The following is a 72089-nucleotide window of genomic DNA, read 5'->3' as shown; positions in this document are numbered from 1 at the left end:
GACAGTTATTTTTAAAGCAGTCAAGTAACTCTTGGCTGCTTATAATAGTTTGCAACTGTGGCTCAAGAAAATTCTTTTAATTTTCTTTTCTGTATGTAGTTATTTACTTTGTGTGATTTTAAAGGAAAGAAAAATATAATATAACATTTTCTCGAATATCCGCATGCATGTCCTTGACTCTCAGAACAATTCAATATTTTGTTTCCTTTGCTCTTGCTTGATGTGATTCCAATTCATGATGTACAGGGCAGATATTGCCATCAGGAGAGTTGAGAATTAATTGAATGGTTGGTCCTTTGGGGAGATATGGAAGTACGAGTAGAAATCCTGTTTTAATTTTAATTTTACCTTAATTCCTCTCCTAAGTCAATGTGACACATACCATCCTCTGATGGGCAGCATGTTTTTGAAGGTATCTGGTATGTTGCTAAAGATGACAAAATTTTATTCAAAGTCGATCATGTGATTGAACACACAAAATGTTTTATTGCCACAACTGAAGTTCCATAACAGAGTCCATTCTATCCATTGATTGGCATACCCTGCAATACGAAACCCCAAGCTTCTTCTCTGCTGCTGTGAATGGCGTAGATTTGCATTTCTACAATGGTCTTGGGGCTCAGCATCTGTGTCTTTCTTTCACCCAAGATGAGCTTGGAGAAGATTAGGACCTGGTCTCTCTTTTCTACCACTGCATTTAGAGAATCATTCTATTCATGTGAACTAAGAGCCATGATTTGACAGATCAACTATCCGAATAGTACTGGGAAGGTTGGTATAAATCTTGGTGACATTGCACTCACAGAAGGAATTTGCTCCTCTGATGAATCATTGTCTGGAAATTCCACAAATGATTTTTATTTATGAAGCCTGGCAGAGAGAAGAGTTGAATATGAATCAGTATGACAATATAAAAATGCCACCACTTAATTCATACTCACATAATTTTTGATGTTCACATTTCACTGCATTCTGAAAGCAGGACAAGATGACTGTTATGTCAAACTTTGCAAATGAATCACACAAATCAGAAAATTTCTCCAGAAAAGAATAAAGACAACTGGATCACTCCAAATTTGGAATGACAACTTTTCGTTAGGTTTGGATATTAAGAAATACTAGACCGAGCGGACCTGTTGGGCCCAAACCTCTCCTGCATTGGTGCAGCACCCTCCCCTCCCCTCCCCCACTCACCCCCTTCCCCCACTACCCCCTACCCCTCCCTCTCCCCTCCCCTCCCCTCCCCTCCCCTCCCCTCCCCTCCCCTCCCCTCCCCTCCCCTCCCCTCCCCTCCCCTCCCCTCCCCTCCCCTCCCCTCCCCTCCCCTCCCCTCCCCTCCCCTCCCCTCCTCCCCCTTCCCCCACTCACCCACTCTTCCACTCCATCCCCTCCTCAACCCCCCTTATCCCCCCATCCTCCCCTCCCCCCTCAGCCACTCAGTCATTCACCCACTCCATCCCCCCCCTCAACTCCACAAACCTCTCCTGCATTGGTGTAGCTCCCTCCCCTACCCCACTCCCCCACTCACCCACTCCATCCCCCCTCAACCCCCCTTATCCCCCCACCTCCCCCACTCACCAACTCCATCCATCTGAATCCCCCTTATCCCCCCTCCTCCTCTCTCCTCCACTCATCCACTCCAACCCTCCCTCAACCCCCCTTATCCCCCCTCCCCTCACCCCCCACCCACTCACCCACTCCAACCCTCTTCAACCCCCTCCTATTCCCCCCTCCCCTCCCCCCGTGCCCCTCACCCAGTCAACCACTCCATCCCCCTCAACCCCCCTTATCCCCCCCTCCTCCCCTTCCTCCCCCCCACCCTGCCATTTGCAACATCGCGAAGTCGAAATATAGTAAGTGGAAGCATCGTACATCGGGGAGCATCCTGCAGGCCTGGCAACCCTCCCCAACTGACGATCACTCACCTGGGCCCCGTGCGGCCAGTGTTGCAGCCAGAGCGAGTCATGAAGCCGAAGCCACTCCTGCAGCTGGGTGGAAACGGCGGCGAAGGGCGGCGAGCGGTGTTGATGGCCATCTTGTTGGACCCTCTGCCGCCCTGCTGCACCACAGGTGGAAGGTCAGGCGTGGGGCATGCTGGGATGGGCGCCGGACCTCCCGGCGGGTGGGGGGAGTGCATTTATTAAAGTTGGCGGCAGCTCGTCAGATCAGCAGCATCGCCCCCTCATTGGCTGCCACTCCCGTCACGGCCGGGTCCTGCCCGAGTACGGCCATCGTGGGCCCTCCCCCTCCCTCGTTGGCCGCCACTCCCATCACTCGGGCGGGTCCCATTGTGACGTTGAACGCTAAAGACGGCCATGGGAAATGGAAAAGGTAATTTTTAAACTTTAAAATGTCTATACCTTTCAAAATATAACACCAATTTGAGTGAAAATGGGTATTATAGACCCCAGGACAATGGTGAGTAAGGTGGGTCTAAAATTGTCACGCTATCGTGTAAGGGGGGCACAAAGATAAGGCATGAACATGCGGGGGGGGGGGATATCAAACAACAGAACAAACGAGATGAGAGTTTTAGCAATATACAGATGCTGCAAAAGCAAGGAAGTGGGTTGATGTACAGATCTATCAAAATGTAACTGATTGGTTGAGCAGACTTAAAGTACGGAATAGCTATGTCTGTTCCCAGTTTACCGATATTCATCACGGTTCAATGAATTTGCATGTTTATTGCACAGAATCCAATATTTCACCTTCAGTGAAAACTGCTTCAGTACAGCCCAAGGCTCGCACAAGGCCAAAAACGGAGCCAGACAGATCAACGTCAAATGGAGGCTACCCAAGGACCATCCGAAGGTGGGCATATGAATATATCTGTTCCTAGTTGTTTGCATATTAATTTTTTAATGGGTATAGCATTTGGTTGTTCTTCAATATTGCCATTTAGTAAGGCAAAAAAAAAGTATAGGTCCTTTATCATCCGATCATCCCGGTCCCTGGACTGCCGGCCCGTGGGCTCCCAGCAAGGCCATCTGTGAAGCGCAGCGGCGTGGTCTCCCTGAACCTCCGCCCGCTGGCGTGGGAGCCGCTACCGGACCGAAGCTCACCTGTTGTCCCTACTGTCCCTGCTAAAGTGGCCCTGATCAACGTAAGATCCCTCCAAAACAAGACTTTCATCCTCAACGACTTCTTCATCACCCGTGGATTGGACTTCCTACTGCTCACAGAATCCTGGCTTAACCCTGGTGAGCTTGCTCCACTCGTGGAACTCTGTCCTGATAACTGTCACTTTTTCACCTCGCCTAGGCTCTCCGGACGCGGTGGGGGCTTAGCCACTGTGTTTAAGAAACATTTCAACTGCCGCCTCCTGAACGCTGATCATTTCTCCAGTTTCGAGGTGCAACTAATTAAAGTAGGCCTAGCCTACCCCCTCTTAATTGTTCTTGTGTATCGCCCACCAAAAATGCATAAGGACTTCATCACCCAATTTGCTGATCTGATTTCTAGCATTTTGCCCAAATTTGACCGGATCATGATTCTTGGTGACTTTAATATTCATGTTTGCTGTCCCACTAAGCCTCTTGTGAGTGAATTTATGCACCTGGTTGAGTCCTTCAATCTGACTCTTCACACCACGGGACCCACTCACAAGTTAGGCCATACTCTCGACCTAGTGTTATCGTCCGGATTCCCAATCAACAACATTGAAACTACTGAAGCCTGTCTATCGGACCACAGTGCTATCATTTTTGACGCATCTCTGCCTTTATCTCCCGCAAAATCTCATCTCCCTGTTCGCTACTCCCGCGACATAAATTCATTGACTGCCAGTAAATTCTCCGAGGCTCTCACAGCTGCCCCCAACATCTGCACTATTGAGGCCTCTCCCCCCCATCTCAGCACTGAGGATCTCGCCTCTTTATTTAATATCACTTGCTCTTCCATCCTGGATTCTATCGCTCCCCTTAAAATGAAAAAGCCTAAGCCCAAAGGTCGGCCGTGGCTCAATGACACCACCAAAGCCCTAAGAAGGGAGTGCAGAAAATCAGAAAGGAGATGGAAATGTGACAAGCTTCAAATTTCATTCGAAATTCTGAGAAACAATCTTCTCAAATACCAGGAAGCAGTAAAGTCTGCTAGAGCACAATACTTCTCCGACCTTATTTCGAAAAACTCTCATAACTCCAAGGTCCTATTTAGAACAATTACCTCTGTCATATGTCCCGCCCCCAGTACCAGCTTAGTTGGGTCCCCTGCTAAGTGCGAAGAATTCGCTAAATTTTTCACCAACAAAGTTGAGAATATTAGAATGAACATTTCCCCTCCCACCCGTGACCTAGCTGTCTCACTAGTCTGTTCATCTAAATTGGACTGCTTCCAACCCGTCACTCTATCCTCCCTTGCAAAGCTTGTCTCCACTATGAAACCTGCAACCTGCCCCCTTGATCCTGCCCTTCTGAAGGATGTCATTGCAATAGCTGGTCCCAGCATCCTCTCTATTATCAACAGTTCTCTGGCCACTGGCACTGTTCCAACCAGTTTCAAGCACGCGGTGGTCCAGCCCCTACTGAAAAAACCTAACCTAGACCCCACCTTGCCTAGCAACTACAGACCCATTTCCAAACTGCCATTCCTGTCAAAAGTCCTTGAAAAGGCAATCCTTAACCAATTAGTGCCCTACCTGCACCAAAACACCATCCTGGAAAGTTTCCAGTCAGGTTTCAGAGCCCACCACAGCACAGAGTCTGCCTTGTTGAAGGTACACAACGACCTGCTTCTCGCCATCGACACCGGCGACTGTGCAATCCTGCTCCTTCTCGACCTCAGCGCAGCATTCGATACAGTGGACCACACCATCCTTATTGACCGTCTCCGGTACGCGGTTGGCATTGATGGCACTGCCCTGAGCTGGTTCGCTTCGTACCTCAAAGATAGGAGTTTCGCCATCAACATAGGCAGTTATTCCTCTGCTCCAGCTAGCCTCTCCTGCGGAGTTCCACAAGGCTCCATCCTAGGCCCCATTCTCTTCTCTCTATACATGCTCCCCCTTGGCCAAATCATTCAAAGGCACGGCATTTCTTTCCACTGCTATGCCGATGACACTCAGCTTTACCTCCCCCTGAAACCCAACAACCAGTCAAATTTAAACAGCCTCTCACACTGCCTTGAGGACATAAAATGTTGGATGGCACAGAACTTCCTCCAATTAAATGAGAGCAAGTCTGAGGTCATCCTATTCGGCCCCCCCGACTCCATCAAATTGATAACAGGCAGTCTTGGAAGCCTATCCTGCCTAGTCAAACCGCATGTCAAAAACCTCGGCATGATATTTGACTCTGCATTAAAATTTGATAAGCAAGTCAACGCTGTGGTAAAAGCCAGCTTCTTCCAACTTCGAACCATAGCTAAAATCAAACCTTTCCTCAAATTCGACGACACAGAAAAAATCATTCACGCTTTCATTTCCTCCCGCCTAGACTACTGCAACTCCCTATACACTGGGATCAGCCAATCTTCCCTGTCCCGCCTGCAACTGGTCCAAAACGCCGCAGCGAGACTCCTGACGGGTACCCGTAAAAGGGACCACATCACCCCGATTCTGGCCTCTCTCCACTGGCTCCCTGTACGGTACAGAATCAACTTCAAGCTCCTCCTATTCACGTATAAAGCCCTAAATGGACACTCCCCCCCCTACATCAAAAATCTTCTAACCCCCCTCTCTAACTCCAGGTCCCTCAGATCGGCCGACTTGGGGCTATTCACTATCCCGCGGTCTAGGCTTAAACTCAGGGGTGACCGCGCTTTTGCGGTTGCAGCTCCTAGACTGTGGAACAGCATCCCTCTCCCGATCAGAACTGCCCCCTCCATCGACTCCTTTAAGTCCAGGCTCAAAACATATTTCTACTCCCTAGCGTTTGAGGCTCATTGAGGAGGCGCTGTGAACTGTTTGCGTACTACTGTATGTTTTCATTTTTTTTTCTATTGGAACCTAATCAAATGTACAGCACTTTGGTCAACGTGGGTTGTTTTTAAATGTGCTATACAAATAAAATTGACTTGACTTGACTTGACTTGACTTTATTGAAGATAAACAACATTGAACCAACGGCAGTGGTTGAAATCTCAATTTATCAAAAATCACACTACATGTATACATAGTTGTTAAATGTATATAGTTCCCTGGACTAATGCAAAAGTATCAATGAGAGTTTATGTGAAATAAAGGTTTAGAGACATTACACAAAGATAAATTGAAGTAAAATCACAAATTGAATGATTGGTTTTTGGTGATCAGAGAGAATTTTGTGAAAATTAGTGTAGAGGAATGCGTGAAATTGAATCGATTTAGGAAGAGAATTTGGTTATGTAGAATCTGGAGTTACTGGAGTTGACAGAGATGAAATGCACAATAGTTTTAAATGGAGAAGGGTCTCCCATTCCTTTTCTCCAGAGATACTGTCTGTCTCGTTTACTCCAGTAATTTGCGTCTGTCTTTAGTTTTAAATGGAGAGTGTGTGCGCTCATTGGTATGGAGTGTTCTAGAAGGAGAGTGTGTTCTAAATGGAGACTGTAATTTAGATGGAGAGTGTATGTTCTAGATGGACAGTGTGTGTTCTAGATGGAGAGTGTGTGTGCTCATGGGGCATGGAGAGTTCTAGATGGAGAGAGTGTGTTCTAGACGGAGAGTGTGTGTTCTAGATGGAAAGCATGTGTGTTCTAGATGGAGTGTGTGTTCCAGATGGAGAGTGTGTTCTAGATGGAGAGTGTGTTCTAGGTGAGAATGTGCGTTCTGGATTGAGAGTGTGTTCTAGGTGGAGAGTGTGTTCTTAATGAGAACGTGTGTTCTGGATGGAGAGTGTGTTCTAGATGGAGAGTATGTTCTAGATGGAGAGTGTGTGTTCTAGATGGAGAGTGTGTTCTAGATGGAGAGTGTGTGTTTTAGATGGAGAGTGTGTTCTAGGTGAGAATGTGTGTTCTGGATTGAGAGTGTGTTCTAGGTGGAGAGTGTGTTCTTAATGAGAACGTGTGTTCTGGATGGAGAGTGTGTTCTAGATGGAGAGTATGTTCTAGATGGAGAGTGTGTTCTAGATGGAGAGTGTGTGTTCTAGATGGAGAGTGTGTGTTTTAGATGGAGAGTGTGTTCTAAATGGACTTTAATCTGGATGGAGACAGTAATCTAGATGGGGAGTGTGTTCTAGATGGAGAGTGTGTTCTAGATGAGAATGTGTGTTCTAGATGGAGAGTTTGTTCTAGATGGAGAGTGTGTGTTCTAAGTGGAGACTGTAATCTAGATGGAGAGTGTGTCGTAGATGGAGAGTGTGTTCTAGCTGGAGAGTGTGTTCTAGATGGAGAGTGTGTTCTAGATGGAGAGTGTGTTCTAGATGGAGATTGTGTTCTAGATGGAGAGTGTGTGTTCTAGATGGAGAGTGTGTGTTCTAGATGAAGACTATAATTTGGATGGAGACTGTAATCTAGATGGAGAGTGTGTGTACTAGATGGAGAGTGTGTGTTGTAGATGGAGAGTGTGTGTTGTAGATGGAGAGTGTGTGTTCAAGATGAAGACTATAATCTGGATGGAGACTGTAATCTAGATGGAGAGTGTGTTCTAGATGGAGAGTGTGTTCTAGATGAGAACGAATGTTCAAGATGGAGAGTGTGTTCTAGACGGAGAGCGTGTTCTAGATGGAGAGTGTGTTCTAGATGGAGAGTGCGTGTTCTCGACGGAGAGTGTGTGTTCTAGATAGAGAGTGTGTTCTAGATGGAGAGTGTGTTCTAGATGGAGAGTGTGTGTTCTAAGTGGAGACTGTAATCTGGATGGAGAGTGTGTGTTCTAGATGGAGAGTGTGTGTTCTAGATGGAGAGTGTGTTCTAGATGGAAAGTATGTTCTAGACGGAGAGTGTGTTCTAGATGGAGAGAGTGTGTTCTAGATGGAGAGTGGAGAGGCTGTACTGTGGCTCTGTGGGATAAGGTTAAGGAGGGATTTATATGTAAATAGGAACTTCTACAGAATCTTTAACTGTAATTCTTCCATGATCGTTCAAGATAGTCTAATTTAAACACTATGGGGAATCACCTTTAATTTTCCCAATAACTGTAAGCTACAATTTTTGTATCTGCATTGCAATGAACAAAGAACATAAAAGAGTACAGCACAAGATGGCCCCTTCAGCCCACAATGTTTGTGCCGAACATGAGGCATAGTTAAACTGATTTCACCTGCCTGTACATGATCCACATACCTTTATTCCCTGCACTTCCATGTGCTTGTCCCTAAGTCTCTTAAACGCCACTACCGAATGTGTCTCCACCAAAGATACTAGAGGAACAAGATGAACCACTCTGTTGAAATCGCGTATACTGAAGTGTAATACACAAAGGAGCGTAACATCGGCCATTTTAGTAGGCAAAACCCACTGTTCACTATGCCTCTCGTAGTGTAATCAGTGTTTTGGGGGAACAGTATGTGTGATGATACCATTAAAATGCAGAATAAATCTCATCTATCAATTCACAGATATTTGTTATTTTTCTTTTTAAATGTTTCTGCAAGTTTCTGCCTAAAATGGCGCCATGACATACTATAGTTTTTAAGGTTGAGTGGTCTATCGTGCTCCTCTAGTATCTTTGGTCTCCACCACCATCCCTGCAGTGCGTTCCAGGCCCTCACCACATTGTGTGTAAAATAAACTTTCCCCCTCACTCCTTATAGCTATGCCCTCTAGTATTGAAAATTTCCACCATGGGAAAAGATTCTGCCTGTTTACCCTATCTATGCCTTTCATAATTTTATATACTTTTATCAGATCTCCCCTCAACCTCTGACATTCCAGAGAAAACCAGAGGTTTTCAGGGGTTGTGGGGAGAAGGCAGGAGAATGGGGTTAGAAGGGAGAGAGAGATCAGCCATGATTAAATGGCGGAGTAGACTTGATGGGCCGAATTGCCTAATTCTGCTCCTATCACATGACTTTATGACCTCTCCCTGTAGCTGAAACCCTCTAATCCAGGCAACATTCTGGAAAACCTCCTCTGCTACCTCTCGAAAGCCTCTACATCTTTCCTCTTTTATTCGGTGACCAGAACTGTATGCAATACTTCAAATGTGGGTTAACCAAAGTCCTATAGAGAGCTGCATCAAGACTTCCTGACTCTTATAGTCAATGCCCCTAGCAATGATGGTTAACGTACCATATGCCTTCTTAATCATCCTATCTACATGCACGGCTACCTTCAGTGAACTATCAACTTGGACTCCAATATCCCTCTGCACATCAATGTTGTTAAGGGTCTTGCCATTAATTATATGCTGTCTACTTACATTCAACCTCCCAAAGCGTAACACCTCACACTTGCTCGGTTTAAACTGCATCTGCTATTTCTCCGCCCATTTTTGGGGCTGGTCTATATCCCACTGTAACTTCTGACAGGATTTCTCACTGTCTGCAACTCCTCCAATTTTGGTGTTATTAGCAAATTTACTCACCAACCCATCTGTATTTATGATCTAGGTCATTTATTTACATATATAAATGTATTTGTACATCTATACTTGCATCTACTCTCATTGTTCATATAATAAATAACTTGTTCTCTGTTTGACTATAGAAATACAAACTTGGAAGTGAGATGGAGATTGTTATCACCATATCTGGACAAAAGTGAACTAAAAAGTTCCTTGGCTGAGGTAGGTTTGTGCACTTGTTTATAAACTAAAGGGTCTGCCACTGAGTACGAATGGAAATGATCAATGTAATTTAATCACCATTGTATGATTGCTGTTCTATTGTCAGAAATAACAAAGTTTATACCTTTGGGACCCAACGAGGAATGTACAAATCAAGCAGGTGATCAAAGGGGAAAGATGCAACTAATTGTTCATGAATGAGATTACAGACAATGCAACAGTTTTGCAATGCAGTCAAACTTGAGTCCAAGAATGAAGACAATACTGGATATATGTGAGTACAAGATAGATTCTCATTTAAACAAGCTTGTTTACATCAGAAGTTACAATTAACCTTAGCACGTTGATTCAAACGTCATATGGAGTAAGTCGAGAGGAATGGTCAAGAATTTAAAACCAAAATTCCAACTTATTCCAACTTGGTCATTTAGACAATAGACAATAGGTGCAGGAGTTCTGATTAAAAAAATCTTGAGATGCAGGTCTTGTACAACAGAGGGCAGCTCTCACTGTTTCCAATGTCTGCTCTTGGTTAATTATGAGTTTCTAATCAGCAAGGGAAAACCCAACTACCTTATATGGTTCCATCAAGGTACACCAACGGTATGTAAATGGTTTGCAGCCTGTGACAACAAGCCCTTAGAAAAGAAAAAGGGCCTCGGAAGAGGAATCCACGTTGATATTTCACAACGTTTACTCTACAGATAAAGGTATTCAAATTTTAAAAAGGTATGTTTTAGCAGTGGTAATGTCATAAATTGGCAACCAATCCTGTCAGTATTCTCATAGTTCATCATACACTGAATATTTGTAATTCTATCTGTCCAACATTTACAGTATTTACCTCTGATTCTGAGGGAAGTGGTCACACTAGGCATCTGCTTGGCTGAGATCAATGTGGATCATGGGACCCCAAAGTGATTGTTTCAATACTGATGCCTTCATGGGGGGGTGGGGGGTGGTGGGGTGGGGGAGGGGGTGGGGGGGGTGGAGGGGTATTTACAGAAACAGCAATAGTACAAATGAGAGCACAGGGTGTAGGAAGGAGAGCTTTAAACTTCAGGGTTTTTTTAAAGCTTTATGAGAAAGGTGGGACCCACACAAGCTCATCAGCTTCTGAAACCTCATCATTAAATTAGAAATTTGTCATGTTCAGCTCCATCTCCATCTTGTCTCTGACTTTCTATGAAGTCCCAGCTTCTACTGTGCTTTCACAAGATTTGGTACAATTAAAGTTTACAATGTGATTGTAAACACCACAATAAAATATAAATAAAATGAGTTACTGAGAAATATATTCCAAGATAATGATCAAACTGATTCTTTGTGACTGCTAATTTTAAATATTGATGATTTATATAAAAAAAACTATTACATATTAAGCATTGAATCTCACTTTTATTAATTATTGAGATTTTCATGACAGCCAACAGTAATGATCTCAGAACATTTTAATAACATTCCTCAGTTAGACATAATTCATTTCTCCTTTCATAGATGCACATGTTTCAGGTAATTTGCATCTCAAATGAATGACTGAAGGTTAAAGTAAAAAGGAAAATGTTGATAATTTTATGGTTTTATTAATTTCTGCGATCCAATTCATTTTTTTGCAGGAGGAAATTCTGAGCGTCATCATAGCAAAGATGCATCTTTCAATCAGTTTAAAACGTTGTTAGTATACTTCTAAAGGATTGGTCATTATGCAAAATTATTTTCTGAAATTGATTTACCTTTACAAAGATGAAAAACTGCAATCACTGATCAGAAATATTTATGTACTCAGTAACTTTGTGACATTCGGTTCATTTCGTGACGCCCCAACTATTTCTACTATTGACAAGGCACAAGTCAGGAACATGATGGGAAACTCTGCACTTGCCTGGAAGAGTGCAATTTCAATAAGATTCAAGAAGTTAGACTGCAGCCTACAGGATTGGCATTGCTTCAGAATGTAAGCTTTAATTTCTTCCACGACCAGTGCAGAATGGCTGCAGTATGAACTGCAAGCAGAATTACTGCAGTTACTGAACGTATGTCTCCATCAGCAACTCTTAAACCTGTGACCTTTACCACCCAGAGGTGCCAAGGAAGCCAATGGATTGAGACATGAGACTGCAGATGCTGGAATCTGGAGCAAAAAAACAAACTACTGGATTCAATTAGTCAGGCAGCATCTATGGAGGCAAAGGGATAGTCAACATATCAGGTCAAGACTGCATGAGGACTGAGGGTATAAGAGGGGAGATAACTAGCTTAAAGAGGTGAAAGGGAGTGGTGAGGCCAGGGCTGGCAGGTGGAACCAAGTGAGGAGGGAGTGGTGGAGCAGATAGGGGAGGGGGAGAGGTAGAGTCAGGACACTGGATGGTAGATGATATGTAGAGGTAGAAAAAAGGGGACAGGTGGGACCAGGGAAGCAGATGGAAGGGTGGAGACAGAGGCTGGAAAGCAGTAAGTGATAACAAGAGCTGCAGATGTGGAATCTGATAAGTAAGGAAAGTGATAAGTGCAGCAGGATAAGAGAGAGATGATGGAACGTGTTGGGTAGATGAATGAAACTGGGTAATCAGAAGGAGGGAGAAAGGAGCACGGGGGGGTGTGGGTCACCTGAAGCTGGAAAAAACTATGTTCAGGATGTAAGTTCAGAAGGCAGCGTATGAGGTGCTGTTCTTCCAATTCATCTCGTGTTGTGAGAAGAAACTTCACTAGAAGCCCTTTTTCTTTATGGGAAAGGGTTTATCTTAAAGATAGTGGGGAATGAAATGTTAGTGTTGCCAGTTATGCTGTCACCTCAACAATGAATAAGCTGCAGTTGTACACTACTGCAATTAAATGGTGGATACTACTTACTCTTATTTTCCAAAACAAAATCCAACTTTGGTTCAGCAACAATAAGTTATCCAGGAATTCTGAATAGACTCTCAAAAGATCCCCATTCTGAAGCAGATATAATTGGATAACATTTGGTTCAGAACGTTCTGCTCTTACGAGTTGCATTCTGAATTGGAAAGTTATTATTAATGTATGATGAATCTATCATTCATCACGGGCAGCCTCTTTTAAGAGGTATTCTATAGACGAGTGGTCTGTGCACATTTTAAGATTGATTATATGGTAATTATAATTTTATTTTCATTCTTTCTGTTGCAGCGTCCTTGTATTCATTATGAATACAAAAGTAGACTTACTGCCAATAAGATAGTTGAGCCCCATATTTCCTACAAAATGGACCAGTAAGTAAAGAATTTTATTTTATTATAGAAGAATGATATATATTGAACTTAAATAAAAAGCAAGTTCAAGTAAAGAACATATCCTCTTTCAACAGAGAAAATGGGGGCAAAATTTGAGATGTTATAAAAGTGTGCACCTTGCTGTTGGTGATACCCTGGATATGATACATATCCTATACCTGGATATGATACATATCCTATACCTGGATATGATACATGTCCTATACCTGGATATGATACATATCTTACACCTAGATATGATACATATCCTATACCTGGATATGAATAAATAAAAATCCTTGCTTTTCCTGTGATGTCTGGAACAGTAGAGCTGGAATCCGATACTTTGAACATTCCTCCATAGTACGTTACTGAAATACACAGCCCATCAAGCATGTTCACCTCACAAGAGGATGGAAAGAACACTGTGTTTTCACAGGGGTGGGTGATAGGAAATTGGAGAAAGGGGGAGACTTGTTGGCATCTGAGGTGAATGGTCAGTTTGTGTAGTAAACTCTGACTTATTTGACTTATTTGTAAGTCAACTATCAATTGTTTCTTTTCTGCAACAGCATGATACCAGATCTTCTTACTGAACAACTGAATAACTGGTAAGGAAATCAATTTCACAACGTTAACTAATTAGTTTAAAATATACTTAAATGCCAGCTTGGTCTACTGGCCGCAATTTCCAATCACATTGAAGAATATCTTCATTTGTAAATCCATTCAAACTTTTTGTACCATTTTCAGCATTTCTGTCAAACAGTATATAACTTAATGGATGTTGGTCTGAGAAATATTACTGAATTTATTATGTCATATAGGTAAAGTCTACTGCAAAATAGGTATAGCCTACTGCAATATAGGTAATAGCCTACTGCAAAATAGCCACGGGCAGAAAATAATTGTTGGATTGTTGGAGACCACAAAACAGCAGTAGGGAGGTTGGGGATAGCATCAAGCAGGAAATTAGGGATGTGTGTAGCAAAGGTACAGCAGCTATCGTGGGTGACTTTAATCTACATATAGATTGGTAGTAGCGCTGAGGAGGATTTCCTGGAATGTATACGGGATGGTATTTTAAACCAATATGTAGAGGAACCGACTTAGAGGACAGGTCATCTTAGACTGGGTATTGTGTAATGAGGAAGGATTAGTTAGCGATCTTGTTGTGCAAAGCCCCTTGGGCAACAGTGACCATAATATGGTGGAATTCTGCATTAGGATGGAGAGTGACCGGGTTAATTCAGAGACTAGGGTCCTGAACTTAAAGAAAGGAGACGTTGAAGGTATGAGATGGGAATTGGCCAGGAAAGTCGAATAAATTATACTTAAAGGGTTGACGGTGGAGATGCAATGGCAAAGATTTAAAGATTGCATGGATAAACTCCAAAAATTGTTCATCCCTGTCTGGTGAAAAAATAAACGGGGAAGGCAGCTCAACCGTGGCTAACAAGGGAAAACAAGGATAGTGTTAAATCCAAGGAAAAGGCATATAAATTGGCCAGAGGAAGCAGCAAACTGGAGGACTTGGAGAAATTTAGATCTCAGCAGAGGAGGACAAAAGGGTTATTGAAGAGGGGGAAAAAGAGCATAAAGAAGGCTTGCGGGGAATATAAAAACTGACTCTAAAAGCTTCTTTAGATATGTAGAAAGGAAAAGATTAGTGAAGATAAATGTAGGTGAATTTATAATGGGAAACAAAGAAATGGCAGAACAGTTAAATGAGTACTTTGGTTCTGTGTTCACTAAGGAAGACACAAACAATCACCCAGAAATACTAGGGGACCTAGGATCTAATGGGAGGGAGGAACTCAAGGGAATCCACATTAGTCAGGAAGTGGTGTTAGGTAAACTGTTGGGACTGAAGGCAGATAAATCCCCAGGGTCTAATGGGTCTGCATCCCAGAGTATTCATGGAGGTGGCCCTAGAAATCATGGATGCATTGGTGATCATTTTCCAATGTTCTCTCGACTCTGGATCAGTTCCTGTGGACTGGAGGGTAGCCAATGTAACTCCACCTTTTAAGAAAGGAGGGAGAGAGAAAACGGGGAATTATAGACCAGTTATCCTTACATCGGTTGTGGGGAAGATGCTTGAGTCGATTGTTAAAGATGTTATAGCAGAGCATTTGGAAAGCAGTGACAGGATCGTCAAAGTCAGTGTGGATTTATAAAGGGGAAATCATGCTTGTCTAATCTTCTGACATTTTTTGAGGATGTAACAAGTAGAATGGATAAGGGAGAGCCAGTGGAAGTGGTGTATCTGGCCTTTGACAAGGTCCCACACAAGAGTTTAGTGTGCAAAACTAGAGCACATGGTATTCGGGGTAGGGTATTGACATGGATAGAGAACTGGTTGGCAGACAAGAGGCAAAGAGTAGGAATTAACGGGTCTTTTTCAGAATGGCAGGCAGTGACTAGTGGGGTGCTGCAAGGCTCGGTGCTGAGACCCCAGTTATGTACAATATATATTAACAATTTAGACGAAGGAATTAAATGTAACATCCCCAAGTTTGAAGAAGACACAAAGCTGTGTGACAGTGTGCAATGAGGATGCTATGAGGCTGCAGGGTGACTTGGATAGGTTGGGTGTGGGCAGATGCATGGCGGATGCAGTATAATGTGGATAAATGTAAGGTTATCCACTTTGGTGGCAAGAACGGGAAGGCAAATTATTATCTGAATGGTGTCAGATTAGGAAAAGGAGAGGTGCAACATGACCTGGGTGTGCTTGTACATCAGTCACTGAAAGTAAGCATGCAGGTACAGCAGGCAGTGAAGAAAGATAATGGCATGTTGGCCTTCATTGCAAGAGGCTTTGAGTTTAAGGGCAAGGAGGTCCTACTGCAGTTGTACAGGGCCTTGGTGAGACCACACCTGGATTATTGTGTGCAGTTTTCATCTCCTACTTTGAGGAAGGACATTATTGCTGTTGAGGAAGTGCAGCGTAAGTTCACCAGGTTAATTCCCGGGATGGCGGGACTGACATATGATGAAAGAATGGGTCGACTAGGTTTGTATTCACTGGAATTTAGAAGGATGAGAGGAGATCTTATAGAAACATATAAAATTCTGAAAGGATTGGACAGGCTAGATGCAGGAAAAATGTTCCCAATGCTGGGGGAGCTCAGAACCATGGGTCCCAGTTTAAGAATAAGGGTTAGGCCATTTAGGACTGAGATGAGGAAAAACTTCTTCGTCTCAGAGAGTTGTGAATCTGTGAAATTCTCTGCCACAGAAGCAAGTGGAGGCCAATTCACTGGATGTTTTCAAGAGAGAGTTAGATTTAGCTCTTATGGCTAAAGGAATCAATGGATATGGGGAGAAAGCAGGAATGGGGTATTGATTTCAGACGATCAGGCATGATCATGTTGAATGGCAGTGCTGGCTCGAAGGGCTGAATGGCCTACTCCTGCACCTATTTTTCTATGTTTCTATATGTTACTAATTGTTATTTGGTTGCATTTTGTGATTGTACAATTTAGGATCATGAGAGAAAAGAAAATATCTGGACATTTTTTCTTCATCTCTTTAGCTAATGAATCCATACCAGATGACATGTCCTAGCTCTCATTAACATCTTGGATTAATTATTTCTATCAGATGATCTCCACTTCAGTCAGAAATAGATTAAGTTTGAATTTAAAATGGTTCATCATATCAAAGTTCAACAGAAGAATTATCAACTTATTCCACAAATTAATTTAACATTTAATTTAGTTATGTTCTCGCTTGATTTGGCAACCTGACCTCAGTGTACGTTTAGTTAAAAACTGCGGATAATCACATTGTCAGTCGGTCCCACACCAAACTATCACTTCATTTGTAAAATTGCAATTTAGAAGAAAAATCTGGTGACAATTTATTCCACAGTGGATGGTAAAATCTGCCTCCAAATTGCAGTGGGAGCTGCCACTTCAGGTGCTGTCAAGAGTGAGACTGGTCACATTTTGTTGGTATAACAAGCTGTGGAGCTAGAGTGTGTAAACACAGATGAGGCACAAATCAACTATGGTCTCATTTTATAACAGAATAAGTTTGAGGGACTGAAAAGCCTAACCCTATCAAAAAAGGGTTTTTCAAATTGTATAATTTGCCTACAAAACTTTGGCAACCAACTTTCATCAAATTATCTAATCATCCCTGAACACCAGCAGCTTCAGCACAGGGGAAGCAAGAGAATATTCTTGGAAAAAACGTGCTTTTCTGCAGCCTGTTCTCTGATAAGATGGAGTCTACGGTGAAGAGAAGCTGTTTTTTTAAATTGTCATTAATAATGTGCCTGTGCTGTTGGTGGAAGCAATATTTTCACTACATGTATCTAAAGGGGTAGAATCCTTTTCCTTGTTGTATTTCATTTCTGAGTATCAAAAAACGATCTTTACATCCATAGAATGTTTTTCAATTAACTTGCAAGACCCTGAAGCTCGGTTTCATCACTTTACCTTCTGATTTATTCGCTGTTAAATGTTGCTTTCAACTGTGCACACTATTAAAACGTAAAGTATTTGTCCATGAATTTCATAAGTTCTAGGAGCAGTATAAGGACATTCGGTCCATCAAGTCTATGTCATTGAATCATGGCTGATCTATCTTTCCCTCTCAACCCCATCCTTCTGCCTTCTCCCCATAACCCCTGACGCCCGTACTAATCATGGATCTATCAATCTATCACCAATTTGATTTGGTGAACTATATTCAATGATTTCTTACAGGAACAAGAGGGACAAAATCCATACTAAAAAGCCAGCCAACCGATCAGCTGGAAGTAAAATAACTGACTCAAGGTGACATTATATTCTGTTCTAACGCTGTTAGATAGTTCCTTTGTACATTGTTCAATCCTGTATCTTGCTATAAAATATTTCACTGTTATATATTCACCTAAATATTAAAAACTGTTAAAGGGTTTTATTAAGTATTTCTGGAGGAGGATTTACTTTTGCCTCTGTGTACATTTGTACCTATTACATTGATGAGAATATATAGTAGAGGCATAATTCTGAAACAAAACCAGAACTTGTTGGAAACAAATGTCTGTAGGTTTTGGATGTAGATCCTCCTTCAGAACCTCCCAGTGAAAAGAAAAATACATTCCCTTCATGGTGTCTGTTGATTTGAAAGCTAGGCCATTGCCTTATCAAATGTAACTCAGCGATTGCCCCAGTGTGGCTTTAATTGACTTGCCATTTATTGGAACCTCCCTGCAGTTGCCTACCCTGCCCAGATGGTGGTGTGACTTGTATCACAGGCCGTAGCTTAATTTATTTTCTCTCCTTTCGTCCACTTCTCTCCTTTCTTAAAATTATCTCCATATTCAACCCCTCGATCTTGTTCAAAATATGTTGTTGATTTCAATCAACCTCACAGCTTCTCTGACCTCTCTTCATTAGATCCTTTTCCTTCCTAAACTTCTATCCATAATCATGGCTATGATATCTCCAAAGTTTCGACCATGCATCTACAACCACTGATCTGATCCCTCACCATCATTATCTTGGATCCCCTTCCAACTACTCTCTGGTTCATGTGTTTCTTGTTGTTGTAATTTCCAGACCCCCACCTATTTATTTAGCCTTACCTTCATTTCCACATCTTCTTTAGTCATGGTTAATATGGCCTCTGGTTTGCTCCCATCTGATAGCCAATGAGTTTAGGCCATCTATCAGCTGATCAGAATGGGCCATGACATGCGCTATTCTGCTTCAGTATTATCTTCCAAACCAAATACCCTAGTGTCTGAAGTCAACTCCCAATTTCTTAAAATTTAAAAACTGATACCAATAGAACTTTGTTTAATAGGGTATCAAGGAAAATATGGATCAAAGGCAATTAAATAGAATTAAATACAAATTGATCTCAATTGTACTGAATGGTAAGAGAGGATCCAGTGACCGACCTGCTCTCCACTGTCTTTAGACTCCGTACATTTCTCTTTCTTATTCTCTGCATCCAAGTATTCAGAAAAATATGTGGGATGCTAATACATCTACCCCAGCAAAATTCAGAATCAGATGCTTGTCTCTTTTCTTCAGACTAAATCTGTCTGCAAACTCTCATCTGGTTCCATTTTTCCCACTGACAATACACATTCTTCTTGCATACCAGACCCATTACCCATTTTCCAAACCTCATTCCATTTCTAATCTTTTCAGTTACTATTTTCTTTTTTATCAATTTTGACAGCATCAACCTCTTCTCAAAAACCCACTCAGCCTCTCTGTACTGTACGAGTTCTCTCTCCAGTTCTGATCTCTAAGTTATTAAACGTAAGCTAACTTGAAAAACCTGCACTAATCTATCTGCAAAGTCTCTGTGATCTATTCTTTCTTTTCCTATCTAGACTTAACATTTCAGGTTGGTGACCCTTCACAGAATTGAGACAACCTCAAAATTAAACCATGTATTCTGTTCCAGAGAACAGGGTACGATCAAGAGAACCATTGGAATGTCTCCAAATAACATTTGATCATCGACCACACTTTTTATCATCATTTAAGATAACTCTTAATAGTTTGCTTAAAATAGTATCACTCTGAAGTGATAATATCCTCACTCATCACACATTCTGACATGCTGTCCGTGGGTGCGGGGAGAAGAGAGGGGAAGTTTTGTTGCCTCCATCACAGTGAGGGGGTGTTTGGAGTCACTGTGATGGATGTTTGTGTTGGGGTCGGGTGTCCTGTGTTCTTTTCTTTTTTGCTGTATTTTGTGTGACTGCTGAAATTTCGCTCGGTGTTGTGCCGAGTGACAATAAAGTGTTGTTATGTTATGTATCTTTGTTTAATTCAGATTTCCAGCTTCTGCATATTTGCAATGTTCAAAAAGACACAAAGTGTTGGAGTAAGTCAGCAGGTCAGGCAGCATCTCCGGAGAGCATGGATAGATGACATTTGGCAGCATCTCTGGAGAGCATGGATAGATGACATTTGGGGACAAGGGTCTCGATCCAAAACGTCACCTATCATGTTCTCCAGAATTCAGTGTACCAGTTCAGTTTGGTTTATTGTCACGTGTACCGAGGTACAGTGAAAAGCTTTTGTTGCATTGTAACCAGTCAGCGAAAAGACAATACATTATTACAATCGAGCCATTCGCAGTGTATAGATAGAAATTAAAAACTGTAGAGCGATTGTAATATGTGATTGTACATCTGCTTCTGTGGCTAGCACACAAATAGTCGCCTGGGTTGGGACTTGGGCCTGACCTGCTGAGTTACTCCAGCACTCTGTGTTTTTTTTGTGCATTAATCAGCTTCTGCAGTTCTTTGTTCCCATTTTTGCAATATTCAGTATGTATCTTCTAGTTTCAGATTATTTGTATTTTTCCTGTTTTTATTCATCTTCTATTTGTATCTCCTGCACGATCAGCGGTTAACCAACCACACTCCACCCTCTCTCAGCACCACTGCTGCCACGTGTCACTCAGTCTTTGTCTCGGTTTTCAACCTCTCACTGATGTTTTCTTTCTTTTCCCTACTCCACGCTATTCCCTGAAATTTAAAACATGTTTGATTTCTGTTTTCTCAGTTTAGTTGCAAGATCATCAACCTGAAATGTTTTCACTATTTCTCTCAATAATGCTTGCCTGCCTTTTCTGTATTTATTTCATATTTCGAACAAATGTAGGTTTTTACTAATGAATATTTTGTCATGAACAGAGTCTGTTATTGCCTTTCTGCTCCACCACCAGACTTGCTTCGCCTTCTCCCCTCTCATTATCTGGAGCATCTCCAGCAGTGAATTTTTGTTTCATCTTTGCGCTTACAGACTCTTGAGTATCTGTCCTCAGCCCCCATCTCTCTGTTATGAACATCTTGGTAACGTTGGCCCTGTCCATTGAATTAGCTTCCCCACTACCAACATGACATTCAGGTTTGCCTGTTCCCTCTATAACTTCCATTGCCCGAGTTTTCAGAGCATATGCCCCTCACCCACTCCAGGTTGGGCAATAATTTCCAGTCTGAAGTCTCATGACTAACCTCTTCTGCTTACTATCAACTTCATCTCTCTTTTTGGGTGTTCTCTTAGACAATCTAAACCCTAGCCTTGAACGCCCGCCCTCCCATTCTCTCTAGTTACACCATAACACCCCTAGTCCTATCTTAGCTACCACTGAAACATACCACCTACTCCAAAATTATCCTCCCCACTTAGTAGTTCACCAATTCTGACATAAACTTTGACCCATTTGACCTCAGATCCTTGCCAGCTCTCAGCAGGTGAATCAGTGATGGGACAGAGAGCGAAGACAATTAGCAAAATAAACAAAAATAGCCCAAGAAAAAACTACTACTGGAGGTGTTTAGGATCTGAAATGCACTGCCACAGCTAACAGTGGAGGCAGACTCAATGACAACATTCAGAAAGGGCTTGGATAGGTAGCTGAAGGTTATGGCCCAGAGGGAGAAGGCATGCATATGGCACTGGCCGTTTTGCTCTTGCACAGGATCAGGATAGACTCGATGGGCGAATGGCCTGCTCCTCTGCCATAACCATTTCGTGATTCTGTAATTCTTTTCATCTTTATTTTGAGCTCCTGTATAACTTTCAAAGATTATTATTGGTGGGAGTGGTCAGTGTGAGCGAGAGCATTGGTAGACTCCTGTCGAACAGTCCATTAGGGTTTAAAACTAGTTCTAAATCTTTCAACTTAGGGTTGTGAAACTGAAGAAAACCCCCCATTATTTTGATGAAGAAAATAACAGTGACTATTTAGCAACTCGACGCACATTCTACGACCTGCAGCTGGATTTGCTCAAATTTGAAAACCAATTTCAGCAATCTGCAATGGAAAGTGTTCTCAACGAGTACTTGGGCCATTCAAAGGGTTCCCACGCAGCAATCAAAGAACTGACCGATTATTATTGTCATTAAAATGGTGCTTCATTCATCCTGAGAAACATTTGTCTTCTTTGGTAGTTTATATAAATTTGAATGAATGATTACATATACTTGTACATTAATATGTTGCATCATATCAGTTGTCAAAATTTCATAGAACATTGCAGAAATGTGTGTACACAAGCTCAAAAATCCTAGAGTCTCCTGGCTTAATAAACACTATCACTGTCCACAAGACCCTAGCGTATTATAAAATGCAAGCTCAATCAAGAGGTACATAGTAGTCTTTCATGACCACAAACATAAACCTATTTTCCATCTAAGTGTGGATTGGGAAGTTTATGTTCAGATGTTTGGAGATATATAATTCAAGGAATGTGTTAAGAGTAAATCTGGTTTTTTTTTAGTTCATTTCTTCTATTGGTGATTATATGAGTCCTCTGTATGTTAATGGATTTATAATATTCAATTTATTACAGTGTTATGATTAGTAAGGAAACAACGAACATGACTGTGTGGATAACATGACTGGTGCAGAGAGGGGCTGCAGATAGAGAACCGAGAAATGTTCTGCATATACTCTGCACCTTATCCTGAGAAATGAAAGCATTTGACGGCTTGTTGGTTTTCTGAAGCTGCATGCTTACCTGCAAAACAGAATATTATCTGGTTAACCTCACAGATATCATTGTAGCATTATTCAATTAACGGAATAAAGGAATTGGGAAGAAACAGCATCTTAGTGTCATTACAAAGTCAATTTCCCACCCACTATAATACATTTAATTCATATTTTAACAATTGCAAAGACATTACAGACTAAACGTCATCCAGAAATTCCTGCTCGAGATCTTTCATTCTCCTCAGCCTTCTCTTCCTTCTCATAAGTTTTGTGTAAAGTCCAATATACATTGGATTTACAATATACATTAATGACTTGGATGAAGGGATTAAAAGTACCATTAGCAAATTTGCAGATGATACAAGCTGGGTGGTAGTGTGAACTGTGAGGAAGATGCTATGAGGTTGCAGGGTGACTTGAACAGGTTGTGTGAGTGGGCGGTTGCATGGCAGATGCAGTTTAATGTGGATAAGTGTGAGGTTATCCACTTTGGTGGTAAGAATAGGAAGGCAGATTATTTGAATGTTGTCAAGTTAGGAAAAGGGGACGTACAACGAGATTTGGGTGTCCTAGTGCATCAGTCACTGAAAGGAAGCATGCAGGTACAGCAGGCAATGAAGAAAGCCAATGGAATGTTGGCCTTCAAGAGGAGTTGAGTATAGGAGCAAAGAAGTCCTTCTGCAGTTTTATAGGACCCTTGTGAGACCGCACCTGGAGTACTGTGTGCAGTTTTGGTCTCCAAATTTGAGGAAGGATATTCTTGCTATTGAGGGTGCGTTTACTAGGTTAATTCCCGGAATTACGGGACTGTCATATGTTGAAAGACTGGAGCGACTAGGCTGGTCTCGACCCGAAACATCACCCATTCCTTCTCTCCTGAGATGCTGCCTGACCTGCTGAGTTACTCCAGAAGGCAGTGGAGGCCAATTCTCTGAATGCATTCAAGAGAGAGCTAGATAGAGCTCTTAAGGATAGTGGAGTCAGGGGGTATGGGGAGAAGGCAGGAACGGGGTACTGATTGAGAATGATCAGCCATGATCACATTGAATGGTGGTGCTGGCTCGAAGAGCCGAATGGCCTACTCCTGCACCTATTGTCTATTGTCTAATAATGGAACCCTCTCATTGTGCCACCAAATGAAGGAAATAAAGATCAAATTGAATTTTTAAAAAGCAACCAATTAAAGAAAAATGGTTTCAATAATAATTCAAAATAGAAATAATGTTGCACTACATTTATAACTGTTCACTTTCTGGGTTAAAGATGTTAATTGATAACTGTAGAAGCATTATTAGGAGCAGTACCAAATAACTTGACCATTCAGAAAGATCATGGCTCATCTTCTTGCAACCTCAATCCTGTATGCCTATCTATCTGGTAACCCTTACTGATCAAAAATCACACTTCCTTAAAAATATCCAAATATTCTGCACAGACATTGTGGGCCGACTGGCCTGTTCCTGTGCTGTACTGTTCTATGTTCCATCTACCACACTTTTAGAGTTCCAATAACTCATGACCTTCTGAGAAAAAATACTTTACATGAACCTTGCCTTAAAGAGAACTGGTTCTGGATTCTCCCACAGGACAAAATATCCCCCTCCCTTCATCCTGCCATCCTTCATCATCAAGAGCTTCCATGTTTCAATTATACCACATCTCATGCTCTTGGAAACTCCAGGATTATAAACCTTGCCAACCTTTCCTCCTATGATAATATTCCCATTCTAGGTGTCTCAGCCATTAACTGGAAGCACATGGGGAATAGTAATAAACATACACATCAATCTGCAGCTTATGGCCAGTGGAGATAAGCTATCAATTGCAAATTGTTACAGGTTGCCGTCTGATCTACAACTTTAATTTTGTGAAAAGGATAACGTGCAGTTTCATTGTTCTTACATTGCGTTTTGAAACTGCAGTATGCTTTAAAACATATGGATGTCGGAGATAAGAAAAGATTGAATTGAACTTTTCCCCCTTTCAGCCACTTTAATTCACATTCCTGAAAGTCATGGAGCTGCATGGCAGGTAAATAGGCCCCATGGCCCACCTTGTCCACGCCAACCAAATTGGCATACTGGGCTAGTCTCATTTGTCTGCATTTGGCCCATTGCCCTCCAATCCCTTCCCATCCAAATATCTGGATACTTGTTGGTGCTTCCTCAATCACATTGGTCAAACAGGCCTTGGTCCCATAGCTCACAAAGGTATCTGCTGTCCACCTGCCTGCACTTCACCATTATCACCCCAAACTCTACACCCACAAGAAAAAATATCCCCATTGAAGAGCATGGCAATTTGCAGGACACACCTGAGATGCCCCATTGCAGAACATTCTGGGCCACTGATGCTAAAAGTACTAGAATCTGAAAAATGTACCATTTATATTACTGTACCGTGTATTGTTATGGTATTTTTCAGCCCAAGATAAACATGGAGACTGCTTGAAGTAATACCAATGGAAATAGAGGATTGCATTTTCTCTTGTAAGCAGCACCCTAAAAGTCCCGTGTAAAGAACCAGCATGTCGATTGCAGTAACCTCTGGTGAAAGCATAGGAGGCTGATTGCTTGAAGATGTCAGAATCAGTGGTGGTCACATTTTGTCTTTTGTGGTTTAATTGAGTAATTATTTCAATAAATGTCTTTTAATTGTGTAAATAACAATGCTATAATGCTATTTCTGTTAAGTGTCATGCAATCAAATATCCTGTTATGGCTTAGGTTTAAATAGGCTCACATAGGCTTAAGTAGGCATTTCCCCTCAAGGCATTTATACACATGGTGTAAGGAAATTATTTTTATGAGAAACCTCAGTATAAATCAAGGGAAGTGATCATGTTTGGCATTTCTGCTGTCTCATCATGCTACCACCCTTCTCGTTGTCTAAAAGATGGAAGATTAGGAAGATCTGAATCAAGGATTTAGGTGTATTGGAGAACAGCTCACAAACTTGCAGTACAACAAATCATTAGGAAAATTAACAGAATGGTATTATTTATTGCGAGACAAATCAAATGCAAAAGTGGGAAGTTTCTGCTTGAGTTGTACAGGGCAGTGTGGAAACCACCTCCTCCAACCTCATCACCCTGACTGTCCTTTCAAGTTAGGCAGAGGTTCACTTGCACCTCCTCCAACCTCATCTACTGTATCCATTCGTCAAGATGTGGACTCTTATACATCGGTGAGACCAAACGTAGACTGGTTGATCGTTTCACTAAACACCTTCATTCAGTCCGCATGGACCTACCTGTACTCCTGGTTGCTAAACATTTGAATTCTCCTTCCCATTTCCACACCATCCTTTCTGTCCTAGGTCTCCTACATTGTCAGAGTGAGGCTAAATGCAATTTGGAGGAACAGCATCTCATATTTTGCTTGGGCAGCTTACAACTCAGTGGTATGAATATTGATTTCTCTAACTTCAAGTAACCCCAGCATTCCCTCTCTCTCCATCCCTCCCCCACCCAAGTAACCCCAGCATTCCCTCTCTCTCCATCCCTCCCCCACCCAAGTAACCCCAGCATTCCCTCTCTCCATCCCTCCCCCACCCAAGTAACCCCAGCATTCCCTCTCTCTCCATCCCTCCCCCACCCAAGTAACCCCAGCATTCCCTCTCTCCATCCCTCCCCCACCCAAGTAACCCCAGCATTCCCTCTCTCTCCATCCCTCCCCCACCAAAGTAACCCCAGCATTCCCTCTCTCCATCCCTCCCCCACCCAAGTAACCCCAGCATTCCCTCTCTCTCCATCCCTCCCCCACCCAAGTAACCCCAGCATTCCCTCTCTCTCCATCCCTCCCCCACCCAAGTAACCCCAGCATTCCCTCTCTCTCCATCCCTCCCCCACCCAAGTAACCCCAGCATTCCCTCTCTCTCCATCCCTCCCCCACCCAAGTCACACCAGCTTCTCCTTTTCACTTAACAAACCGCTAACAATGGCCTGTTTCCTTTATCTTGTTAATTTTGCATATCTTTCATTCATTTGTTCTATATCTCTCTACATCACTGTCTATATCTCTCTCATTTCTCTTTCCCCATGATTTTCAGTCCGAAGAAGGGTCTTGACTCAAAATGTCACCCATTCCTTCTCTCCAGAGAGGATGCCTGTCCTGCTGAGTTACTCCAGCATTTTGTGTCTATCTTCGACCATTCTCACAGGGCTCTGCGCAATCCTGGTCGACTTGTTTAAAGCCAGTTTCCCATGCCTTGACAGGAATTCAGGTGTTTTACTGGACTAATACCTGGGACGGGAAATATCCGGCGGGGAAGGATGGGCAGCTAGGCTTGTAGCAGCTGATTCTAGCCAAGTGAGAGACAACTTGAAGGACCCATGTGGTGAGAATCCAAAGTGAAAATCTAGATCTGAGACAATATCACCATTAAAGCAGTGGAGACGAAGATTGTTCCCAGACAGTCAGTAGCAAGGGAGTGAAAAGGAGGATACCAATGGTAGACAGAAGTCTACATTTGTGGTTACAGCAATATTAACTATGATCTTATCAAATCAGTGGAACATGGAGGGGCCAAAGGGCCTCCTCCTGAACCCTGATCATATCTCTGTAAGGCACCTTCCTGTAGAAGTGAAATGAAATATCTGTTCCAACATTTTTCTGCTCTGTACTTGCATAAAAGTTGGTACAAATCTAGTTTTCTTAACTCCTAATTTGAAAGAAATCATCAACCTTTGGTGCTAACCCAGTTTGTCTCTCAACTGGTGCTTCCAGACCACCTGAGCGCTTCAGTATTTCCTGTTCTTACTTCAAATTTCCAGCACCCACAATATTTAACTATTGTGTAAAATAAATAGCTGTGCATTGCGTCCACATCCAGGCCCCAATGTTGCTAAGTGAATAATCATGGAAGCACCAAATGTACCTGTAACAAATATCCTGGTGACTGACTATAATTCTTCTATTCCAATTCTTGTGCCAAAATCTCAATGCAGTAAAATAAGTAGAAACAACCCTTTTAAAAATATGACCTCAACTTCTTCATAAAGTCGGCACCCTTTATGTGGCGACTCTTTGCATACCTTGGGTACGCAAAACAAAGAATATCACTGACTTGTCACATGTGACAATAAAGTATCATTCATTCATGCACTCACTCATCAAAGGCATAAAAATGACCATCTGAAACCACCCTGATTTATAAAGCCACTTAATACACTGGATTACACTGGAATTTAGAAGGATGAGGGGGGATCTTATTGAAACATATAAGATAATTAGGGGATTGGACACGTTAGAGGCAGGAAACATGTTCCCAATGTTGGGGGAGTCCAGAACAAGGGGCCACAGTTTAAGAATAAGGGGTAGGCCATTTAGAACGGAGATGAGGAAGAACTTTTTCAGTCAGAGAGTGGTGAAGGTGTGGAATTCTCTGCCTCAGAAGGCAGTGGAGGCCAGTTGGTTGGATGCTTTCAAGAGAGAGCTGGATAGAGCTCTTAAGGATAGCGGAGTGAGGGGGTATGGGGAGAAGGCAGGAACGGGGTACTGATTGAGAGTGATCAGCCATGATCGCATTGAATGGCGGTGCTGGCTCGAAGGGCTGAATGGCCTACTCCTGCACCTATTGTCTATTGTCTATTAATAGACGATGGTTTGGTTGTGCTTGGGTTAGAACTTCTACAGAATGTAAATGCAACAATACATCACTGATTAATATAATCAAATTCATAATTTACTGCAGTTGCCCACTAAATTAAGCGTACTGTTCGTAATGATAAAGCTAGTTGTTGTGAACACATTTACAATAAGTTACTTACTTCTTCAGCTTTCTTAAAGACTCGTACAAGGTTTAAACCAAGCAGCTTTTTGATGTCACTTTCTGTCCAGTTACGCAAAAGAAGCTCAGCAATCAGGGAATGCCGAAGATTTCCTCAGGCCATTGATTAAAACGGCTGCTTGTCATACTAACCTGCCACTTGGGATAAGGTAGCAGTTTCTTCACAAGAAATAAACTTGGGATAAAAATTTACCATCACAATCCCTGAATTGTTTGCCTGAAAAATAAAGCAGATTGCCCAATTAAACTATTTGAACAGTAAACCACAGGGTAGGTATTACCTGTAAGATGCTTTTCAGGTGCATTTCAGGTGTAGAAAGATGGAGTACAATGCAAATTTGTTAGATTAATTACAGAGTTGATACCCTCTGGTGTTCAGAAGTGTGGCAGATATTTCACTGAAACATAAAGACTCTGAGGGGATTTGCAGATGAAATGCTGCAAAGATGTTTCTACAGGTGAAATCCAGAAGTAGACTCGGAATCAGAGATTTACCATTTAAAATGAAGATAAGGAGAAATATCTCCTTTAAGAGCATGTAAACACGTGGACATCTCTCCCTAGAGCGCAGTCATTAAGTTTATTCAAGGCAGATAGATGGATTTTTCAACCACAGAAGGAATCAAGGGGTTAATGGGGATTGGACAGGAAAGTGGAGTTGCAGCAAAGATCAGATCACCCATGATGTCAGTGAACGGACGAACAGGAACAGTGAGTTGCTTGTCTCCTATGCTCGACTGTCTGATTTGTAGATTTATAATGGTTCGTATCATTTACTTGTCATGATTGTATTTCCAGATCATTCTGACCCAATGCATTTATTTTAGTTGGTAATAGAATTTACAGCATCTGCATGATTCTTCATACCAGTTTATGCAGAACATGATCCTGGACATTTCTGTAGTTTTTGCACAGAGCAAATGCCGAGGAATGGCTGAAAATGACAGGAGCAGATGACACTTCAAGTGCGGCCAGAGCTGTATCTTGAGAGACGTGGGAGAGGTCAACTAACATTCCCAGACGATTCATTTCTTTCACAACTTTCTGAAAGACAAACACTGCAAATATTTGATACGCCCTTGGCTTTCAGCATGGAAAATAACTACTCATATTTATGCATCACATTTAATGGAGAGAAAAACATCTCAAGGTCTTTTGCAGGTGTAAAATACATAGATCCACCATCATCGGTCATGCACAAGTGTCAGGAAGAGAAACCAAGCCCCTGATTAGGAAGGCAAGATTAGGATGCAAAGAGGAGAAGGGAGAGAGTAAATCAGACTTTGGGATGGGATTTACCAGTGTGCAGGAGAGACAACCAACAATGATGTCAAGTGGAGAGGAGACACAAACTCTGTGTGGGTTGGCTTGTAGGATTGGGGTTATAAAAATAAATGAAGTTTTAAATTAGACGTACTCAAAGTCCAGCGTTTTATATTTGAAGAATTGGGTGGTTAAGAGCTGAAGGATCAAATTAAATCGGGTGTGTTTTGCATGGGTATTCATAAGTAAGTTATAGGAGTAGAATTAGGCCATTCGGCACATCAACTCTACTCCGCCATCCTACTCCATGGATGATCTATCTTTTCTTCTCAACGCCTGACTAGTGTTTGTTGTCGTGTGACATTACTTCCCACCAAAGTCTTCACCTGGGGTCTGATGCAGTTCTGTTCTGTGAGTAGTTAGCCCACTGCTCTGTGCTCCCCCGTCCCACTCTGCAAACATGTTCATAACATGCAATATCATCAGTACAGGGACAGACTACACAGAGTTGCTCCATTACAAAACCCAAAAGCAGCTTTTATTAACTTTTAATATAATTTACTAACTTTTCCAAAATCGGACAATCCTTTGACGCCAGGCTTCACAAGGCCACTGTCCACTGTGCTGGCATCTGCCCTGCAAAATGAGAGAAGTGAGAATGAGTGGGACACTTCCATGAGCTGCAGTCTACTACACTCGTGGTAAAGAATTAAGTTGGAGTTGTGACACAAAACAATGAAATGTCATTGTGCTTCTGTGGACCAATCCGACTGATCATCAGCTGCTGGATTCACAACACCCAAGCACCTCTGCTCAGCAAGTGAACCCCTGCTCATCCACCCGACTGGAACTGGACAAGGAAAATCTGCACAACTGAGCAAAGGTGAAAATCTGATCTCATGTTTACCAACTCAGAGGAAACATTGTTATGAATATTATACATGATTAAAGAAAGTCTTACCATGGCGTATTGCAGTTGTGCGTTAGTGTCAGGTAACGGACTCCAAGGTCATAGAACATTCTCAATGTTGCTAGACTGCTGTCGATTCCATGGCCACCTTCCACACCGATAAGGCTGGCTATTTTACCACTGCGAAATACTTGCACGATTCCTTTGAAATAATTGATCAATATTGTTGCTCTTTTCAATCCTGCAACTAATCCTGCACACACTCTCTGCAACCCTTCTCACCATAGATTATGGTCAAAGTTTGTTTAAGACTCTACATACTGGGACATGATAAAAATATTTCAAAGATATAATCATCTACATCTAGCATCATAGAGTCATAGTCATAGAGTGATACAGTGTGGAAACAGGCCCTTCGACCCAACTTGCTGACACTGGCCAACATGTCCCAGCTACACTAGTCCCACCTGCTTGCGCTTGGTCCATATCCCTCCAAACCTGTCCTATCCATGTACCTGTCAAACTGTTTCTTAAACGTTGGGATAGTCTCTGCCTTAAATACCTCCGCTGGCAGCTTGTTCCATACACCCACCACCCCTTGTGTGAAAAAGTTACCCCTCAGATTCCTATTGAATCTTTTCCCCTTCACCTTAAACCTATGTCCTCTGGTCCTCGATTCCCATACTCTGGGCAAGAGACTCTGTGCATCTACCCAATCTATTCCTCTCATGATTTTGTACACCTCTATAAGATCACCCCTCATCCTCCTGCGCTCCATGGAATAGAGACCCAGCCTACTCAACCTCTCCCTATAACTCACACCCTCCAGTCCTGGCAACATCCTCGTAAATCTTTTCTGAACCCTTTCAAGCTTGACAATATCTTTCCTATAACATGGTGCCCAGAACTGCACACAATATTCTAAATGCAGTCTCACCAAATGTCTTATACAATTACAACATGACCTCCCAACTTCTACACTCAATGCTCTGACTGATGAAGGCCAATGTGCCAAAAGCCATTTTGACCACCCTTTCTACCTGCGACCCAACCTTCAATGAACCATGCACCTGTACTCCTAGATCCCTCTGCTCGACAACACACCCCAGAGGCCTACCATTCACTGTCCTTGTTAGACATCCCAAAATGCAACACCTCACACTTCTCTGTATTAAATTCCATCAACCATTCCTCAGCCCACCTGGCTAATCGATCCAGATCCTGTTGCAATCTTTCACAACCATCTTCATTATCTGCATAATTACCCACTTTTGTATCATTAGCAAACTTGCTAATCTTGCCCTGTAAGTTCTCATCCAAATCATTGATGTAGTTGACAAACAGTAACGGGTCCAGCACCGAACCCTGAAGCACACCACTAATCACAGGCCTCCAGTCTGAGAAGCAACCTTCCACCATCACCCTCTGCTTCCTTCCATGGAGCCAATTTGCTATCCATTCAGCTATCTCTCCTTGGATCCCATGCGATCTAACCTTCCAGAGCAGCCTACCATGCGGAAACTTGTCAAATGCCTTACTGAAATCCATGTACACAACATCTACAGCTCTGCCCTCATCGACCTTTTTGGTCACATCTTAAAAAAACTCAGATTTGTGAGACACGACCTCTCACGTACAAAACCATGCTGACTGTCCAGAATCACCTCTCTCAGAGCCCGAATCAGTATCACAAAGAATTGCTTAATCCTCTCTCCAAAAGCACAAATCCTGTCCTCTTTGTAATAAGTGTTAGGCTTATTAGCAAATTAGAAATCATGGGATCAGGAGGTAACAGAAAAACATGGGAACATTATTGACCGAGAGTCAGAAAGTAGGACTTGTGGTGTCAGCTGTTTTTCAAACCAAAGAGCAGTGAACAGTGAGGCTTCCCTTTTTGAATGTCATGTCAATGGATTCGAGGTAAATTATAGAATTAATTAATGACATAAAATTTGTAAATGATAGGGAAGATCTGAATAGACCTCATGACAAAACAATTTGATGGCAGGTGAAAGTTAACACAATAAGATGTGGGATGATCACTCTCATCAGAAAGATGGGAAACACATGCAAACAGCATTTTAAAGTGAGTGTGAGTGTAGAGAGACCTGGTGATGTCTATGCACACCACATTGAATGTGATAGAATAGGTTTATGAATAGTATAAAGTACTGTGCCCTGGGATTTATAATTACTGCAGTACAGTACGATATACTTAAATAAAACACCAGGTCCATCAGCTGGAGTACTGTGGCCGCTTCAAACCTCCATACTTTAGGAAAGTTTTGGAGAAGATACAGATATTAACAGGAATGGGGTCTTGCTTAGGTATTAGGCCAATGAAGATGTATAACAGGGAAGTTTGATGTACATAGAGCAGAAAAGCCGAAGAGGAAAGTTGATTGGGGTGTTCAGATTGATGAAATGGAACTATTTCCTCTGGCTTGAGTGGCAAGAATAGAGATTTAAAGGGACCAGAAACAGAACCAATGGCTACATTATCAGAACAACTGCTGTGTGAGTTGTCCACTCAGTCCGCCTTAACCAACCTGATCTCCCGGTGGCTGAGCACTTCAACTCCCCCTCCCACTCCCAGTCTGACCTTTCTGTCATGGGCCTCCTCCAGTGCCATAGTGAGGCCCACCGGAAATTGGAGGAACAGCACCTCATATTTCGCCTGGGCAACTTGCAGCCCAGCGGTATGAACATTGACCTCCAACTTTAGACAGTTCCTCTGTCCCTCTCTTCCCCTCCCCCTTCCCAGTTCTCCCTCTATCTTCCTGTCCCCACATATATCCTTCCTTTGTCCCGTCCCCCCCTGACAACAGTCTGAAGAAGGGTCTCAACCCGAAACATCACCCATTCCTCTCCTGAGATGCTGCCTGACCTGCTGAGTTACTCCAGCATTTTGAATAAATACCTTCGACTGACACTGCCTGTCAGTGATCTGTCTTCAAAATGGAATTAAAGAATGTTTGAAAAATTCTGGGCCCCAACTGTTAACTGGCGCTCAGTGGAAGGTTCATTGAAAGGTGGGAGAACAACTTCCTAATGAACGATTGAAAGATACAGAATGGAAACAGGTCCTTCGGTTCACCATGTCCACGCCATGCATCAATCACAATTCATATTAGTTCGATGTTATTGCACTCTCATGTCCAATCCCTACACACTAGGGGCAATTTACAGAGGGCCAATTAACCTAAAAAACCCGCATGTCTTTGGGATGTGGGCGGAAACCAGACCACCTGGAGGAAACCCATGTGATCACAGGGAGAACGTACAAACTCCACAGAGATAGCACCTGAGACCAGCATCGAAACTGGGTCTGTGATGCTGTGAGGCAGCAGCTCTACCTGCTGCACCACTCTGTCACCTGTTGATTCTAACCAACATCATTCTAACAGGTTTACTTCTGTATTTAAGCCTTCCAAAAACCCATCTCAAATAGCAAACACAGGATCAGCCACAACGGTCTTATGCTGTAACATAGAACAGAGAACAGTTTTAGCATTTTGTACCGTTCGATGACTCTACTGACAAAAGGCCAGTCAAGCATTTTCCCCATCACCTGCAAGCTCCTCAGATTACATACATGCAAAGTTTGTACAGCACATAATTTGCTTTGAGTTTAAAATAACTTGGTTATTGTGTGGATATGAAGCATCTTTGCATTACGTACCATCTGCTGTTGTTGCAAGCTGAAAATCCTCCGGGAACATCTCAATCATTCTTTTTATGACATTTATTTGTTCCAAGATGTGGCGGACTGCATCCTTGTTCTGTGCAGCACATGACACATAGGCAACCCAGAACTAATGCAACAAAGCAGAGGCACGTGAAACTGAACAAGCAGATCAGTCAGAAACACCCAATTGCTGATGACTTCATTCTCATCTTATTTCCACCATTTCTTAAAGAAGTAATAAACGCCTTTCTAATTACATTTCAACATATGTTTAAATCAACCACCAATAATACAACTGACTTCTGTTAAATTCCTGGAACACAAACAATGCCGAAGGCCACCTGAAGGAGGTGCTGCGTTAAAGATAATAAAGAAGCATCTGGCTCAATATAATTCATCAACAAGGGTTTATTCTCACGAGAGGAAGAATCTTTCATCCACAAAGTGAGGAGATTACTGGGCAGCTCATCTGTAAGCCCATCAGTGTAGGGAATGGTCTAAATGTTGTGTAAAATGTACACACTCTCTGGAGTGCAGGGAAATGACACTCAGCCTTTAAACCCCAACTCTGCAGCAGCAGATGGTGGATGTGGAAGTACAAAGGAATAGCATTTATAGTCATAGAGTGATACAGCACGGAAACAGGCCCTTCGGCCCAACTTGCCCATGCCGACCAAAATGCCCCATCTACAGTAGTAATCCCACTGTCCAAATGTCTTTTAAATGTTGTCATAGCAAATGCCTCAACTCCCTACTCTGGCATCTCATTCTATACATCCACCCTGTCTGTGAAAAAGTTGCCCCTCAGGTTTCTATTTGAATCTTTCCCCTCTCACCTAAACTCATGACCACTGGTTCTTGATTCCCTTACTCTAGGTATATGACTGTGCATTCACCCTATCAACTCCCCTCATGACCATATACACGTCTATAAGATGTGATTCACTCCGTGGACTCTCAGCTGACATCCATCTGTCATGGTAGACAATAGACAATAGGTGCAGGAGGAGGCCATTCGGCCCTTCGAGCCAGCACCGCCATTCAATGTGATCATGGCTGATCACTCAATCAGTACCCCGTTCCTGCTTTCTCCCCATACCCCCTGACTCCGCTATCCTTAAGAGCTCTATCTATCTAGCTCTCTCTTGAATGGTGGATACTTTGCTTCTTTGTTTCAGCACTTGTAGCATCCAAAGATTGGCCGCCATTAAGCCCTGATTCCCACGTGGTCACTACATGAATAACTGCAGCAAGATCAAATATAACCTGTGCCAAACCAAAGCAACAATGTGTGGTGCCCAGACATGAAAGCAGCGGCCACAATTGTATAAACAAAGTGCATAAATGTGAGATAGTGATCAAAACATGAAAGATTAACTTATTTGCCATTACCTTCATCAGTCCTCCAAGATAGATACACTTGGAAAAATGTAGACTTGGAAAAGTGACTGCTACCTAGAACTTGTGAAGACAAAGTTCCATCTTCAATGGGTGCACCATTGCCCCCTCACATCAACACCCTGGAGGTCATTACTGACCAGAACCTAAACTGGGCCAGCCACATAAATACCTTGGTGACAAGATGGATGACTCACCACGCTACTAAAAACCAAGACCATGATGGAAATCGCACAGCCTATCACAACCAGGACCCCACCACCAAGAGGAATCAGACCATTCTAACTTGGAAATATTTTGATGTTCATCCCTTATTGGCGAGTCTAAATCCTGGAACTTACAATCCAATCCCATCGTGGAGCACCCTGCACCAGGTGAGAATTTCCCTGGCAGGGTAAGAATGATAATGATCCTCCCTCGCAATACAAACCTGCATAGTCTCAGCTTCTGAAAGGAACAATGATGTCTTTGCAATGGGCTTCAGGATATATTGTTAGCTTAACAATAACCCTTTTCCTTTTGTTTGTGGTTGAGTTCTCACAATGTCTTTAAGAAATAAAGAATTACAGGCCTGATCTCGAATGAAACTCTGTTCTAAACTTGTTAATAGACCAGATTATTTTGTAACTCATGATCCTACTCCATAAACATAGCTTGACAGATGGGAGACAGAAGAGATGAGAGTTGGAATGAGAACCCTTCTATCTGAGCACCGACCAAACCAGCCTTGAGCTTCTCCACATTGGTCTCAGTAACATTCCAGGTCTTGAGGTCCACAGCAGAAAGATCATTGTGCACCCTCTTCCTCAGCTGCCACGGCAGGTCATTGTGCCTGAAATAAGGAAAATTAACATTTAAAATAGAGTGGACCCTTACATAACAGGTCTGTACACGTGCTCAATAATTGTGGATTAAGAGAGCAACAGGCAAAGCATCCAGTCCCTGTGAGAGTCCAGCCTGTGGAAATACTGAACAGAGGCATTGATTCATCTGCTGGAGTAATTCAGCGGGACAGGCAGCATCTCTGGAGAAAGGGAATGGGTGACGTTTCGGGTCGAGACCCTTCAGATTCATCCACATGTTTAGACCATAATGTGGTATCCTTATTGATTTGATGTGGTTATGCTTTATTCTTAATTTTCAACTGTATGTTTGTGTTGTCATTTGTGAGCGGAGCACCAAGGCATATTCCTTGTATATGCACATATTTGGCCAATAAACTTATTCATTCATTCATTCATTCATTCATTCATTCATTCATTCATTCATTCTTTCATTCATTCATGCATTCATTCATGCATTCATTCATTCATTCATTCATTCATTCATTTGCCATTTGACAGACGCTGAAATCTATTTCCAAAGCTGCACTGAGAAAACCTGCTGAAATATGCACAATTTGTCAGGGAAAACTACAGTTATGGAAAGAGACAATGTTTCAGGTTGAAGATCATCAAAAAAAAGTCATATTCAAGAGACAGATTTGGACAGGACCCTTCTTCAGGCAAGACCAGTTGCCTTTCCGATAAGTTATCGACGAAGCCACCTGGTGGCTGGGTTAAGAAGGACAATTTCACAGAAAGAAAACAACGATGTTAAGAAGTCGTCAAAAGCAGATCTGCGGTGGACAATGTTAGTCGGGAGACGGGGACAGCGGACTAAAAGTGGTTTCATCCCAAGCCTATTCTGAACCGAGTTACCTGTCCTGCTCTGCGCTGATGCCCTTCGTAGTCTGAGGCACTAAAGCTCACCTTCCATCTGGATGTTGCTGTCTTTCACACTCAATATCAAATTCAACAATCTCAGATAACTTGTCTTCTCTGTTTGCACCATCTGTAATGGTAACTCAGTTCCCCTCCGCTCTGACACTGTCTGAACATTTCCTACAGCTCTGCCCTGCGCATCACGGCTTTTTACATTTGCTTTGTTTTCTTTCTCTCCAACCGCCTTCAGCCAATCGTTTGTCAGCAGCTTATCGAAATCACCCCAATCCTGGCCTCCTGCTCTCTGACATATCCCCTCATCCTGCCCATCCCTCCCTGAACCAGAAAACTTCCCTCTCTGTTACAGTTCAGCTGGAGGATCCTGGTTTACAAAATTACATTTTTGGATTTAATTGGATTCAGCATTACCAATGATTCCTGCAAGCAGATTTTTTTGTTTTAAAGATAGAGATAAATATGAAGATTTGCTTCCTTCACATTTGAAAATCTGCATGATATATAAGTAAACGTTATGACATGAGACAAGAGAAAATCTCTGTTGCTGCTGTAATCTGCTTTATTGAAAGGCACCAAGTCAAGTTGTGATTATTGTCATGTGCACAAGTACAGTGAGATACAGGTGCAATTCTTGTTTACAACAGCATCACAGGCAGATGGACTTAAACATGCAAAAACATAAATTACACAAAATCAACACTTAAAGGTAGGCAAAATAGTAAATAGAAAAAAAAAACTGCAAAGAAACAAGAAAACTAGATATTGTTGAAAGATGTTTCCAATTCAGAGTGAAATTGGAATCAGGGGAATTGCTGTATGGTCATTAAAACGTCCGGTAGGAAATGCAATGGAATATTTTTACTCTGGTTCGAAAGCAGAGCTTCTCACGAAGAGTAGTCTAAGAAAATAACACACATGCATTTAAGGGGAATCTAGATGAACAGGGGATAAAAGTAATGGAATGATATATTGATGAGGTCAGATGAAGAATTGACATTCTGTTTCATACATCGTGACACTTCCACAGCAACACCAGGTCACTTCAGTAAACATGCTCAGAAAAACGTCACCACAAAGATACCGAGAACTATTGAAATTCTCACGGATGTAGGAACAATGCACACTATCACTCCAACCACAATCTCTGTGATATTTAACATTGAGCAGAATAGCATGTTTCCTTGATCTGGACAATTACTTTGATTTATCTGGGAGGTGGGTTTAATACATTGCACAACTATTCTTAATATAACAGGACCAAAATTTGAAGATTCAGTCAGTGTTAGGGAATTAAACTTCCTTTGTGTGAAACCCAAACCTGGTCCCACTTGGAGTTACGTGGATCCTCCAGGCCCCTTTGCTGCGACTATTTCACAAAGTAACAGGGTTGCTGAGTAGCACAAGCTGATCCCTGCCCTGCACCGCCCGCAGGCCCGTACCAGATCTACTGTACCAGATATACTGTACCAGATATATCATACCAGATACACTGTACCAGATATACCATACCAGATATACCGTACCAGATATACCGTACCAGATATACCGTACCAGATATACCGTACCAGATATACCGTACCAGATATACCGTACCAGATACACCGTACCAGATATACCGTACCAGATATACCGTACCAGATATACTCCAAAGACGTACAGGTATGTAGGGTAATTGGCTGGGTAAATGTAAAAATTGTCCCTAGTGGGTGTAGGATAGTGTTAATGTGCGGGGATCGCTGGGCGGCACGGACTTGGAGGGCCGAAAAGGCCTGTTTCCGGCTGTATATATATGATATGATATGATATGATATACTGTACCAGATATACCATACCAGATATACCATACCAGATATCCCGTACCAGAAATACCATACCAGATATACCGTACTAGATAAACTGTACCAGATATACCATACCAGATATACCATACCAGATAAACTGTACCAGATATACCATACCAGATACACTGTACTAGATACACTGTATCAGATACACTGTACTAGATACTGTATCAGATGTACCATACCAGATACACTGTATCAGATACACTGTACCTGATACACTGTACCAGCTTTGGCTGGAGCCAAGCCGAGGACCCAGATATGAAGTATGTCCAGACTCATTATTCCTTGATTTAGAAGCGAATCCAAGGAACAGCAAGAGATCAGATGCAGCACATCTGCCATTCTGGGGGTCCTAAGCTTCTGTACCGTGGTGTGTAAGTATGGATTACCGGTGCTTACAGGAACGAACCATTAAGGCAGAATGGAACCATCGTGGCATTCGATGCAAACCAGTCTGAACAATACTAGCTTGCTGCACAACGGAAGAGATGTGTCTACAACTCTAGTCCAGAATCATTAAGTTCACCACAGCCTCCCATATTCATTCAAGTATTCTTATAATTTACACTAGTTTTTACCCTACACACACAGGTTTGAAGTCATTCTATAGTTTTTTTTTCTGAAGCAGTGAATAAAACAGTGAAGCAAAAAGTATTGAGATTCAGGCTTGACAAAACTAATCTAGTTTACTCACCCATCAATCAGTGAAGTATTTTTCATTAACAACTCAGCCTTTTGACGGGAAGAAAGCATAGTTGTGTGCTTTACAAAACCCTGCATTAAAAGTATCAATAACATATTCCACCATCCCAGTGCCATCTCTACAGGACTTAAAGCTTCTCACACTGACAATGTGTTTCATGCCATTTGAACTTTCTACTGACAAGCCCAGATTTTTAAACAATGGTTTTCCATCACAGGAAATACTTCTTTTTTTTTTTTAGGTAATTCAGAAGCAATGACATCTGTGCGCATCCTGCCGATGTATGTTATATTTTATGAAAAGTTCCGTTTGGGGGTGGAGGGGGCAATAGACTTTCTTTTAATGAGAATGAAAAACCATGTTATTTCTGATGTAATTTGAGGTAGAAAATTCAATCGACATGTGCCTTTATAGAATTGATCTTCCAGAAAATATTTCTTGTCCTTGATACTAATTAGATGCATTCTTTATGCTGTGAATTTTTAGAAAAGGCACCTAAATTTTACAAAAGATTGTCCATGTTTCTGTTACAACTCAAGTAATAAGCATGTTCATAAAAGCTACAAAGACCTGCTTCGCATTCTCCTTGTTTGGGTGTTAGTTCCAATGGATCAGTTCCTACCACACAACAGGACGGTGGTTTGAGGTGACTGTGGTAGGATCAGAAATGCCATCCTCCTGAGCAGTGCCTGCTCTGACTTCAGTTCTTGTATGTGTGAAAGGAGGAACATGCAGCTACTGGGGTGTTGAGAAAGGGGGCGGTGGTGGAGAATGAGAAGGGACACAGTAAGAGGTACACAGATGCGCCAACTGCAACTTGGTCATCAGTAGAGGCGAGGGATAATTGAATGCAAACAGGAGGATTTGTCATTAGGTTGTTGTCGCCCTCAATGGATTTCTTATCACTGTTCGTCACACATTCAGCAACAGCTGCCTCAGTTTAAACTTTAGTCCTAAGAGATACAGTGCTTAAACAGGCCCTTCGGCCCACCGAGTCCATGTCAACCAGCGATCACTCATCCTACACACTAGGGACAATTTATAATTTTACTGAAGCCATTTAACCTACAAACCTGTACCTCTTTGGAGTGTGGGGGGAAACCGGAGCACCCAGAGAAAACCCACGCAGGTCACGGGGAGAACGTGCAAACTCCATACAGGCAACACCCGTAGTCAGGATCAAACCTGGGTCTCTGGCGCTGTAAGGCAGTAACTCTACCGGCATGCTACTCTGCCGCTGCAAAGTTATGAGTCTCCTCGGTGAAGGCAAGGTTGGGGTCGAGTGCACATTTTAAAAAAATAAAAAAATACTTTATTCAGAAATAACTATATACAAAACATGTTCCTTCCCAAACTCTATCCGACATTCTCGGAGGCTATACATACGTTCAATACAGATATTCAATACACCAATTACACAAAATTACCCCCCCCCACCCTTGCCACTCATGTGGCCCACTGGCGTGGAATCCCTTCCCTTATTTTGAGGGGCGTCTCCACCACACCCTGCCCCCCATGAGATTGCACATTACCCGGCCCAGTACCAGGATGGGGGATGTGCATGTAGTGGGTGAACAGGTGGCACTGTCTGTAGGTGAGCAGATGAGTACCAAACACTACAGCAGTGGTAAGCGTACTGTACACGTGGGTTACATGCGAGTCCTGGCTGAAACTGGTCGCAGGAGAGGGAATTTGAGGGGTGGTCTATTAATTGGTTTGAAGACTGTCCTTTGAAGGCTTTTAACTAAACTGGCTGACAATTTCAGAGATATTTTAACAGCACCATAATCCCTGCCCTGGCCTCAGGTACCTCCTTCCATTGCCTGGAAGGCTCAGACACTGCACAGAATAAACACAGTCTTCCCCCCCCCATGTACCAAACCACCACTGTGGTGTTAGGTGCATCAGCTGGGAACAGGCTCCAGGATGCACAGGTGTCTGCTGCAGCTCTCAGACACACCTCCTTTCAACACTGCAAATTTTCCAAGCACTGCAGGATAACTTGCGGCAATTTGGTTCATAAAACTAAACCTTTTACTCATGTGCTCACCCGGTAGACAGTGCAGTTGGTGCTGCCTGCACACATCAATGGGCAAGTGAGCAGATTATAAAAGGCTAGTGTGTTGTCTGCCTGGATTGGAAGTCAGGTAACTGTAATTTGTGGCTATCCAATTTAATCTTTAAAGTATCTATAAACTATTCAAAATGTTCTTTGGCATTATTTTTATAATGTATGCTTGGTGCACATGTGGAAACTAAACATCTGCATCTGCATACTAATGATGCATTGTTGTAATTATTGATATTTTGTGTTTCATGCCTCAAACTCAAAGACTTTGGGTCACATTGACCTTTACCCTGATTTGCATTTGCAAACTGCTTCGGCTTACGAAGCTCATATATCCTGTGGTAGACACAAAGTGCTGGAGTAACTCAGCAGGACAGGCAGCATCTCTGGAGAGAAGGAATGGGTGAGGTTTTGGGTCAAGACCCTTCTTCATCCTGTACTCAGGATGCCTCTGTGCAGGAATCATCCCCAACCAAACAGTAAAAAAAAAGTATTTAATTGTAGAAAATTGACAGAGTAAAGAGAATTAAAAATTGACAATCCATGTTCAAAAAGTGCAATAAATATTAACTTCCATTTTTACTAATGACATTTTTAAATTCTGAGAGTTTACTCTTCAATGTATGTTGATGTTGACACAAGTAAAATGTTCAAACTTGGGATGCATTTCACTCAAAACAGGTCGCTGAAAACAGGTTTACTAAGACCTGGGAACTTATCTTAGCTGAGCAAAATAGAGGTGAAATATATTACATCTGAAATTCACTTCACAGGTCAACGTTTAGAAATAGGTTGAATTGGTGATTAAAGGAGAGAATAAAGAAATATGGGAAGAGTGGAGGTATGAGATTGCAAATATTATTCACCCAGGATAACCATCAATGTGCTCTGTTTCTGCACGGCTACCTTTGCTTGAGCAAGAGTTCAGAACACAGAACTTAATGTCTGAAAACAAACAATATTTGTGTAAAACCTAAATTTTGGAAATATAAATTGACTATTGCATTAAACATATCTTGCTTCTTTTTTTATGACAAAAGTTTATTACCAAGGTTCAAATGGTTTACTAAATAAAATAACAATGACAAATATTACAAGTAAAATAAATTATGCTGTTACAGGACATTTCCATAAGACAAAATAATTACAAAGGTACTACGTCTAGTTTAATTCACATAGAAAAAACTTGATCTGTTCAATTATATAATCTATGCATATTTTGGCAGTAAGGCATGGAGCCCGATATGCGAACTGTACTTGGACACGTATACACGCACGCATGCATGCACACACCCGTGTACACACGTCAGGTTTCTTTAAAGCTATGCTTTGGTGAAAAAAATGTTTGAGTGTAGTTGGTGATATTTGAGAAGAAAAAAAATACATGTATTTAAAATAATTCTTCAATAGTAAATGACATTACATTACTTATACAAGTAATATTCATCTCATATCAAATGTAAAAAAATTGCTTGCTGTACAGTTATGGATCTTTAACTATATATTACATTTTAACTAAGTGCTTTCAAGATATCAAAAAATGTTGAAGGAATATCTTATGGTTTTGTTTAATATTTTTCATGAATTTATTTTAGTTAATACTTCCGTTATTGTAAATGTAAGCATTTAGCAATGTGAATATGAAATGTGGCATCTGTTGTGAATAGATTACAAAATAACAGGAATGAAAATAAAGTAGGTCTATCTGAAGAGTTCAGGTTAATCCTTTTAATGATTTCCTGAAAGCCAACAGGCACGTCATTTCTGTGCAGAAGGGTCATGGATTTGAGACCTGTGTATGAGTTCAGAGATTCTCTCTGGCGGTGCACAGCATTAGATAGTTAACCTTATTCCGTTTATTTCATGGCTCAGTGTACGCACATACATACAAGATCACACAAAACAGCCCAAGTGAAGCAAAATAAAAATCTTTTAGACAGTGACATTTAGAAATAGACCTACACTATTATTTTTTCTGTCCGTGGAAACATCACTGTCTGTAATCAGCTTTTAACCATTAAAACAAATTATCTGTCAGTCGAACACTTCAAGTTATTACTGAATGTAAAGCAGGTTAATATTGGCTCACAATGTACTTTGATTATTGTGTTAGTGGTAGAGCGTAACAAGTTTGAGATTCTACCAATGTAACCAAAAGCGTTGCAACGTCAAAAACTACAATATACATTGAACTCAATAATTTTGGAACTATGATATTTTCTTCCATGTAAGTGGGCTACAAAGCCAGTCAGTTTCTCAAACACATAGTCCCATTTATATTTCAAGTTAATACCTGATTAATTTTGATCTGAATTGCAAATAACCTTTCGTAGAGTGGTGACTAAGAATGTTCTCCAGATAGCAAAGGCAACAGAGTTGAAGGGCATTGGTTTAGGATGAGATTAGAGTGTCGTACAGAAGAGCTTTCTCATCCAAAGAATGGTTGGGTTCCGGAAAACACAGCCTGTAGACATGTCCTCTCAAAATATCTAAAGTATCTCAACAAACCCTTGGATCACAAAAGCATGGTCTGCGGACAAAGTGCCGGTAAATGGGAGTGACATAGATGCGTATGATGACCAGTATAGGCCGGATGGACTGCAGGGCCTGTTTCCACATCTATTTGCCCCTTCGACAGGTGAAATTGCCAACTTTCAGCAACGAGCAGCTTACTCCAACAAATCCCTTTGTTTACACTCATATTACTTTCTAATATCTTTCAAATATCTGCTAGTCCTCTTAGATTTCTGTTTTTCCAACAATTATAAATTTAAAGAGATATATTTAAGATTATTCATCTATGGACAGAGGTAGTAAAAATATTTTATCTTTAAAGTTTTGTTTCTGCCATTCGTACAAAAATATATTTTATCACCCGCATGTTGTGATCAGAGTATTATCAAGCCAGAGTGGAGGTTATTGGGGATTCCCCTTGATAGTCATGTCACATTCCCACACTACTCGAGTAAATGAGATTGATTTGATGCACATCATCTGTAATGCTCTGGTCACCGCTTTTCTTTCTGTAGAAATAGTTGCTTTACTGGGAGCACTTCATGTTACAACTTGTTTACTCTGCTAATAACATTGTTTTGAATAAAAAGACCACCATACTATTATATTTTTGTTACAAGTCCAGGCGTATGTGCAGGCACACACATTACCAAATAGTATTTTGCAATGGCAATTTTAGTTTTAGAAATTTATAATTTTATATAAATCATTTAAAATTAGATACAGAGAGCTTCCCTGCCTACGAGGAATGGGCCCAACGGGTCCACTTGGTCTAGTATGTGCTAAAACTTGTTTGTAATGAAATATATCGTTAGCTATTCATGTAACACTCTGGGCTCGTCATTGCCATACTTTTCCATACTAACTGCAAATGCTGCAGAATGCTACAGTAAATTTAAAAGCAATGGAAGTTAGTTGAACGGGTCTAATGAAGGAGAATCATACACAACTCCTGCGCTTTTAAACTCACTGCTGGACTGTCAATTATATCAAACATGTAAAAGATTGGACTGAACAGCTGCTTTTCAAGTCAACATTCAAACCAGTCTAAACAGGTTCCAATTATACTTCCTGATAGGTTGTTGACCCAAGCCTTGCTATTATCCATGTTAGGCAATGGGAATTGGCACACATTGATATTTACCAAAGGACATACTTCCACAACATGAAGAACAGGGATCAATGCTTAGAAAAGGTGGTAAAATCCAACACCAGTACCGTTACATTTCCTTTAAAAACAAAAGGCACCACGTCCAGTACTTGGAACGAGTTTGTCTGGGACCGTGCAAATGTCACTAACTATACAGCACAAGTTTACCTCGCGATGGGCAAGGAAGTTCTTGCTGAAACTTAATCTCCACATTGTAAAGAGACACCAGATTCAAGAGTAAGGGTTCGGCAAACTTCACTCATCTGCTGAAAAACAAGCAGCATGATGAGAGCTTGAATTGAAATCATTCGTTCCCGGTTTGGGCTTTTTAAAAAAAAATCACAAGTACCAATTTTGCCAGATACTTGAAAGCAGAGCTGCCTTTATATTTATCAAAGACCATATCTGTACTTTAGATGTTATTGGGGCTATTCCTCATAAATATTTGAAATTTACATAGATTTTAGACTTTTAATATCTGTTTATAAAGGTCACTTCACTGGTTCAACTAAATTGTTAAAATTTTAGCTTTTACAAAATTGAACATATTTCAAAAATGAACAATTCCAAAAAAAAAAGAAAAATTGCTTAACCATCATTTAATCACAATGAATGAGTTCAATGTTTTACTTCTCATGCAATGTAAAATTATTGATAAATTAATATAGAATTTCTCCTTTACTGGTTATATATGTCCAGCACGAATTAGACCTGTAATCACAATGCTGGATGAACTCCTGCTTGCATGGGCGCTTTCGTTAGGTACAAGTTGAATCTTAGCAGGGCATCATAATGTGCTTACACAGCTCAGATGATTCAGTGCAATATTTCTTACCAAATGAGGGATATCATGACTTTAAACAGCAAAATCAGATCTTACAACTTTTTAAGGTCTCATAACAAATAATAACCGCAATTTTATTGTTGGAGGCTATGTTCCGACAATAATGCCCTGGATAAACGACTGAGGAATTAACCGTTTTATAAATATGAATCCTTTAAAGATGCTTTTGAATAATTTTCATTCATGATGAAAACATAGCAAATTGCAGACCTTGAACACTCACTTTAAACATAGATTTCAATATTTTTAGTCTGAAGCATAAGCCTCATGAATGTTCCTAAACCTTAAATATTGATCTGAACTAAACAATGCAATAAGTTAGCAATTACGCATTCGTAACACGGCAGTCTTAAAATGTCAAATATACGTGATGGCTGAAACAAAGGAGATTTTCCAACCCCTCTGAAATAAACCAGTAACACAGTGTGGAATTACAAAAATAATTTGTAGTTAAACATTATATGCATGACCAATAAAAAGATAATCAGCAGATAAAAGTATGACAGCCTTTTTAAAGATGTACAAAACCTATGTTATTAAGAGACAAACTACCCAGATAAGATTTTAATCCCTCCATTCTCAACTTCCCATCCACAGTGGAACTGTAAAGGCAATGTGAACTTGAAGTGGGTCTGCTGTGATTCAGAGTAAAACCTGTACAGACTTAGATAAGAATGGTTCCCTGGATAGACGTGAATAAGCAAAACTTTAAATAAAACGTTTATTCCATCTATATTTATATTGCTGCCATCATGGACAAAGTTTTTATCAACCTCTTCAACCCCCGACTGTTGTCCTCAAGAGATTTGTTCAGTGATACAAATATAAAATAGCACCGTGACCAAAGTGCATTGTGAATACAACTGGGACTGCCCCTTAACAGCTCACTCTTTGTAATAGCTGAACACTACATGCATAAATATAAAAAAGTTAAATAAATACAGAAATACAATCTGTATCAAAAATGTCAGTATTAAGAACACAAGGTGAAGAAGTGGAGAGAAACAGAAACATTAAAATAATCCTTCAGCATTTTGCTTGCTTCCAGGTTATTTACATTGCTGTTATTACTTGCACTAATTCTTGTGTGTGAAAACTGCAATGCAGCCAACTTTTAGAAAAGACAAATCCATTTTTGAAATATTAACATTCATTTTCTGTTCACACCAAAACAAGCTTATTTCATGCCTTCATCCACAGAGAATAAAATATAGATTTTCCACTTTTTCAGTTGGATCTGCGCTATTCTGTTTGAGAACAGTGGTCCTTGTTAAGGATGATGTTGATGATCTCGCCCTCGTGCTCCTTCATATGATCCATCAACAGCTCTTTGCTGGTGGACTCAAACCCACAGATACAGCAGCAGAACAGTAAGACACAGTACTCCATGCCAGAACGAGCCGGACCATCACTTTTTCCAGGTGAATTGTTCACATTTACATCTGAATTCAGCCTCTGGTGTTTTTCAGGACTTCTGGTTTCACCAGTAATGTGGCTCATTGTTTCTGGAGTTGCCAAAGGTTTATCAGAATGTACAAGAGGGAGATGATCTGTTGGTGAGGATATTTCTTCAACTTCCTCAGCTGAAAGTTTTCTTTGGGGTTCCTGAGACCTAAAACAATTTAAGGATTTGTTACAAAATATATAAACAGAATAAATATTTACTAACAAAAGTGCTAAAAAGTACCTCCCAACAATCATTGCACTCCTAATGATGTTCAATGGTCTGTTTATAACAGAAGGGTGTGGCCTGTCCATTTCTGAATGTCACTCCTGACACTGTGCTGGCTGGCACCACGCATGGCAAATGTTGACAGAGATGCAAGTCTGCCTTCTCAATCACGGTAAAACTCCAATGAACTGGTGTCCTGGGGACTGGCCAGGGCCATGCGGCCAGACTTCTTGGATCTCTGGACATTACACATCCAAAAGCAGCAAGCCCTGGGCAATGCAGGGCTGATGAGTGGCTAGTAACTTTGTCACTGGCCTCCTAACTCCCCAAAAGCTGTCTCAAAGACTCAAATCAGGAATGCGATGAAATACTCTCCAATTGCGTGGATGGATGTGGCTTTAACACTCAAGAAGCTCGAGTGAACTATGCAGGACATAGCAACTCACTTGATAGGCATCCCCAAACATTCACTCACTCCACCACTGATGCACCTTAGCAGCAGTTCGCACCATCTACAGGATGCATTGCAGCAACTCACCAAGACTCATTGGGCCTCTTCTTCCAATCCCACCATTTTTACCAGCTAGAAGAAAAGGCTTCCGAAGCATGGGAACACACACCACTGGAAGTGGCCTCCAAGCAACATCTCTCTCCCAGCTTGGAAATATGTTGTTCCTTCACTGTCGCTGGATCAAAATCCTGGCACTCCATTAGTAACAGCTTTGTGAATGCATCCATTGCTCAAGGACTCCAGCAGTTCAAGGCGGCAGTTCACCACAACCTTCTCAAGGGTAATTTGGGATGGACAATTAAATGCTGGCTCAGCCTGCTAAGCCCACATCCTTTGAGTGAATAAAAAAATTCTCACCACAAAGAGTCCATTAGAAATTGAAGATTCAAATGCATTGAGTCTCACCTGCTGCTTTGAGAAATAGCTTCATTTATGGCCTTATTCACCTGCTCATAGTTATAATTTTGGTCACTTGCATGTTTCCACATATGTGACTTCAACGAAGGTGGATGGCTACACTCATAACCACATAAAGAACACCTATCAAGAAACAAAATCAGACAAACCAATTGACATTTTTTGTTGTTTTTATCTGGGTAAAATTTCTTAAAAATAGACTCAAAACAACATTGCACTTTAATTATGAAGTAAAACACTAAATTACAATCTTTTAAAAAACTCAACCAGATCTTTAGTATCTACCTACATTACATGTGTTGGGACACGATTCCCAGCTAGTCATGAGACACAAAAACAAGAATGACAGCAAAGTTGGTGACCAGACCAACTTGCTGTCCTGGCTGTGGATAGTGGTGTGAACCAAATGTAAGCAATAAAAGGATAACCATTCCCTCAAAAATAATCAATCATCTTGCAAAACATATAAAAGCAAATTTTGATTTTATAGAAATCATACAACTCAGATGGTTAAAATGCAGCATGCATGACGATGGCTTGTGTGCAAAGAATGTCTTCTACAGTGGTCCTGATTCTCAAAATAATGCAGCATATCTTATGTTCCCTAGTTACCATATTTAAGTGTTGCGAAGTTTAAAGTACTATTAATGCAGACAATTTGGAGAAAAAACCTAAATTAATTTATTAGAATTCAAAAGCTGGCAAATAAGCAACCATGTCAATACTATTTGAGTATTGAAGTGTCAGAGGCTTTCTTTAAAAAATAAGTCAGAAAGCATTTTCAGTCGCTTTCAGCGCCAATATATTTAAATAAAATCCATCCAAATGATTAACTTAACGGTTAATTACCTGCACCAGATCACAGAATCTTTATACAATATTGTATCTACACAGAAAAATATACAATTTAAAATAACTTGTACGAGTTCAGTAACCTCACTAAAATATTCTTTAAATGCATATTTAAATAACCACAGAATCAGGTGTTAGCTTAAATAAAATGTGAACTGTATAAAGTGAATACAGAAAGAGATCTCACAACATTGTGATATCTCCACAAAAACAGCAGCATTGGCTGCTTTACTGATTCATTGCCTTTGTTGAAAAGCTGGAACGAGTATCAACAGATTAGTATCAAGAATGCATGGCACCTTTAAATCTGCAAACAGAAAGTCCAGATGAGATTTCAAGTCAGATCACAAAGACTGATTTACAAGCTAGTAAAAATGTCAGGATTGGTAATTTCCCCCTCTCTCAATTTGTAGAGTTGGTCTGCTCCATTGGGAACCATATAAAAATGTCATGCTGTCACCAAGCTGCCAATTAAGTATAATTTTTAGTTTAGTTTAGAGATACAGTGCAGAAGCAGGCTCTTCGGCCCACCGAGACCGCACTGGTCAGCGATCCCCGCACACTGACACTATCCTACACACACTGAGGACAACTTACATTTATACCAAGCCAAACAACCTACAAACCTGTACGTCTTTGGAGTGTGGGAGGAAACCGAAGATCTCGGAAAAAAACCCACGCAGTTTACGGGGAGAACGTACAAACTTTGTACAGGCAGAACCTGTAGTCGGGGTCAAACCCGGGTCTCCGGTGCTGTAAGGCAGCAACCGCTGTGCCACCGTGCCACCCGTGAATAAATCCATCTTATGTTATATTCAATTTATTTGCAGATTTAACAAATTTCTCTTTTAAACATAGTTTTCCATCAGAGAAAAAAACAATTCACCAGCAACCTCTAAACAGGTGGTTTGTGATTGACTTACTTGTACTGCTCCAGCAACTGAACAGTCTGCTGCTCCTGTAGATGGCGTTTCATGTGACACTTTAAACTGTTGATATTTGTTGTTGCATACTCACAACTACTACACCTGTGAAGCAATGAGAAACTGGACTGAACCAGGCATTTTTAAATGGATGATCTAATTACAGTACTGATCTCCACTGTAATATTTTACAATGCACGGAAGTGAGATTTAGCAAAACTCCACAACATCTTTTTCAGAAGTGTAATTTGTCTGCATAATGTACTGGGAACACATAGAATTTGTGATTATCAAGATGAGTTAAGAGAAAAATACTTTCAGTTTTTAAAGAATATGTAATCATAATTAACAAAATAATTGAAATTACTGTTACCTGCACGTTCTCATGAATAACACAAACAAGGCTTTCAAAAATAATTACTTGAAAATAATTATTTATTGATATGGAATTAAGTTATGTGAAAATGTTTCCAGAGGAAAACTGCATATTTATAAACATTCTGCAAAACTGTGTTTCAAAGTGCCTACGTTACAAATAAAGGTCTGCAGAAGGGTCTCGACCCAAAAAGTTACTTTCCTTCTTTCCAGAGATGCTGCCTGTCCCGCTGAGTTACTCCAGCTTTCTGTGTCGATCCAACGTTTAAGATTAGTTCAATCTCCTCAAATGTTCTCCCTAATTACCCCTTTGCCCTCAATATACTTGTAGAATAACTTAGGATTCCCATTTACCTTGTCTGGAAAAGCTATGTCATGTTGCTTTTTGTCTTCATAATTTCCTTCCTACACCCTCTTTCCTCCCTAAGGAATTCACTTGGTCGCAGCTGCCTATACCTGACACATGCTTCTTCCTTTTTCTTGCCCAGAGCCCCAATATCTCTTGTCATTCAAGGTTTCCTACCCCTACCAGCCTTGCCCTTTACTCAATCAGGAATATGCTGGCCTTGAACTCCCACTGTCTCACGTTTAAAAGCCTCCAACCTACCACACCTTCCTTCAAATGCAAACAGCCTCCCCAAATCAACTTCTGTTTACACTAGAGTGGAAACAGGCCCTTCGGCCCACCGTGTCGGTTCTGACTAGTGATCACCCGTACACTAGTTAGACAATAGACAATAGGTGCAGGAGTAGGCCATTCAGCCCTTCAAGCCAGCACCACCATTCGATAGGGCAAATGGACGATTTCCATGTTGTATAAATTGGCACCACAATTGGTTTGGTAATAGGAGGTAGACAGCAATGGTGCAGCAACTATTCTGGAACTCTTACTATGTAAATATAGGAGATGTGACTAGGAAGCTTGCGGATGATATGATAATTAGTGGCAGTATTGATAGTGAGGAGGGTGGTCTAAGTCTAAGAACAATATTGATATATTGGTAAGATGGGCAGAGCAATAGCATGTGTACCAATCCTGATACGCTGAGATGGGAGGAATAATAAGGCTAGGATACACAAAATGAATAGTAAAGTTCCGGTCCGTATCAACGAAGAGAGGGTCATTAGAGTACAAGCCCAAAGATCCCAGAAGGTGGCAATATGGGTAGATAGGTACTGAAGTCATTGGATAATTGCATTGATTAGCTTGAGGATTTACATCCCAAAATATAACAATGGGGAGGATGGTTACCACTGGTTTAGCAACACTGCAGTTAGGTCAAAAGTGATAGGAGTAGAATTAGGCAATTTGGCTCATCAAGTCTACTCCGCCATTCAATCATGGCCGATCTATCTTTCCCTCCTAACCCCATTCTCCTGCCTTCTCCCCACAACCCCTGAAAGCTGAACTGTGTGCAGTTCTGGGTTGCTAGACAGGAGGATATGATAGCACCAGAGAGGGTGCAGAGGAATTCTCCAAGGTATTGCCTATGTTAGAACCTCTCAGTTTTATGGAGACTGGGTTTGTTTGAGATTTTTAAAAATTGTGTAAATCAAATCATGACGGTGATTTCACTCTGTTCACTTCCTGTGTAAGAGAGGAGGTTACAATGAATAAAATTCTTAATTGGGCACTTATGATGTTATTGCCCAACAACTTTTGGTGGTGAAGTTAATAGGCAATTAGTGTACATTACTACAATTTCATGACAATTGTAGAGGGTTAACCAGGCAAGGTTATTGAACTTGAAGTGCACATCCAGATAATTTTACATGCATGGAGGATTCTGCTTCAGGCATTGAATTCCTGACATAGACACAAAATGCAGGAGTAACTCAGTGGGTCAGGCAGCATCTCTGGAGTGAAGGAATAGGTGACGCTTCGGGTCGAGACCCTTCTTCAGACTTGTCAGGGGAAAGGGAAGCGAGAGATATAGATGGTGAAGTAGAGAGATATAGAACAAATGAATGAAAGATATGCAAAAAAGTAATGGTGATAAAGGAAACAGGCCATTGTTTGCTGTTTGTTAGGTGAAAACTAGAAGCTGGTTTGACTTGGGTGGGGGAGGGATGGAGAGAGAGGGAATGCACGAGTTACTTGAAGTTAGAGAAATCAGTATTCACTGGGTTGTAAGCTGCCCAAGTGAAATATGAGATGCTGTTCCTCCAATTTGTGATTAACCTCCCTGACAATGGAGGAGGCCTAGGACAGAAAGGGAAAACATTACCCTCTCCTTTTCTCCAGAGATGTTGTCCAACCCACTGTGTTACACTAGTTTTTTTGTGTCTATCTTCGGTTTAAACCATTATCTGCAGTTCTTTCCTTCACATAACATGACAATAGACAATAGGTGCAGGAGTAGGCCATTCAGCCCTTCGAGCCAGCACCGCCATTCAATGCGATCATGGCTGATCACTCTGAATCAGTACCCCTTTCCTGCCTTCTCCCCATACCCCCTCACTCCGCTATCCTTAAGAGCTCTATCCAGCTCTCTCTTGAAAGCATCCAACGAACTGGCCTCCACTGCCTTCTGAGGCAGAGAATTCCACACCTTCACCACTCTCTGACTGAAAAAGTTCTTCCTCATCTCCGTTCTAAATGGCCTACCCCTTATTCTTAAACTGTGGCCCCTTGTTCTGGACTCCCCCAACATTGGGAACATGTTTCCTGCCTCTAATGTGTCCAATCCCCTAATTATCTTATATGTTTCAATAAGATCCCCCCTCATCCTTCTAAATTCCAGTGTATACAAGCCCAATCGCTCCAGCCTTTCAACATACGACAGTCCCGCCATTCCGGGAATTAACCTAGTGAACCTACGCTGCACGCCCTCCATAGCAAGAATATCCTTCCTCAAATTTGGAGACCAAAACTGCACACAGTACTCCAGGTGCGGTCTCACCAGGGCCCGGTACAACTGTAGAAGGACATCTTTGCTCCTATACTCAACTCCTCTTGTTACGAAGGCCAACATTCCATTGGCTTTCTTCACTGCCTGCTGTACCTGCATGCTTCCTTTCATTGACTGATGCACTAGGACACCCAGATCTCGTTGAACTCCCCCTCCTCCTAACTTGACACCATTCAGATAATAATCTGCCTTTCTATTCTTACTTCCAAAGTGAATAACCTCACACTTATCTACATTAAACTGCATCTGCCATGTATCCGCCCACTCACACAACCTGTCCAAGTCACCCTGCAGCCTTATTGCATCTTCCTCACAATTCACACTACCCCCCAGCTTAGTATCATCTGCAAATTTGCTAATGGTACTTTTAATCCCTTCGTCTAAGTCATTAATGTATATCGTAAATAGCTGGGGTCCCAGCACCGAACCTTGCGGTACCCCACTGGTCACTGCCTCCCATTCCGAAAGGGACCCATTTATCCCCACTCTTTGCTTTCTGTCTGTCAACCAATTTTCTATCCATGTCAGTACCCTACCCCCAATACCATGTGCCCTAATTTTGCCCACTAATCTCCTGTGTGGGACCTTGTAGAAGGCTTTCTGAAAGTCGAGGTACACCAGGGCCCGGTACAACTGTAGGACATCTTTGCTCCTATACTCAACTCCTCTTGTTACGAAGGCCAACATTCCATTGGCTTTCTTCACTGCCTGCTGTACCTGCATGCTTCCTTTCATTGACTGATGCACTAGGACACCCAGATCTCGTTGAACTCCCCCTCCTCCTAACTTGACACCATTCAGATAATAATCTGCCTTTCTATTCTTACTTGTTTTTACACAGCAGGCTGATCCCGAATGCATTACCAAAAGAATGGTGAAACAGTGAATGAAGGTACAATGGTCAACTTCTAAAAATTAGATAAATACTTGAAGGCATGCAAATGTTGCTGTGAAAGGAGGGATTGAGTGTAATTATTGGCTAGAGCAGACAGTGAACAATGGCTTCCATTACATGCTCCAACAGTCTGAGGATCGAGCTCAATTTCTGAAGTACACACACCTGTAGGGCTTATCAGTATTGTGGATTCTTCTGTGGTTCCGTACACCAACATAGGTCGAACTTGTGTAGTCACACACATCGCACTTGTACAGTTTTTGAGGAGAAAGTATATCTAGATAGGAGGAGTTAGAGAATATTAGTATTGTTTAGGGTATTAGCTCAGATTCGCCACAAATGTATGTACTTTAATTATCTAATTCAAATACAATAAAGATTGCATAAGATATATTGTCAATGTGTACTACCTTTACACCATTTTATGGAGGGGGGATGCTCATAGAAAGTGTAAGCAGACAGTAAAGAGGTCATCCGTATCTACAGTTCTGTCTGATCTGTCTCAGTCAGCTGCCTATCTGCATCAGTTCAGTTCCGTTTAGTTTATTGTCGTGTGTACCGAGGTACAGCAAAAAGCTTTTATTTGCATACTATCCAGTCAGCGGAAAGACAATACATGATTACAATCGGGCCATTTACAGTGTATAGATACACGATAAGGGAATATCATAGTTAAAGTAAGAAATATCACTGTAGGAATAGAGATTTAAGAGTGCGGAACGATTGTAATATGTGATTGTAGATCTGCTTCTCTGGCTAACACGCATATAGTCACCTGGGTCGTGCACCATCTTGGGCAACAGTCCTTGAAATCCGCTCCTGATTACTATGTTTATTCCACTAAAGAGCCTGCCACTACCCCAGAAATGCTTTAGCCAGTCAATTAAACTGCTTCCCCATAACTTACAGGTTGTCACACAGCAAGCAGCCTGTGCATGTTACTCATTCACAGACAAAGCCTATTAAATGATCCTACTACCAAAACACTAAAATGCAATTAAATACATTTACACTGACTCAATCGATTGAAGAATGTAAATTCACTTACACCTTTACTCTAGGAGCTGTTAGACTCTTGTGAAAAGACAGAAGTCCCTTGGTGAGGGAGCAGTGGGAGATTTCTATGTTTAACTGCTAAGAAACTCTGGGAAACTGTACCAGTTCTGAATTCCATGAAGAATCCAATATAGGATTACCTTCAGAATGACAGTGATAACCTTTCAGGAAGTTTGAGACCTGTGCTCACACGACTGACTCTTACAACTGTTTTGCGTTAACAATCAATCTCGCTTAATAACACTGGGGACCAACCATAGTCTCCCAAGTGCACTGTACATTTTGTGCTGAAATGTTCATAAATTTATGGAAACAAGGATAATGATTAGGAAAAGGGGAGATGCAACGTGACCTGGGTGTCATGGTGCACCAGTCATTGAAAGCAAGCGTGCAGGTGCAGCAGGCAGTGAAGAAAGCGAATGGTATGTTGGCATTCATAGCAATAGGATTTGAGTATAGGAGCAGGGAGGTTCTGCTGCAGTTGTACAGGGCCTTGGTGAGACCGCACCTGGAGTATTGTGTACAGTTTTGGTCTCCTAATCTGAGGAAAGACATTCTAGCCTTAGAGGGAGTACAGAGGAGGTTCACCAGATTGATCCCTGGGATGGCTGGACTTTCATATGAAGAAAGACTGGATAGACTAGGCTTATACTCGCTGGAATTTAGAAGACTGAGGGGGGATCTTATAGAAACATATAAAATTCTTAAGGGGTTGGAGAGGCTAGATACGGGAAGATTGTTCCCGATGTTGGGGAAGTCCAGAACCAGGGGTCACAGCTTAAGGATAAGGGGGAAGTCTTTTAGGACCGAGATGAGAAAACATTTCTTCACACAGAGTGGTGAGTCTGTGGAATTCTCTGCCACAGAAGGCAGTTGAGGCCAGTTCATTGGCTATATTTAAGAGGGAGTTAGATGTGGCCCTTGTGGCTAAAGGGATCAGGGGGTATGGAGAGAAGGCAGGTACAGGTTACTGAGCTGGATGATCAGCCATGATCATATTGAATGGCGGTGCAGGCTCAAAGGGCCGAATGGCCTATTCCTGCACCTATTTTCTATGTTTCTATGTTTTAAATTCTTCAATGGTTACTTCAGACTAATTGCAAGCAGCAAAAATCAAAAATGTAAATGACAATTTAGTCGTTTGTTGATTTTGTGAACTTTAAGTTGGTTCAGATGCTTCAATCTTTTGCATTAAAGCTAACATCTGATGTATTTTCCAACATTATGACAAACTATAAATATGGAGAAAGTTTAGTGAACGGTCAATAAAATATAAAGCTTGAATGGCTCGTTGAACAATCTCAGTGGAATCAATAAACACATCAATCTAAATGTCTCCTGGAGACCAATGCTTTCAAATAATGCAAAAAGGGCTATAATTGAGCTTTTATCAAGTAGAGATAGGCTCATCACCAGGTTGCCAGAATATTGACGTGAGTATAGTTCACTAGTGCCGATTTGTCTGCAGCAGTATTGCCATAGCACTCTGATGTTAGCACGTCAAGGAGCATCATAATGCAAGGGAATTTGACACATCGCAAATAACTCTCACCAATGTTTACAGATGCACCATAGGAAGCAGCCTATTAGGATATATCACAGCTCAGTTTGCTGTGCCCAAGACATCAAGAGGTCGCAAAGTTGTTGATGCAACTTAGTCCACCACAAGCACAAGCCTCTCACCACCCCCTCCCACCATTGACACTAATTACACTTCATGCTGCCTCGGGAAAGTAGCCAACATGATCAAGAAACACTCACACCCAGGTCATTCTCACTTCTTCTCTCTCCTGTCGGGCAGAAAACACAGAAGCCAGAAAGCATGAACTACCAAATTCACAAACACCTTCTTTGTTGTATCAGATTCTGGAATGGATCTCTCACGAGCTAAGGATGTATTCCTGATTCCCCAATCTATCTCATTGTGGCCTGTGTACTTAATTTTTCTCTGCACTTTTTCTATAGCTACAACACTATATTATGTACTCTGGTTCCTTTTTCTTTGCATTAACAATTGTACTCGTGTTTGATTTTGATTGCAAGGATGTTTGGATGTTTTTACCTGGATAGCATGCAAAACAACGTTTTTCAGTCACTCAGTACACGTGACAACAATGAACCAGTATCATTACCACTACAAGAAACATTAATTGTGATTTGCTCTTCATTGCTTATTTCTAAATCTTTCAGAACCTGAATATGGCTGGCCAAGCTAGTGTTCATTGCCTCTCTGTAATTGTCCTTCATTTGAGTAGCCTTTTCAAAGGGCATTTACATTAAAACGATCTCTTCGCGTACAAGGAAGGCATTTTGTTCCCTCAAACATGTTAAGTTTAGAAAATTCTTCTGTTTTCAAAAGGTTGAATTCAAAACTGGCTACCTAGGCAGTCAACAAAGGATGCAATCATTTTTAAATGGACACGATACATGAAATGAAAAGAGTACTTAATATTAGCCAGCAACAAATTATAATTATTCAGAGGAGCATGATCATTGCAGAGTACAGAAATTCCTGCAGCAATAGTTTTTGATGCCACAAAATCCATAACCTGTCAGAATGTGAAATTCCAGCAGGAATGATTGGAGGTTATGATCATAAATCACGTCCTTCTGGGGGTGAGTGGGAGGTGCTGAGTGTGCCACTGATGCAGAGCCTGACACTGGTCCAATGACCCTGCTCAGTGCAGAGAGGTGTACACAGTGCCAGTATGTGGTTGGGGAGAGCACTTTGGTCTTTCCGACACACGAGGAATGTTAACAAAGCATTTTACAATTAGTTGCGGCAACTCCCAGCTCCCCTCACCTGGCAGGTTTTCCAGGTTTTGGGAACTCGGCTCAACGTTACTCCTCGAACCAATGTCCGAGTTTCCCCCTTTATTTTGGTGGACAGATGTCACGGCAACACCTTGAGATGAGGTCTAGGCATGTACAATGTCTAAAGGGAAATACAGTGCGAAGGTCTGTTGCTGTTTGAAACAAAATCAGACAAGTTATTTGCACGCATAACCTCCCATTTTAGATATTTGAGAAATTACATGATCTGAATTCTGGAATAAGGTCTGTTCAAGTGGAACTCCATTTCTAAGCCAGCGGGAACCTTTGTAAAGTTGAACACGCTGAGATCTCTATGGTGTCCTGCTTTGATATTCATTCTATGTAAATGTAATCCAAATGGTAGGAGGCCTTATTTTAAATAACTTTAACCGTAAGTCAGTGGTACTTTAGCAAATGCAAGAAACTATTGACATTACCTTCTTGCATGTTTCCCGTTTTCCGTTCACCACTATATTCCGTATTTTCATCATTTGATTCCACACTTGAGGAAATGTCAGAAAGACTATGTTGTTCACGTTCATGGCTCCGCAGTTGACTCTGTCAGAAAGTTGATCAGAATGGTAAACACAATGAACATTAAACAAAATCCACCACCTACTTACAAGGCAACTAAATTTAAAGTGGTAATCCATCACTGGCATTTCAGCAACTGTGAAGAAATTACAATGAATTATAATCAAATGACAATGCCTTGAAAACCATGCACCTGGCCATAATGCGAGCATTCATCAGCAAGATACTTCAAAGCCTTATAATTACTGTACGATGTTAATTAAATTCAATCTTTGAAATAATCGTTAAGAAATTTACAGAAATTCTGATTAAATCAAATCAAATTATTTAAATCAAAAGCATCCAAAATTCTGTTTATTATAGTCTTTCGTTAAACTTAAAGGAACAGTGGTCCTTAAAAGATGTCACAAATTTACAAATGATAACATAAACTGCACATTTCTGAAAGTGTTATACTATACCATTCAGAATAATTTGCAAAGCCATTTTAACAAATGATTGTGGTTTCATTCTAGTTTCTACTCAAAAATATATTGTATTTTAATGCAATAGTATTGTATTCGAAAGGATAGACACAAAATGCTGGAATACCTCAGCGGGACAGGCATCTCTGGAAAGAAGGAATGGGTGACAATTTGGATCAAGACCCTTCTTTAGACTGATCTGTGAAGAAGGGTCTCGATCCAAATCGTCACCCATTCCTTCTCTCCAGAGATGCTGACTGTCCTGCTGAGTTACTCCAGCATTTTGAGTCTATCTTCGATTTAAACCAGCATCTGCAGTTCTTTTCAACACACTTTGTATTAGAAAGGTTTACCTTAAAATAAAATGCTGCATTGCATCTTTTGCAGTGATGCATCCTAGTTTTGCAATGGTTTATCATATGACTCTCCAGATCATTGCTATCGGCTGCTATGTGGTCACAGATTGGACACTGGTAAGGCTGCCGTTGTCGATGAACTCTTAAATGTTGCTTGATGTATCCCTTGTTGCCAGTGCTGTAATGGCACAAGCGGCAACGGTAAGGCCGTTCTGTGTTTGATATGTACTCTACTAGGTTGCCAGGTGAACTCAGATCGCTTGAAGGTTGGCATTGTGCATTATCCTGCAATTCTTTCAGGATATCTTCATCAGAAGCATTTTGGTCTGTTCTTTCTCTCAATTTTTCAATCACGGTCAGTAGTGACATGCTGATGCCCATTCTGATTGGTACTTCGGAGAAACCTGATTTAGTTTCATCAAGTTGCAAGTCATTGCTTGGAGAATCTTCAGAATAATTGTGAACTGGAGGAACACAAGTGTTGACGTCCAGGTTTCTCTGTGTGGCGTCAGCCTCAGGACTTTTGACACTTGTTCTGTTAAATTCCGGTGCTCTCATTGGCATTGCAACAAGTGCTTCAGCAGCCAATGAATGAAGCCTCAAAGATTCAGAATGAGTTCTCCTCCGTGCCGGTGGAACATTTTCGTCAACTGCTGCAGGTTCAGTAGATTTTAAAGCATTATTACTTTCTTCTGGATTCCACCTTGAGACGGCCGTTTCCAGTTCAGTTGGTCTCGTGGCTTGTTGATATATGTCTGAAGAATCCTCACAATAGATCATATGAGACTTTTCAGAGATAAGCCTTTCAACTTCAATATCTGGTGTCATCAGCAAGTGCTTTTCTGGAACACTCTCCTCAGCTCCTGGGACACGTTCTACTATAACATTGACATGCCCTGCCTTGTTAGAACTGCAATTAATAATCTTCTGTGCAGAGGAAAGAAGGCTATCTGAAACCGTACTTTCTTTTTCACAATCACGCATCAGGGGCGTATCTTGAACAATTTCCACTACAGTGCACGGGGTTGCTTTTGATTCGGTGAAATCAGTATTTTCAACACCAGTGTCAGGCAATGAGGGTTTGCAGTTCAACGAGTCCGTTATAGTTGGAGCTGCACTACAAAATTGCAATGGATTTGAACTATCGCAGTGCACACTTTCTGATTTGTCAGCAGGTGTGAAAACAATTATAGATTCATCCTCATGAGCTGCGAGACATGTAGAAGGAATTGCTGAGGTAGCTGGCTCACATTCTTCAAAAATGGGATAAGAACAATCAACTTCACCAGCATGTTTCCACGCATGGGTTTTTAACATCCGCTGACGATCACAAGCATAACTGCAAATCAAACACCTGTACATACCATACTGATCATATGTGTACCACTTTCTCGGGCCTGGTTCAGCATCAAAACCAATACTTCTTGATTTTGCATTCTTACGGTCTACATTATCCACAACATTTGGCCTTAATTGTTGTGGCAATGACTGTTTCCTCTGTATCTGGGTATCCTCAAGGTGCATCCACATATGAGTTTCAAGTTCCTCCTGCTTTTTGGAAACAAAGCAACACTCAGAGCACATCAATTGCACCTCGCTTGACTTTCCATGCAGTTCAAAGTGCTCCTTTAACTGTGAAAAAGTCAATGAACTGAATTTGCATAAATTGCACTGGTATAGAGTGAGCTTCCTGTGCGAACACTTGTGCGTCACAAAATCTTCAGAAACTGTAGTTGCAAAGTTGCACTGATCACACGTGTAGCTGCTAATGTCGTTATGGTTACGTATGTGTGTGTAATAGACAGATGGCACTACAGTCACGAAGTTACAGAGGGTACAATGGAAGCTCTTTGAAGATTTAGATTTATCTGCAGGATCAAGAGTCTGTAGATTTAGTTCATTACAATTCTGTGGCAGATCTTCTGTTTTAAAATAAGTCGGAATGACTGACAAGTTATCCTTTATTTCCTGGTTTGAATTGATAAGTTTTTTGGCTGCGCTTTCACAGCTGTCTGTTTGTGCAATAATTGCACTTTTTATATCAGAGTCACTAAAATAAGGCCTCTTTTGACCAGTTAAAGAACACTGCTTTGATCTTCCATTCTCCACTATCTTGCTCAATTTTTCAATAACTTGAATTAATGAGCCTGGTTTTTCCATTTTTGACATAATTTTAGTATCCACAAATGAATGAGCTGCTATCTGCTTCAAGAGGTGTCCATCACACTGATGTTTTGTTGTACAGCCATGGCTTTCAGTCTCCATCATGACGTCTGAAATCATATTGCCCTCTCCAGTGCGATACTGTTAGATATTTTCATTACACCTACAAAAGCAGAAAAACAACTACTTATAAGTTCATATGAAAATCACTTCACTTCTTAATGCCATATTTTATGATTATTAAGTTTTGTGGATAGTAAAAATAAAACGCAGTTTTTAAAAAGCTGGCATGTGTTACTTAACATTTCACTGGATCCAATTCTCTCTCTTGGGGTCACAAATTATGGGGATCTCATGTTTGAAATAGATATAGAGATTTAACTTCTATAGTCAAATGCCATTGTTACACATTTAAGTCAATACATAAACATGTTTTATAGAGGAATACACCCCAACTTTTTAAAAGTTACACATCAGCCTTAAAAGAGAAAGATTCAAAATAATTAAAGGGTGGAATGATAGAATGAGGATCCCCAGTGATGATTGAACCGTAAATGTTGGGTGAAGGGCTGCAGAATGTGCAAAGTGAAGGATTCAGAGAAGCAGACATCCAGGAGAGGTAAAGATTTGGGCAGTCACAGTGCAGCGTATTTTAGAAATTAGTAGGGGGGGGTGATACTCTAAAGAGATTTAAAGAGGTTCATAAAAAAAAGTTCAGACAGTACAGGACAAAATGACATGGGATTAGCAGACCCTGAAGCAGGATTTGCGCAGTGAGCTGCAGACATAATGGATCTTGTCCATTCCTGAGGTTGATTCCAAATATAACCAGAAGACAGAAATAGTACTACTGCTTTTGTGGTCAATGTGGATGTTTGCTGCTGACCTCAAGAATATAAAACAAATATCTAGTAATCTTTGTGGCAAGAACTTCCTCTTTATTAACAGGGACACAACAGACTGCAGATGCAGGGAACTGGAGCAAATATAATCTGCTGGAAACCTCAGTGGATCAGGCCGTCTCCGTCAGGCAAAGTGACAGTCAATGTTTGTCAAAGTGTCAAAGTGACAGTCAATGTTTCGCTTTGAGTCCTTGCATCAACATGAACTGTATAAAAGGGAGATGCCTAGTATGAAGAAGTGAGGAGGATGGGTGAAGCAGGAGTTGGCAAGCTGAAAGGAAAGGAAAGAAGGGTGATGAGTGAAGGATAAGGAAGGGATGCTGGACAGATGAACAATGAGGGGGTATAGAGGATCTAGAGGGTAGAGTGGACAATAGGCAGATTGGGCCAGTTGGAGAGAAAATAAACTGGGTAACAGGAAGCTGTTGGGGGTAGGGGCAGATGGAAAGTAGGGGGTGTATCAGAGGACCTGGATCAGGCAAGTTGCCTGAAATTGGAGAATTTGATGTTCATGCCATTGGTTTGTAGACTACCAAGGTAGAATACAAGGTACTTTCCTCTAGTTGGAGTCACAAACCATGGAGCCATGGAAACCCACTGACTCCCACAGCTACCTACACGACATCTCTCCTCACCGTCTCTTGTATGGATGCTACTCCTTTTCTCAGTTTCTCTATCTCCGCTTGTGCACTCAAGATGAAACTTTCCACTTCAGGTCATCTGGAATGTCCCCTTTTTCAAGAATAATGAAAGGACTGGATAGAGTTGACATGGAGAGGATGTATGCACGAGTGGGAGAGTCTAGGACAAGAGGGCACAGAATCAAAATAAAAGGACGTACTTTTAGAATGGAGATGAGGAGGAATTTCTTTAGCCAGAGGGCGGTGAATCTGTGGAATTCATTGCCACAGATGGCTGTAGAGGCCAAGTCTTTGTGTATTTTTAAAGTGGAGATTGACAGGTTCTTGATTAGTAAAGGTGGCAAAGGATACAGGGAGAAGGCAGGAGAATGGGGTTGAGGAAAGAAAAATCAGCCACGATTAAATGGCAGAGTAGTTCTGATGGGCTGAATGGCCCAATTATGCTTACATGACTTATGGATTTATAAACGTGGCATTCCCTCTACAGTGGCTGATGGAGCTCCCCACTCCACTCTCACCCCATCAACAGAGGTAGAGACCTCCCGGAAATTACCTTTCACCCTATGTACTTGCACCCAGCACATCATTCTCTGACATTGCCACCCGCTGCAACACGATCCCACCACCAGTCACATCTTTTCCTCCCCACCTCTTTCTGCTTTCCATAGGGACACTTTCTCCCTGGTTCGTTCATTCCTCCCCATCCATCCCAGAGTTTCAAAACTGGCTTATAATTATTCTACCTTCCAGTGTGTAGAGGTGACATTTATATCTCATCTTATAGTGACCTCTAGCGACCATGAGTGTAAAGGCAAAAGCATCATCACATTCTGGATTTCCTCAATATCACATTTTTCCTTCACTTTTGCTGAAAATCTTGGAACCCCTTATCCAGCACCTCTGTAGAAACACCTACACTACAAGGATTGCAACAGTTCAATATTACCTTAAGAGTGATGATGGATAATCATTATACTGGGCATGCTTGCAATGTCAACCTGCGAATGATAAAATAAATTAACATATGGACAAATCCAAAATATTATTGACACTATAAACCTAAAATTAGGTTGGAAATGCAGGAAATCCTCAGGTCAGGCAGGTGCAGAAATTAAAAATAAAATAGAAAAATCTGGAAAAAAGATATTCAAAAATTATCAATCTGAAAATTTGGCTTTTGTTTCTTTCCACAAGATGCTATCTGACAAACTGAGTATTTCCAGAATTTTCTGTTTTATAATAAAAGCAAAGGTGGCTTCTGAAATGCAACAGATAGAACGACAGTATTGGAGGAAAATGTAGTACCTAAAATGGAAAAGTTACATTATGTTTTTATTTTCAAGTTTCCAAATAATAAATAGGTTGCCCGAGTGAATACTTCCACAAGAATCTTTTACTGAGAATACAGAAAGTACAAATCACTTTTATGAAGGCATCAATCTGGGGAATTTACAATAAACCTCCAAATAAATTATACCCTTACTAAAATACGTAGATGAAAACCGCATAACAGTTCTGGTCTCATGAAACTCGGAAACAAAAGCAGCAAATCATTCTTACCATTGTACTCAATAGACAATAGGTGCAGGAGGAGGCCAATCGGCCCTTCGAGCCAGCACCGCCATTCAATGTGATCATGGCTGATCATTCTTAATCAGTACCCCGTTCCTGCCTTCTCCCCATACCCCCTGACTCCGCTATCCTTAAGAGCTCTATCTAGCTCTCTCTTGAATGCTAACTCCTAACTACCGTGCAATAAAAGCCAACATTTGCTCAGTAAATACTTGTTGAGCCTGCAGATTATTTTATGCTTTGTGCAGGAACACATTAATTTCACTGTACAACATTTTCTCACCATTTCAAAATTGGTTTCAATTCCAGTTTTCAAAATAAGTTACCACAGGTTTCTCACGTTGTACACCAGCTGCCACTTTGTACCTACTCACTTAACCTATTTACATTTCTTTACAGACCTTTGGTATCTTCCACCTGTTCCCTGTTCCAGATAACAAAATCATGGACAATCTCGCCCTTTCATCTCAGCGGCATAAAACAATACAGTAGAGTAGATTGGATTAACAATCTAAATCACTTCAGAGGGTCACTCATGTGCTGCATAGCTAGGCTGCCACCTTGTTGTGTTACTGCTCCTTGCTAATTCACCATACCGTGAGTGCTCCTTTGCACAGTGTCAGATCTGTACCCACCAGCAATGTATGACATGACGTGTCCATTAATACTACACTCCAATATTATACAGTGACAAACCAGCACTAAGTGTTGGCTGGGCTCCAAGGCTTGGCATTAGGAATGTTCTAGGGAGTCACAGACTCAAAATAAGGGTTGGCCATTTAAGGTAGAAAATGAGAATAAATTTATTTACTCAAGTGGTGAACCTACTAGCCTAGCCCAGTCCTGTATTAATAACAGAATGATAGATTTCTGGATAGTAAAGGAATCAAGGAATATGCTGAGAGAACAGGAAAAATGTATAATCAGCCATGACCTTGTGAATATCAGAGCAGGCTCCTCTAGCTACTATTTCTTATATCAAACATAATTTAGTTTTAATAGTGGTTTATTGTCACGTATACCAAGATACTGTAAAAAGCTTTGTGTGCTCTCCAGTCAAATCATACTACAAGTACAATCAAACCATACACAAGGACAACATGTAGTAGGAAGAGAAAAATATCAGAATGCAGAACATAGGAGTTACAGCATAATCAGGTTTGTTAAAGCGAAAAAGAGGGAGGCCCGCAATAAGGTAGGTTGGAAGATCGGGATTACTGCCTAGCCTCAGGGAGGATTGTTCATGAACAGTGGAGAATAAGCTGTTCCTGAATCTAGTGGCATTGGTTTAAAGCTTTAGTAACTTCTGCTTGAGAGTGTGGAGAAATGGAATAATTGGTGTTTATCTTGGCATCATGTTTGGCTGACATGGTAGGCCGAAGGGCCCATTCCTTTGCTGTATTTTTCTATGTCCTATGTTAATAATGTTGGTCGTTTTCCTGATGCAACGTGAAGTGTAGGTGGAGTTGATGGGCGGAAGAGGCTGGTCTGAATGATGGACTGGGCTACATCCACAACTCTGCAATTTCTTGCACTCATGGGCAGAGCTGTTGCCAAACTAAGTTGTGATGCATCTTGCTTTCTATGGTGCACCTGTAGAAAGTGGTAAGAATTGCTGGAGACATGCTGAACTTCCTTAGTCTTCTGAGGAAGTAGAGGTGTTGGTGTGCTTTCTTAGCCATTGCATAAATGTGGTTGATCTTCTCCTTGGCACCACGGACTGGGGTGTGTACACCACCTCCTGAAGTTAATAAGTAGCTCCTTCGTCTTGCTGACATTGATAGAGAGTTTGTTATCTTAACACCATGTTACGAAGTTCTCCATCTACTTCCTGTACCGTCTTGACTTTGCACTTCAATATCTGGCCCACTACAGTTGTGTCATTTGCAAACATAGCGGATCATTTGTCCACATGTCCGTGAGTTTATAGAGTACAGTAAGGGGCTGAGAACGTATCATTGTGGGTGTCAGAATTGAGAATTATCATAGAGGATGTTTTGGCGCCAATCCTCACTGATTGCGGTCTATGGGTTAGGAAGTAGAGGATCCAGTTGCAGAGGGGTGTTGGTTCCTGGTTGGTTTGTCTGGAGACAGTTTGGTTGAGAATTTGGTGCCGAAAACAGTGCTGTAGTCAATAAGTAGGAGTCTGACGTAGATGTCCTTGTTATTTAGACATTCCAGCAATGAGTGTAGGGCCAGGGGGTGGTGTCTGCCACAGACATGTTGTAAAGGTAGGCAAACTGCAGTGGCTCAAGGTTGGTGGGGATGCTAGAGTTAATGTGTGTCATGACTAATCTCTGATGGCGGATGTCAGTCACTGGACGGTAGTCATTAAGGCATGATGCCTTGCTTTTCCTTGGCATATGGATGATAGTGGTCTTCTTAAAGCACTTGGAAACTTCAGCGCGGAGTAGGGAGAGGTTAAAGATACCTGTGAATACTCCTGCTCTCTGGACCGCCTAGGTTGAGGTCATGGCTGGGCACTCCATACTTGACAGTTGTTTTCCATGGATTTGTTCTCACGCAAGCAGATCTGACATCTGTGACAGTGGTAGACACAAAATGCTGGAGTAACTTAGCGGGACAGGCAGTATCTCTGGAGCGAAGGAATGGGTGACGTTTCGGGTTGAGACCCTTCTTTAGTCTGAAGTTCCTTCCTTCACATCTGTGACAGTGACTGTATTGTGGTGCCTACCACAGCTTTAATATTGATTCCCCACATTTTCCAAAAGCTAACTGTTTTCCCCCCAAGATGACAGGTATGTATTGCTGCATTTGGAATAATGGTGTTATCCTTGAACCTTTTACAAAAACTCAAAGCAGATGTGCCCTAGGATGGAAGTTAAATTTGAATATTAACACCCACAACTCTGCAGCGTTGCAATGAAGTCTAAACTAAAACTGCTCAGATTGGAGAGTTAGGCTTCAACAAATCTACCAAGATGACCGACCCCTCAACTAGTTGTTTTTTTCCCCAATAAGTTCAACCATGGATTTAGTTTATTTTCAAAAGTAAACGCCGCGAGTTTGCATCCTAACATTTCAGATGCCCACGTTTCTTACTTTACAAACTATGAAATAGATGTACAGGCTGCCAGCACGGCAAAATGTGCTCTCATCCAACTTGTGGTAGAGCAACTTCCGATTAAAAGACAACCCCAAATAAAGTACTGTGCCGTTTGGTTACCCTCCTCCTCCCTGTATATTACCATACTGCGCCGGTAGTGTACGGGCACTTGTGCCTGCGGGCAGTGTGTGTGTGGGTACGTGCACGGGTGCGGGACGGGTACTGTGTTGGGTGCGGGTACTGTGCTACGGGCAGTATGTGTGCGGCCGTGCACGGGTGCCGGTAATGTGGGGCCATGTGCGTGGCGGGCTCGGTACATTGCGAGCGCAGCCTGTGCCCCCCATGTCCACTGCCCTCACCTCCACCAAAGGCCGCGGCCGCCCGCTGGGCGAGGGATCTCCAGTCAGGCCGGGAGGTGTACAGTACAGTACAGGCGCACCCACCCACCGACCCCTTGCCCCCGGGCCCCGTCGCCCCTCGCCTCCCCCGCTGTCCCTGAGCCCAGGCCCCCACTCTCCCCTGTCCTGAGCCCGTCCTCCCCCCGCAACCTGCCGCCCCGGGCCTCCGCTCTCCGTAACCTGCATCCCCGGGCCCCGCTACCTGCCGCCCCAGGCCCCCGCTCCCCGTTACCTGCCGCCCTCGCCTCGGCGCTCCCCTCCCCGGCCCGGCGCGCATGTCCACACTGACATCCCGCGAGAGCGCGGTGCAGGGACACGTCATGGGGTAGGTTGTCACGGCAACGCGTGGCCTGGGCCCGAGGCCCGAGGCCCGGCTCATCCCAGATAGATGGAGAGATAAGACACAGGCACAGCATGTGGAGCGACTCATCTGATGGGGGCAGCATCTCTGGGGAGAAGGAATGGGCGACGTTTCGGGTCGAGACCCTTCTTTAGTACGGAAACAGATTTATCTCAAGGAAGTTGTACAATCATTATCTGAAAGTACTGACTGTTGTTGAGACTAAGAAGGCAGCAATAGATCATGGAGCGGAGGAGAGTTGCAGAAACACCCATTTGTACACGAATCCTGCCCTCCATTTCCATTAACTCTCCCCATTCTATTACTCATCTATTCACCAGAAGCAATTTACAGTGGCTAATTATCTTACAAATCTGTTCCTTTTTAAAAAGTGGGAGGAACCTGGAACTTCCAGAGGAAACCCATGTGGCCACAGGAAGAATGTGTAAATTCCACACAGATAGCACTAGAGGTCAGGATTGAACCCGAGTTACTGGAACTGTGAGAAGGGTGCTCAACTAGTAGCACAATTTTTCTACCCTTTGGCCCTATGCAAATGATAAACGACTATGGTTATCAAACAGCTGCTAAAAGCCTGGGCTCATAACACAGGAAGAAGCCAAAGGAACTATGGGCATTAAATTCCTTAGGTATAGCAATTGTACAGCAATTGTTCCATGAAAAACTTTAAACCAAAACAAAGTAACCCAAAAGTAATAATTTCTCATGATTTTGGTTGCTACAAACAAACTATTAAAGGGAGAACAGAAGCAAACTAAATAAAGACCTGGGCTTGCTCTGACCAATGGAAACAAGGCAGTCGATAAACTGGAATGTAATTGAAGAAGGGAATGAAGCAGCTGGTATGGAACTTGTTGCCAATTATATTCTCAGACCACCTGACTCTCAGCATTTAAATTTATTGACTTACTACAATGTGAAGTCTTGATAAAACGTCTAAAACCAGAATCCTATCCACAATTTAAACAGTTTCATTTTGTTTCTTAGTAAGTTGCGTGATGTGGTTCAGGTATGACCTTTTGGAAATCCGACTGCTCGCTATGATTTAATCACATTTCCTAAAAATGGACTGTGTTCTGCAATACCGAGGAAGTATATGAACTAAACTCAAAGGACTAAGTGCCATAATTCGGTGGGGTTAGTTGTGACAAAAATACAATTTTACACTTTAAGCAACTATATACTGTACTGAATGGGTGACGTTTTGGGTCAAGAAGAAGGGTCTCGACCTGAAATGCCACCCATTCCTTCTCTCCAGAGATGCTGTCTGTCCCACTGAGTTACGCCAGCATTTTGTGTCTACCTTCGATTTAAACCAGCATCTGCAGTTCTTTCATACACATATATACTACTGTGCAGATGTTCAACATAATATCATAAATCAAACTTTAATGTGGTAGTAGAAAGTTATATGAATTTTAATTTGATTTCTCATATTTTATGAAGCTACATACCCCTTTTCACCAGGATTTTGTTTATTTTGAGTTTAAAAAAGGTAACCAGCTGGTAACCAGGTCTGCCATTCAATCTGTGTTGGTTAATCAAATATGCTGGTCAGTTTTTTAAAGTTTTATAGGTACAGCATGGAAACAATGAGTCCACACCAACCATTGATCACCCACACACTAGTTCTATGTTATCCCACTTTTGCATCCTAATTGAGTTAGTCTGGTCGTTCCCCTCGCTCCTTGCCTTCCATCGGTCCGAGCAAGCTCCCTGAAATATCGCTGATTGGAATATGTACTGATTGTAAAATGCCTGACACTGCAAGTAATATTGTGGTGCTGAGGGTGCGAGATTCTGCCTGAATACTGTACAGCAAAATCACATCGTGTCGGTGGATAGTTTGTTTCACAGTCTCCATCTGCTGGCAAAATAAATACATTGGTAAAAATCCTTTCACAGTTTGGAGATTTAGATGTTGTAGTCAGCTTCATCAAGGTACTTAAGTTGTATTAATATTCTATCGGATCATATTTTGATGGGTGATAGTCAGGTATATAAAGAAGAGACAGTAAAAATAAAGAACTGCAATTGCTGGTTAATACACATAAGGGCACAAAGTGCTGGAGTAACTCAGCAGGTCAGGGAGCATATCTGGAGAATATGTATAGGTGACATTTCGGGTCAAGACCCTTCCTCAGACTGAGAAGAGAAGCAGGAAGAAAATTCCTATTAAATTATCGCCTGTACCAGAAACAGACTGGTAACTTTAATCTCACCAGAACATTGAGGTCCCATTGCTGTTTCACTGTTATTTTTATTTATTATTTAAGCATGTAAGACAACAATTATATTTAACATAAATTAATTGTACTTTTATTTACACCAATACCCACTTGATAAGATTTGAATTATGTATTTTAAATGGTATAGGTTGTTTTGATATAAAATCACATTTTCTTGATGGTAATAAACTGTGAGAAGTTGTTATTTATAGTTTAGGTGCAAGGGTGTGCAGCTGTTGGAATGATAGAGAGGGTTGCCACTAATTCTGAAACATAGAGCAGGGCTCTACAATGACAAAAATACTGCTTCCTTTGGGACTGGATACAGTAAAATCTCAACGTCAGCCTATTGTTCCATTGGCAGTGGTTTTTTTCTAGAGTTTTAGTTTGAGAAAATTATACACAAAATGCTGGATTGAGAAATCCCAGTGTTACTTCTGCTTAATTAGTCTGATTAAATCTATGTGAGTTGTTCTGTAGAGTGCAAATGCCAGCCTGTGTTGGGTACATTACCCTCAATACTAGATATTGCAATTCAACAGTAAAATAAAATGTTCTGGCTCAAATACTTGAAGTTTCAATGTTTGACATTGTGAATGAAATTTCCAGTAATATGTAGCAAAAATGTTAATTACGGTAAAATGCTATCAACTCCATCAGCATAAACAATAAAGCTTTCAACCTTGCTCTCATCTCATAGTCATAGAGTCATACAGCGTGGAAACAGGCCCTTCAG

The 72089-nt window shown here is 41.5% G+C and overlaps 1 protein-coding gene and 1 pseudogene across 5 annotated transcripts; both read right to left on the bottom strand.

Moving 5' to 3' along the window:
- Positions 1 to 21848: 21848 nt before the first annotated feature.
- On the bottom strand, positions 21849 to 39780 carry LOC144594796 (dipeptidase 1-like; annotated as a pseudogene). Its single transcript, XR_013547425.1, has 8 exons — positions 39656 to 39780; positions 36104 to 36228; positions 33993 to 34127; positions 30362 to 30512; positions 29967 to 30036; positions 29005 to 29181; positions 28118 to 28354; positions 21849 to 22372 (listed from the first exon to the last, which is right to left on the bottom strand). The product of XR_013547425.1 is annotated as a dipeptidase 1-like (transcript).
- Positions 39781 to 46032: 6252 nt separating this feature from the next.
- On the bottom strand, positions 46033 to 69048 carry znf507 (zinc finger protein 507). Of its 4 annotated transcripts, none has more exons than XM_078400458.1 (8): positions 68997 to 69048; positions 64674 to 64725; positions 60019 to 62347; positions 59105 to 59225; positions 54963 to 55074; positions 50616 to 50720; positions 48829 to 48963; positions 46033 to 47852 (listed from the first exon to the last, which is right to left on the bottom strand). In XM_078400458.1, the coding sequence occupies exons 3-8, from the start codon at positions 62302 to 62304 to the stop codon at positions 47483 to 47485; spliced, it is 3129 nt and encodes a 1042-aa protein (XP_078256584.1). In that variant the 5' UTR covers positions 62305 to 62347; positions 64674 to 64725; positions 68997 to 69048; the 3' UTR covers positions 46033 to 47482. The 4 variants fall into 4 exon arrangements, with proteins under 4 accessions (XP_078256584.1, XP_078256586.1, XP_078256585.1 ...); XM_078400460.1 differs by lacking the exon at positions 68997 to 69048 and adding an exon at positions 68726 to 68765; XM_078400459.1 differs by lacking the exon at positions 68997 to 69048 and adding an exon at positions 67731 to 68025.
- Positions 69049 to 72089: the final 3041 nt, after the last annotated feature.

The sequence above is a fragment of the Rhinoraja longicauda genome, chromosome 6, assembly GCF_053455715.1.
Source record: "Rhinoraja longicauda isolate Sanriku21f chromosome 6, sRhiLon1.1, whole genome shotgun sequence".
NCBI lineage: Eukaryota > Metazoa > Chordata > Chondrichthyes > Rajiformes > Arhynchobatidae > Rhinoraja > Rhinoraja longicauda.
The sequence above is the reverse complement of the archived record's forward strand: the minus strand, read 5'-3'. Positions and strand labels throughout refer to the sequence as shown.

What these genes read in the sequence shown, in the direction of transcription:
- znf507 (XM_078400458.1), bottom strand. Translation starts at nt 62,304, where the DNA reads ATGATTTCAGACGTCATGATGGAGACTGAAAGCCATGGCTGTACAACA. An exon ending in ATGCAGCATTTTATTTTAAG is followed by an intron (nt 59,226 to 60,018) that starts GTAAACCTTTCT and finishes ACTTTCTGACAG; the next exon opens with AGTCAACTGCGGAGCCATGA. An exon ending in CAGTTGCTGGAGCAGTACAA is followed by an intron (nt 48,964 to 50,615) that starts GTAAGTCAATCA and finishes GTTTCTTGATAG; the next exon opens with GTGTTCTTTATGTGGTTATG.